The sequence below is a fragment of the Schistocerca gregaria genome, chromosome 7, assembly GCF_023897955.1.
Source record: "Schistocerca gregaria isolate iqSchGreg1 chromosome 7, iqSchGreg1.2, whole genome shotgun sequence".
NCBI lineage: Eukaryota > Metazoa > Arthropoda > Insecta > Orthoptera > Acrididae > Schistocerca > Schistocerca gregaria.
Window position 1 is genome coordinate 13,444,557 of NC_064926.1, and position 72,089 is coordinate 13,516,645.

A 72,089-nucleotide genomic window follows, 5' to 3' on the forward strand; every position below is an offset into this window, starting at 1 on the left:
TGTATCACAAACAGTCTACGCTTTGATCGTTTCCTGGAAGACCAGTAGTAGTTTCCGATGCACATCTGGAGGCATTCTGTAATCTGTGGACCTTCAAAGAGTTTATGAGACACAGAAATTGCATCGAGATTGAGTACAACAGTCACCATGCGCACTCTCCTCCATGGGAGTAGTATCTCAAAAAGACTACGCTTTGATCGTTTCCATGAAGACCAGTAGTAGTTTCCGATGAACATCTGGGTTCATTCTGTAATGTGTGGACTATCAGAGTGTTGTTGAAACACAGAAATTGCATCGGGATTAAATACAACAGTCACCATGCGCAATTTTCCTAAAAGGGAGTAATGTCTCAAACAGTCTACGCTTTGATCGTTCCCTGGAAGACCAGTAGTAGTTTCCGATGCACATCTGGAGGCATTCTGTAATCTGTGGACTATCAGAGTGTTGTTGAAACACAGAAAATGTATCGGGATTGAATACAACAGTCACCATGCGCACTTTCCTCCATGGGAGTAATGTCTCAAACAGTCTACGTTTGATCGATCCCTGCAAGACCAGTAGTAGTTTCCGATGTACATCTGGGGGCATTCTGCAATGTGTGGACTATCAGAGTGTTGATGAAACACAGAAATTTCATCGGGATTGAATACAACAGTCACCATGCGCACTTTCCTCCATGGATGTAATGTCTCAAACAGTTTACGATTTGATCGTTCCCTGCAAGACCAGTGTAGTTTACGATGCACATCTGGAGGCATTCTGTAATCTGTGGACCTTGAAAGTGTTGATGAAACACAGAAATTGCCTCGGGATTGAATGCAACAGTCACCTTGCGCACTTTCCTCCATGGGAGTAATGTCTCAAACAGTTTACGCTTTTTATCGTTCCCTGGAAGACCAGTAGTGGTTTCCGATGCACATCTGGTGTCATTCTGTAATCTGTGGACTATCAGAGTGTTGATGAAACACAGAAATTGAATCAGGATTGAATACAAAAGTCACCATGCGCACTTTCCTCCATGGGAGTTACGTCTCAAACAGTCTACGCTTTGATCGTTCCCTGCAAGGCCAGTAGTAGTTTCCGATGCACATCTATAGGCATTCTGTAATCTATGGACCTTCTAAGTTTTGATGAAACACAGAAATTGCCCCGGGATTGAATACAAGAGTAATCATGCGCATTTTCCTCCATGGGAGTAATGTCTCAAACAGTCTACGCTTTGATCGATCCCTGGAAGACCAGCAGTAGTTTCCGAAGCACATCTGGAGGCATTCTGTAATCTGTAAACCATCAGAGTGTTGTTCAAACACAGAAATTGCATCGGGATTCAATACAACAGTCACCATGCGCACTTTCCTCCATGGGAGTAATGTCTCAAACAGTTTACGCTTTGATCTATCCCTGGAAGACCAGTGGTTGTTTCCGATGCACATCTTAGGGCATTCTGTAATGTGTGGACTATCAGAGTGTTGATGAAACACTGAAATTGCATCGGGATTGAATACAACAGTCACCATGCGCACTATCCTCCATTGGAGTGATGTCTCAAACAGTTTACGCTTTGATCATTCCCTGCAAGACCAGTAATAGTTTCCGATGCACATCTGGGGGAATTCTGCAATGTGTGGACTATCAGAGTGTTGATGAAACACAGAAATTGCATCGGGATTGAATACAACAGTCACCATGCGCACTTTCCTCCATGGGAGTAATGTCTCAAACAGTCTACTCTTTGATCGTTCCCTGTAAGACCAGTAGTAGTTTCCGATGCACATCTGGAGGTACTCTGTAATCTGTGGACCTTTAAAGTGTTGATGAAAGACAGAAATAGCATCGGGATTGAATACAACAGTCTCCATGCGCACTTTCCTCCATGGGAGTAGTGTCTATAAACAGTCTACGCTTTGATCGATCCCTGGAAGACCAGTAGTAGTTTCCGATGCACATCTGGAGGCATTCTGTAATCTGTAAACTATCAGAGTGTTGTTCAAACACAGAAATTGCATCGGGATTTATTACAACAGTCACCATGCGCACTTTCCTCCATGGGAGTAATGTCTCAAACAGTCTACGCTTTGATCGCTCCCTGCAAGACCAGTAGTAGTTTACGATGCACATCTTTAGGCATTCTGTAATCTGTGGACCTTAAAGTGATGATGAAACACAGAATTTGCCTCGGGATTGAATGCAACAGTCACCATGCGCACTTTCCTCCATGGGAGTAATGTCTCAAACAGTTTACGCTTTGATCGTTCGTTGGAAGACCAGTAGTAGATTCCGATGCACATCTGGAGGCATTCTGTACTCTGTAAACTATCAGAGTGTTGTTCAAACACAGAAATTGCATCGGGATTCAATACAACAATCACCATGCGCACTTTCCTCCATGGGAGTAATGTCTCAAACAGTTTACGCTTTGATCGTTCCCTGGAAGACCAGTGGTAGTTTCCGATGCACATCTGGGGGCATTCTGCAATGTGTGGACTATCATAGTGTTGATGAAACACAGAAATTTCATCGGGATTGGATACAACAGTCACCATGCGCACTTTCCTCCATGGGAGTAATGTCTCAAAAAGTCTACGGTTAGATCGTTCCCTGTAAGACTAGTATTGGTTTCCGATGCACATCTGGAGGCACTCTGTAATCTGTGGACCTTTAAAGTGTCGGTGAAACACAGAAATTGCATCGGGATTGAGTACAACAGTCACCATGCGCACTTTCCTCCATTTGAGTTGTATCACAAACAGTCTACGCTTTGATCGTTTCCTGGAAGACCAGTAGTAGTTTCCGATGCACATCTGGAGGCATTCTGTAATCTGTGGACCTTCAAAGAGTTTATGAGACACAGAAATTGCATCGAGATTGAGTACAACAGTCGCCATGCGCACCCTCCTCCATGGGAGTAGTATCTCAAAAAGACTACGCTTTGATCGTTTCCATGAAGACCAGTAGTAGTTTCCGATGAACATCTGGGTTCATTCTGTAATGTGTGGACTATCAGAGTGTTGTTGAAACACAGAAATTGCATCGGGATTAAATACAACAGTCACCATGCGCAGTTTTCCTAAAAGGGAGTAATGTCTCAAACAGTCTACGCTTTGATCGTTCCCTGGAAGACCAGTAGTAGTTTCCGATGCTCATCTGGAGGCATTCTGTAATCTGTGGACTATCAGAGTGTTGTTGAAACACAGAAAATGTATCGGGATTGAATACAACAGTCACCATGCGCACTTTCCTCCATGGGAGTAATGTCTCAAACAGTCTACGTTTGATCGATCCCTGCAGGACCAGTAGTAGTTTCCGATGCACATCTGGGGGCATTCTGCAATGTGTGGACTATCAGAGTGTTGATGAAACACAGAAATTTCATCGGGATTGAATACAACAGTCACCATGCGCACTTTCCTCCATGGATGTAATGTCTCAAACAGTTTACGATTTGATCGTTCCCTGCAAGACCAGTGTAGTTTACGATGCACATCTGGAGGCATTCTGTAATCTGTGGACCTTGAAAGTGTTGATGAAACACAGAAATTGCCTCGGCATTGAATGCAACAGTCACCTTGCGCACTTTCCTCCATGGGAGTAATGTCTCAAACAGTTTACGCTTTTTATCGTTCCTTGGAAGACCAGTAGTAGATTCCGATGCACATCTGGTGTCATTCTGTAATCTGTGGACTATCAGAGTGTTGATGAAACACAGAAATTGAATCGGGATTGAATAGAAAAGTCACCATGCGCACTTTCCTCCATGGGAGTTACGTCTCAAACAGTCTACGCTTTGATCGTTCCCTGCAAGGCCAGTAGTAGTTTCCGATGCACATCTCTAGGCATTCTGTAATCTATGGACCTTCTAAGTTTTGATGAAACACAGAAATTGCCCCGGGATTGAATACAAGAGTAATCATGCGCATTTTCCTCCATGGGAGTAATGTCTCAAACAGTCTACGCTTTGATCGATCCCTGGAAGACCAGTAGTAGTTTCCGATGCACATCTGGAGGCATTCTGTAATCTGTAAACTATCAGAGTGTTGTTCAAACACAGAAATTGCATCGGGATTCAATACAACAGTCACCATGCGCACTTTTCTCCATGGGAGTAATGTCTCAAACAGTTTACGCTTTGATCTATCCCTGGAAGACCAGTGGTTGTTTCCGATGCACATCTGGGGGCATTCTGTAATGTGTGGACTATCAGAGTGCTGATGAAACACTGAAATTGCATCGGGATTGAATACAACAGTCACCATGCGCACTATCCTCCATTGGAGTGATGTCTCAAACAGTTTACGCTTTGATCATTCCCTGCAAGACCAGTAATAGTTTCCGATGCACATCTGGGGGAATTCTGCAATGTGTGGACTATCAGAGTGTTGATGAAACACAGAAATTGCATCGGGATTGAATACAACAGTCACCTTGCGCACTTTCCTCCATGGGAGTAATGTCTCCAACAGTCTACTCTTTGATCGTTCCCTGTAAGACCAGTAGTAGTTTCCGATGCACATCTGGAGGTACTCTGTAATCTGTGGACCTTTAAAGTGTTGATGAAAGACAGAAATAGCATCGGGATTGAATACAACAGTCACCATGCGCACTTTCCTCCATGGGAGTAGTGTCTATAAACAGTCTACGCTTTGATCGATCCCTGGAAGACCAGTATTAGTTTCCGATGCACATCTGGAGGCATTCTGTAATCTGTAAACTATCAGAGTGTTGTTCAAACACAGAAATTGCATCGGGATTTATTACAACAGTCACCATGCGCACTTTCCTCCATGGGAGTAATGTCTCAAACAGTCTACGCTTTGATCGTTCCCTGCAAGACCAGTAGTAGTTTACGATGCACATCTGGAGGCATTCTGTAATCTGTGGACCTTAAAGTGTTGATGAAACACAGAAATTGCCTCGGGATTGAATGCAACAGTCACCATGCGCACTTTCCTCCATGGGAGTAATGTCTCAAACAGTTTACGCTTTGATCGTTCGTTGGAAGACCAGTAGTAGATTCCGATGCACATCTGGAGGCATTCTGTACTCTGTAAACTATCAGAGTGTTGTTCAAACACAGAAATTGCATCGGGATTCAATACAACAATCACCATGCGCACTTTCCTCCATGGGAGTAATGTCTCAAACAGTTTACGCTTTGATCGTTCCCTGGAAGACCAGTGGTAGTTTCCGATGCACATCTGGGGTCATTCTGCAATGTGTGGACTATCATAGTGTTGATGAAACACAGAAATTTCATCGGGATTGAATACAACAGTCACCATGCGCACTTTCCTCCATGGGAGTAATGTCTCAAACAGTCTACGGTTTGATCGTTCCCTGTAAGACTAGTAGTGATTTCCGATGCACATCTGGAGGCACTCTGTAATCTGTGGACCTTTAAAGTGTCGGTGAAACACAGAAATTGCATCGGGATTGAGTACAACAGTCACCATGCGCACTTTCCTCCATTTGAGTTGTATCACAAACAGTCTACGCTTTGATCGTTTCCTGGAAGACCAGTAGTAGTTTCCGATGCACATCTGGAGGCATTCTGTAATCTGTGGACCTTCAAAGAGTTTATGAGACACAGAAATTGCATCGAGATTGAGTACAACAGTCACCATGCGCACTCTCCTCCATGGGAGTAGTATCTCAAAAAGACTACGCTTTGATCATTTCCATGAAGACCAGTAGTAGTTTCCGATGAACATCTGGGTTCATTCTGTAATGTGTGGACTATCAGAGTGTTGTTGAAACACAGAAATTGCATCGGGATTAAATACAACAGTCACCATGCGCAATTTTCCTAAAAGGGAGTAATGTCTCAAACAGTCTACGCTTTGATCGTTCCCTGTAAGACCAGTAGTAGTTTCCGATGCACATCTGGAGGCATTCTGTAATGTGTGGACTATCAGAGTGTTGTTGAAACACAGAAAATGTATCGGGATTGAATACAACAGTCACCATGCGCACTTTCCTCCATGGGAGTAATGTCTTAAACAGTCTACGTTTGATCGATCCCTGCAAGACCAGTAGTAGTTTCCGATGCACATCTGGGGGTATTCTGCAATGTGTGGACTATCAGAGTGTCGATGAAACACAGAAATTTCATCGGGATTGAATACAACAGTCACCATGCGCACTTTCCTCCATGGATGTAATGTCTCAAACAGTTTACGCTTTGATCGTTCCCTGCAAGACCAGTGTAGTTTACGATGCACATCTGGAGGCATTCTGTAATCTGTGGACCTTGAAAGTGTTGATGAAACACAGAAATTGCCTCGGGATTGAATGCAACAGTCACCTTGCGCACTTTCCTCCATGGGAGTAATGTCTCAAACAATTTACGCTTTTTATCGTTCCCTGGAAGACCAGTAGTAGTTTCCGATGCACATCTGGTGTCATTCTGTAATCTGTGGACTATCAGAGTGTTGATGAAACACAGAAATTGAATCGGGATTGAATACAAAAGTCACCATGCGCACTTTCCTCCATTGGAGTTACGTCTCAAACAGTCTACGCTTTGATCGTTCAGTGCAAGGCCAGTAGTAGTTTCCGATGCTCATCTCTAGGCATTCTGTAATCTATGGACCTTCTAAGTTTTGATGAAACACAGAAATTGCCCCGGGATTGAATACAAGAGTAATCATGCGCATTTTCCTCCATGGGAATAATGTCTCAAACAGTTTACGCTTTGATCTATCCCTGGAAGACCAGTGGTTGTTTCCGATGCACATCTGGGGGCATTCTGTAATGTGTGGACTATCAGAGTGCTGATGAAACACTGAAATTGCATCGGGATTGAATACAACAGTCACCATGCGCACTATCCTCCATTGGAGTGATGTCTCAAACAGTTTACGCTTTGATCATTCCCTGCAAGACCAGTAATAGTTTCCGATGCACAACTGGGGGAATTCTGCAATGTGTGGACTATCAGAGTGTTGATGAAACACAGAAATTGCATCGGGATTGAATACAACAGTCACCATGAGCACTTTCCTCCATGGGAGTAATGTCTCAAACAGTCTACTCTTTGATCGTTCCCTGTAAGACCAGTAGTAGTTTCCGATGCACATCTGGAGGTACTCTGTAATCCGTGGACCCTTAAAGTGTTGATGAAAGACAGAAATATCATCGGGATTGAATACAACAGTCACCATGCGCACTTTCCTCCATGGGAGTAATGTCTCAAACAGTCTACGTTTGATCGATCCCTGCAAGACCAGTAGTAGTTTCCGATGCACATCTGGGGGCATTCTGCAATGTGTGGACTATCAGAGTGTTGATGAAACACAGAAATTTCATCGGGATTGAATACAACAGTCACCATGCGCACTTTCCTCCATGGATGTAATGTCTCAAACAGTTTACGCTTTGATCGTTCCCTGCAAGACCAGTGTAGTTTACGATGCACATCTGGAGGCATTCTGTAATCTGTGGACCTTGAAAGTGTTGATGAAACACAGAAATTGCCTCGGGATTGAATGCAACAGTCACCTTGCGCACTTTCCTCCATGGGAGTAATGTCTCAAACAGTTTACGCATTTTATCGTTCCCTGGAAGACCAGTAGTAGTTTCCGATGCACATCTGGTGTCATTCTGTAATCTGTGGACTATCAGAGTGTTGATGAAACACAGAAATTGAATCGGGATTGAATACAAAAGTCACCATGCGCACTTTCCTCCATGGGAGTTACGTCTCAAACAGTCTACGCTTTGATCGTTCCCTGCAAGGCCAGTAGTAGTTTCCGATGCACATCTCTAGGCATTCTGTAATCTATGGACCTTCTCAGTTTTGATGAAACACAGAAATTGCCCCAGGATTGAATACAAGAGTAATCATGCGCATTTTCCTCCATGGGAGTAATGTCTCAAACAGTCTACGCTTTGATCGATCCCTGGAAGACCAGTAGTAGTTTCCGATGCACATCTGAAGGCATTCTGTAATCTGTAAACTATCAGAGTGTTGTTCAAACACAGAAATTGCATCGGGATTCAATACAACACTCACCATGCGCACTTTCCTCCATGGGAGTAATGTCTCAAACAGTTTACGCTTTGATCTATCCCTGGAAGACCAGTGGTTGTTTCCGATGCACATCTGGGGGCATTCTGTAATGTGTGGACTATCAGAGTGCTGATGAAACACTGAAATTGCATCGGGATTGAATACAACAGTCACCATGCGCACTATCCGCCATTTGAGTGATGTCTCAAACAGTTTACGCTTTGATCATTCCCTGCAAGACCAGTAATAGTTTCCGATGCACATCTGGGGGAATTCTGCAATGTGTGGACTATCAGAGTGTTGATGAAACACAGAAATTGGATCGGGATTGAATACAACAGTCACCATGCGCACTTTCCTCCATGGGAGTAATGTCTCAAACAGTCTACCCTTTGATCGTTCCCTGTAAGACCAGTACTAGTTTCCGATGCACATCTGGAGGTACTCTGTAATCTGTGGACCTTTAAAGTGTTGATGAAAGACAGAAATATAATCGGGATTGAATACAACAGTCACCATGCGCACTTTCCTCCATGGGAGTAGTGTCTATAAACAGTCTACGCTTTGATCGATCCCTGGAAGACCAGTAGTAGTTTCCGATGCACATCTGGAGGCATTCTGTAATCTGTAAACTATCAGAGTGTTGTTCAAACACAGAAATTGCATCGGGATTTATTACAACAGTCACCATGCGCACATTCCTCCATGGGAGTAATGTCTCAAACAGTCTACGCTTTGATCGTTCCCTGCAAGACCAGTAGTAGTTTACGATGCACATCTGGAGGCATTCTGTAATCTGTGGACCTTAAAGTGTTGATGAAACACAGAAATTGCCTCGGGATTGAATACAACAGTCACCATGCGCACTTTCCTCCATGGTAGTAATGTCTCAAACAGTTTACGCTTTGATCGTTCGTTGGAAGACCAGTAGTAGTTTCCGATGCACATCTGGAGGCATTCTGTACTCTGTAAACTATCAGAGTGTTGTTCAAACACAGAAATTGCATCGGGATTCAATAAAACAGTCACCATGCGCACTTTCCTCCATGGGAGTAATGTCTCAAACAGTTTACGCTTTGATCGTTCCCTGGAAGACCAGTGGTAGTTCCCGATGCACATCAGGGGGCATTCTGTAATGTGTGGACTATCAGAGTGCTGATGAAACACTGAAATTGCATCGGGATTGAATACAACAGTCACCATGCGCACTTTCCTCCATTGCAGTAATGTATCAAACAGTTTACGCTTTGATCGTTCCCTGCAAGACCAGTAGTAGTTTCCGATGCACATCTGGGGGCATTCTGCAGTGTGTGGACTATCATAGTGTTGATGAAACACAGAAATTTCATCGGGATTGGATACAGCAGTCGCCATGCGCACTTTCCTCCATGGGAGTAATGTCTCAAACAGTCTACGGTTTGATCGTTCCCTGTAAGACTAGTAGTGGTTTCCGATGCACATCTGGAGGCATTCTGTAATCTGTGGATCTTAAAGTGTTGATGAAACACAGAAATTGCCTCGGGATTGAATGCAACAGTCACCATGCGCACTTTCCTCCATGGGAGTAATGTCTCAAACAGTTTACGCTTTGATCGTTCGTTGGAAGACCAGTAGTAGATTCCGATGCACATCTGGAGGCATTCTGTACTCTGTAAACTATCAGAGTGTTGTTCAAACACAGAAATTGCATCGGGATTCAATACAACAATCACCATGCGCACTTTCCTCCATGGGAGTAATGTCTCAAACAGTTTACGCTTTGATCGTTCCCTGGAAGACCGGTGGTAGTTTCCGATGCACATCTGGGGTCATTCTGCAATGTGTGGACTATCATAGTGTTGACGAAACACAGAAATTTCATCGGGATTGAATACAACAGTCACCATGCGCACTTTCCTCCATGGGAGTAATGTCTCAAACAGTCTACGGTTTGATCGTTCCCTGTAAGACTAGTAGTGATTTTCGATGCACATCTGGAGGCACTCTGTAATCTGTGGACCTTTAAAGTGTCGGTGAAACACAGAAATTGCATCGGGATTGAGTACAACAGTCACCATGCGCACTTTCCTCCATTTGAGTTGTATCACAAACAGTCTACGCTTTGATCGTTTCCTGGAAGACCAGTAGTAGTTTCCGATGCACATCTGGAGGCATTCTGTAATCTGTGGACCTTCAAAGAGTTTATGAGACACAGAAATTGCATCGAGATTGAGTACAACAGTCACCATGCGCACTCTCCTCCATGGGAGTAGTATCTCAAAAAGACTACGCTTTGATCGTTTCCATGAAGACCAGTAGTAGTTTCCGATGAACATCTGGGTTCATTCTGTAATGTGTGGACTATCAGAGTGTTGTAGAAACACAGAAATTGCATCGGGATTAAATACAACAGTCACCATGCGCAATTTTCCTAAAAGGGAGTAATGTCTCAAACAGTCTACGCTTTGATCGTTCCCTGTAAGACCAGTAGTAGTTTCCGATGCACATCTGGAGGCATTCTGTAATGTGTGGACTATCAGAGTGTTGTTGAAACACAGAAAATGTATCGGGATTGAATACAACAGTCACCATGCGCACTTTCCTCCATGGGAGTAATGTCTCAAACAGTCTACGTTTGATCGATCCCTGCAAGACCAGTAGTAGTTTCCGATGCACATCTGGTGTCATTCTGTAATCTGTGGACTATCAGAGTGTTGATGAAACACAGAAATTGAATCGGGATTGAATACAAAAGTCACCATGCGCACTTTCCTCCATTGGAGTTACGTCTCAAACAGTCTACGCTTTGATCGTTCCCTGCAAGGCCAGTAGTAGTTTCCGATGCACATCTCTAGGCATTCTGTTATCTATGGACCTTCTAAGTTTTGATGAAACACAGAAATTGCCCCGGGATTGAATACAAGAGTAATCATGCGCATTTTCCTCCATGGGAGTAATGTCTCAAACAGTCTACGCTTTGATCGATCCCTGGAAGACCAGTAGTAGTTTCCGATGCACATCTAGAGGCATTCTGTAATCTGTAAACTATCAGAGTGTTGTTGAAACACAGAAATTGCATCGGGATTCAATACAACAGTCACCATGCGCAATTTCCTCCATGGGAGTAATGTCTCAAACAGTTTACGCTTTGATCTATCCCTGGAAGACCAGTGGTTTTTCCGATGCACATCTGGGGGCATTCTGTAATGTGTGGACTATCAGAGTGCTGTTGAAACACTGAAATTGCATCGGGATTGAATACAACAGTCACCATGCGCACTATCCGCCATTTGAGTGATGTCTCAAACAGTTTACGCTTTGATCATTCCCTGCAAGACCAGTAATAGTTTCCGATGCACATCTGGGGGAATTCTGCAATGTGTGGACTATCAGAGTGTTGATGAAACACAGAAATTGCATCGGGATTGAATACAACAGTCACCATGCGCACTTTCCTCCATGGGAGTAATGTCTCAAACAGTCTACCCTTTGATCGTTCCCTGTAAGACCAGTACTAGTTTCCGATGCACATCTGGAGGTACTCTGTAATCTGTGGACCTTTAAAGTGTTGATGAAAGACAGAAATATAATCGGGATTGAATACAACAGTCACCATGCGCACTTTCCTCCATGGGAGTAGTGTCTATAAACAGTCTACGCTTTGATCGATCCCTGGAAGACCAGTAGTAGTTTCCGATGAACATCTGGAGGCATTCTGTAATCTGTAAACTATCAGAGTGTTGTTCAAACACAGAAATTGCATCGGGATTTATTACAACAGTCACCATGCGCACTTTCCTCCATGGGAGTAATGTCTCAAACAGTCTACGCTTTGATCGTTCCCTGCAAGACCAGTAGTAGTTTACGATGCACATCTGAAGGCATTCTGTAATCTGTGGACCTTAAAGTGTTGATGAAACACATAAATTGCCTCGGGATTGAATGCAACAGTCACCATGCGCACTTTCCTCCATGGTAGTAATGTCTCAAACAGTTTACGCTTTGATCGTTCGTTGGAAGACCAGTAGTAGTTTCCGATGCACATCTGGAGGCATTCTGTACTCTGTAAACTATCAGAGTGTTGTTCAAACACAGAAATTGCATCGGGATTCAATAAAACAGTCACCATGCGCACTTTCCTCCATGGGAGTAATGTCTCAAACAGTTTACGCTTTGATCGTTCCCTGGAAGACCAGTGGTAGTTTCCGATGCACATCTGGGGGCATTCTGTAATGTGTGGACTATCAGAGTGCTGATGAAACACTGAAATTGCATCGGGATTGAATACAACAGTCACCATGCGCACTTTCCTCCATTGCAGTAATGTATCAAACAGTTTACGCTTTGATCGTTCCCTGCAAGACCAGTAGTAGTTTCCGATGCACATCTGGGGGCATTCTGCAGTGTGTGGACTATCATAGTGTTGATGAAACAAAGAAATTTCATCGGGATTGGATACAGCAGTCGCCATGCGCACTTTCCTCCATGGGAGTAATGTCTCAAACAGTCTACGGTTTGATCGTTCCCTGTAAGACTAGTAGTGGTTTCCGATGCACATGTGGAGGCACTCTGTAATCTGTGGACCTTTAAAGTGTCGGTGAAACACAGAAATTGCATCGGGATTGAGTACAACAGTCACCATGCGCACTTTCCTCCATTTGAGTTGTATCACAAACAGTCTACGCTTTGATCGTTTCCTGGAAGACCAGTAGTAGTTTCCGATGCACATCTGGAGGCATTCTGTAATCTGTGGACCTTCAAAGAGTTTATGAGACACAGAAATTGCATCGAGATTGAGTACAACAGTCACCATGCGCACTCTCCTCCATGGGAGTAGTATCTCAAAAAGACTACGCTTTGATCGTTTCCATGAAGACCAGTAGTAGTTTCCGATGAACATCTGGGATCATTCTGTAATGTGTGGACTATCAGAGTGTTGTTGAAACACAGAAATTGCATCGGGATTAAATACAACAGTCACCATGCGCAATTTTCCTAAAAGGGAGTAATGTCTCAAACAGTCTACGCTTTGATCGTTCCCTGGAAGACCAGTAGTAGTTTCCGATGCACATCTGGAGGCATTCTGTGATCTGTGGACTATCAGAGTGTTGTTGAAACACAGAAAATGTATCGGGATTGAATACAACAGTCACCATGCGCACTTTCCTCCATGGGAGTAATGTCTCAAACATTCTACGTTTGATCGATCCCTGCAAGACCAGTAGTAGTTTCCGATGCACATCTGGGGGCATTCTGCAATGTGTGGACTATCAGAGTGTTGATGAAACACAGAAATTTCATCGGGATTGAATACAACAGTCACCATGCGCACTTTCCTCAATGGATGTTATGTCTCAAACAGTTTACGCTTTGATCGTTCCCTGCAAGACCAGTGTAGTTTACGATGCACATCTGGAGGCATTCTGTAATCTGTGGACCTTGAAAGTGTTGATGAAACACAGAAATTGCCTCGGGATTGAATGCAACAGTCACCTTGCGCACTTTCCTCCATGGGAGTAACGTCTCAAACAGTTTACGCTTTTTATCGTTCCCTGGAAGACCAGTAGTAGTTTCCGATGCACATCTGGTGTCATTCTGTAATCTGTGGACTATCAGAGTGTTGATGAAACACAGAAATTGAATCGGGATTGAATACAAAAGTCACCATGCGCACTTTCCTCCATGGGAGTAATGTCTCAAACAGTCTACCCTTTGATCGTTCCCTGTAAGACCAGTAGTAGTTTCCGATGCACATCTGGAAGCACTCTGTAATCTGTGGACCTTTAAAGTGTTGATGAAACACAGAAATTTCATCGAGATTGAGTGCAACAGTCACCATGCGCACTCTCCTCCATGGGAGTAGTATCTCAAACAGTCTACGCTTTGATCGTTTCCTGGAAGACCAGTAGTAGTTTCCGATGCACATCTGGAGGCATTCTGTAATCTGTGGACCTTGAAAGAGTTGATGAAACACAGAAATTTCATCGGGAGTGAATACAACTGTAACCATGCGCACTTTCCTCCATGGGAGTAATGTCTCAAACAGTCTACGCTTTGATCATTCCCTAGAAGACCAGTAGTAGTTTCCGATGCACATCTGGGGGCATTCTGTAATGTGTGGACTATCAGAGTGATGATGAAACACAGAAATTTCATCTGGATTGAATACAACAGTCACCATGCCCACTTTATTCCATGGGAGTAATGTCACAAACAGTTTACGCTTTGATCGTTCCCTGGAAGACCAGTAATAGTTTCCGATAAACATCTGGGTTCATTCTGTAATGTGTGGACTATCAGAGTGTTGATGAAACACAGAAATTGCTTCGGGATTGAATACAACAGTCACCATGTGCACTTTCCTCCATGGGAGTAGTGCCTCAGTCAGTTTACGCTTTCATGGTTCCCTGGAAGACCAGTAGTTGTTTCGAATGAACATCTGGGGGCATTCTGTAATGTGTGGTCTATCAGAGTGTTGATGAAACACAGAAAGTGCATCGGGATTGAATACAACAGTCACAATGCGCACTATCCTCCATGGGAGTAATGTCTCAAACAGTTTACGCTTTGATCGTTCCCTGGAAACCAGTAGTAGTTTCCGATGCATATCTGGGTGCATTGTGCAATGTGTGGACTATCAGAGTGTTGATGAAACACAGAAATTGAATCGGCATTGAATACAACAGTCACCATGCGCACTTTCCTCCATAGGAGTAATGTCTCAAACAGTCAACGCTTTGATCGTTCCCTGGAAGACCAGTAGTAGTTTCCAATGCACATCTGGAGGCACTCTGTAATCTGTGGACTTTTGAAGTGTTGATGAAACACAGAAATTGCCTCTTGATTGAATACAAGAGTCCTCATGCGCATTTTCCTCCATGGGAGTAATGTCTCAAACAGTCTACGCTTTGATCGATCCCTGGAAGACCAGTAGTAGTTTCCGATGCACATCTGGAGGCATTCTGTACTCTGTAAGGTATCAGAGTGTTGTTCAAACACAGAAATTTCATCGGGATTCAATACAACAGTCACCATGCGCACTTTCCTCCATGGGAGTAATGTCTCAAACAGTTTACGCTTTGATCGTTCCCTGGAAGACCAGTGGTAGTTTCCGATGCACATCTGGGGGCATTCTGTAATGTGTGGACTATCAGAGTGCTGATGAAACACTGAAATTGCATCGGGATTGAATACAACAGTCACCATGCGCATTTGACTCCATGGGAGTAATGTCTCAAACAGTCTACGCTTTGATCGTTCACTGTAAGACCAGTAGTAGTTTCCGATGCACATCTGGAGGCACTCTGTAATACGTGGACCTTTAAAGTGTTGATGAAACACAGAAATTGCATCGGGATTGTGTACAACAGTCACCATGCGCACTTTCCTCCATGGGAGTAGTATCTCAAACAGTCTACGTTTTGATCGTTTCCTGGAAGACCAGTAGTAGTTTCCGATGCACATCTGGAGGTATTCTGTAATCTGTGGACCTTCAAAGAGTTGATGAAACACAGAAGTTTCATCGGGAGTGAATACAACAGTAAGCATGCGCACTTTCCTCCATGGGAGTAATGTCTCAAACAGTCTACGCTTTGATTGTGCCCTAGAAGACCAGTAGTAGTTTCCGATGCACATCTGGGGGCATTCTGTAATCTGTGGACTATCAGAGTGTTGATGAAACACAGAAATTGAATCGGGATTGAATACAACAGTCATCATGCGCATTTTCCTCCATGGGAGTAATGTCTCAAACAGTCTACGCTTTGATCGATCCCTGGAAGACCAGTAGTAGTTTCCGATGCACATCTGGATTCATTCTGTACACTGTAAAGTATCAGAGTGTTGTTCAAACACAGAAATTGCATCGGGATTCAATACAACAGTCACCATGCGCACTTTCTTCCATGGGAGTAATGTCTCAAAGAGTTTACGCTTTGAACGTTCCCTGGAAGACCAGTGGTAGTTTCCGATGCACACCTGGGGCATTCTGTAATGTGTAGACTATCAGAGTGCTGATGAAACACTGATATTGCATCGGGACTGAATACAACAGTCACCATGCGCACTTTCCTCCATGGGAGTAGTATCTCAAACGGTCTACGCTTTGATCGTTTCCTGGAAGACCAGTAGTAGTTTCCGATGCACATCTGGAGGCATTCAGTAATCTGTGGACCTTCAAAGAGTTGATGAAACACAGATATTTCATCGGGAGTGAATACAACAGTTACCATGCGCACTTTCCTCCATGGGAGTAATGTCTCAAACAGTCTACGCTTTGATCGTTCCCTAGAAGACCAGTAGTAGTTTCCGATGCACATCTGGGAGCTTTCTAAAATGTGTGGACTATCAGAGTGTTGATGAAACACAGAAATTGCATCGGGATTAAATACAACAGTCACCATGCGCAATTTTCCTAAATCGGAGTATTGCCTCCTACTGTCTATGCTTTGATCGTTCCCTGGAAGACCAGTAGTAGCTTCCGATGCACATCTGGAGGCATTCTGTAATCTGTGGACTATTAGAGTGTTGTTGAAACACAGAAAATGTATCGGGATTGAATACAACAATCACCATGCGCACTTTCCTCCATGGGACTAATGTCTCAAACTGTCTACGCTTAGATAGATCCCTACAAGACCAGTAGTAGTTTCCGATGCACATCTGGGGGCATTCTGCAATGTGTGGACTATCAGAGTGTTGATGAAACACAGAAACTTCATCGGGATTGAATACATCAGTCACCATGCGCAATTTCCCTAAATGGGAGTATTGTCTCCTACAGTCTATGCTTTGATCGTTCCCTGGAAGACCAGTAGTAGTTTCCGATGCACATCTGGTGTCATTCTGTAATCTGTGGACTATCAGAGTGTTGATGAAACACAGAAATTGCTTCGGGATTGAATACAACAGTCACCATGTGTACTTTCCTCCATGGGAGTAGTGCCTCACTCAGTTTACGCTTTCATGGTTCCCTGGAAGACCAGTAGTTGTTTCCGATGAACATCTGGGGGCATTCTGTAATGTGTGGACTATCAGAGTGTTGATGAAACACAGAAAATGAATCGGGATTGAATACAACAGTCACCATGCGCACTTTCCTCCATGGGAGTATGTCTCAAACAGCCTACGCTTTGATCGTTCCCTGTAAGACCAGTAGTAGTTTCCGATGCACATCTGGAGGCATTCTGTAATCTGTGGACCTTCAAAGAGTTGATGAAACACAGAAATTTCATTGGGAGTGAATACAACAGTCACCATGCGCACTTTCCTCCATGGGAGTAATGTCGCAAACAGTCTACGATTTGATCGTTCCCTGCAAGGCCAGTAGTAGTTTCCGATGCACATCTGGAGGCATTCTGTAATCTGTGGACCTTCAAAGTCTTGATGAAACACAGAAATTGCCTCGGGATTGAATACAGCAGTCATCATGCGCATTTTCCTCCATGGGAGTTATGACTCAAACAGTCTACGCTTTGATCGATCCCTGGAAGACCAGTAGTAGTTTCCGATGCACATATGGAAGCATTCTGTAATCTGTAAACTATCAGTGTGTTGTTCAAACACAGAAATTGCATCGGCACTGAATACAACAGTCACCATGCGCACATTCTTTCATGGGAATAATGTCTCAAACAGTTTACACTTTGATCGATCCCTGAAAGACCAGTGGTAGTTTCCGATGCACATCTGGGGGCATTCTGTAATGTGTGGACTATCCGAGTGTTGATGAAACACAGAAATTGCATCGGGATTGAATACAACAGTCACCATGCGCACTTTCCTCCATGTCAGTAATGTCTCGTACAGTTTACGCTTTGATCGTTCCCTGGAAACCAGTAGTAGTTTCCTATGCATATCTGGGTGCATTCTGCAATGTGTGGACTATCAGAGTGTTGATGAAACACAGAAATTGAATCGGCATTGAATACAACAGTCACCATGCGCACTTTCCCCCATAGGAGTAATGTCTCAAACAGTCAACGCTTTGATCGTTCCCTGGAAGACCAGTAGTAGTTTCCAATGCACATCTGGAGGCACTCTGTAATCTGTGGACTTTTGAAGTGTTGATGAAACACAGAAATTGCCTCTTTATTGAATACAAGTGTCCTCATGCGCATTTTCCTCCATGGGAGTAATGTCTCAAACAGTCTACGCTTTGATCGATCCCTGGAAGACCAGTAGTAGTTTCCGATGCACATCTGGAGGCATTCTGTACTCTGTAAGGTATCAGAGTGTTGTTCAAACACAGAAATTTCATCGGGATTCAATACAACAGTCACCATGCGCACTTTCCTCCATGGGAGTAATGTCTCAAACAGTTTACGCTTTGATCGTTCCCTGGAAGACCAGTGGTAGTTTCCGATGCACATCTGGGGGCATTCTGTAATGTGTGGACTATCAGAGTGCTGATGAAACACTGAAATTGCATCGGGATTGAATACAACAGTCACCATGCGCACTTGACTCCATGGGAGTAATGTCTCAAACAGTCTACGCTTTGATCGTTCACTGTAAGACCAGTAGTAGTTTCCGATGCACATCTGGAGGCACTCTGTAATACGTGGACCTTTAAAGTGTTGATGAAACACAGAAATTGCATCGGGAGTGAATACAACAGTAACCATGCGCACTTTCCTCCATGGGAGTAATGTCTCAAACAGTCTACGCTTTGATCGTTCCCTAGAAGACCAGTAGTAGTTTCCGATGCACATCTGGGAGCTTTCTAAAATGTGTGGACTATCAGAGTGTTGATGAAACACAGAAATTGCATCGGGATTAAATACAACAGTCACCATGCGCAATTTTCCTAAATGGGAGTATTGCCTCCTACAGTCTATGCTTTGATCGTTCCCTGGAAGACCAGTAGTAGCTTCCGATGCACATCTGGAGGCATTCTGTAATCTGTGGACTATCAGAGTGTTGTTGATACACAGAAAATGTATCGGGATTGAATACAACAGTCACCATGCGCACTTTCCTCCATGGGACTAATGTCTCAAACAGTCTACGCTTAGATCGATCCCTACAAGACCAGTAGTAGTTTCCGATGCACATCTGGGGGCATTCTGCAATGTGTGGACTATCAGAGTGTTGATGAAACACAGAAACTTCATCGGGATTGAATACAACAGTCACCATGCGCAATTTCCCTAAATGGGAGTATTGTCTCCTACAGTCTATGCTTTGATCGTTCCCTGGAAGACCAGTAGTAGTTTCCGATGCACATCTGGAGGCATTCTGTACTCTGTAAGGTATCAGAGTGTTGTTCAAACACAGAAATTTCATCGGGATTCAATACAACAGTCACCATGCGCACTTTCCTCCATGGGAGTAATGTCTCAAACAGTTTACGCTTTGATCGTTCCCTGGAAGACCAGTGGTAGTTTCCGATGCACATCTGGTGTCATTCTGTAATGTGTGGACTATCAGAGTGTTGATGAAACACAGAAATTGCTTCGGGATTGAATACAACAGTCACCATGTGTACTTTCCTCCATGGGAGTAGTGCCTCAATCAGTTTACGCTTTCATGGTTCCCTGGAAGACCAGTAGTTGTTTCCGATGAACATCTGGGGGCATTCTGTAATGTGTGGACTATCAGAGTGTTGATGAAACACAGAAAATGAATCGGGATTGAATACAACAGTCACCATGCGCACTTTCCTCCATGGGAGTATGTCTCAAACAGCCTACGCTTTGATCGTTCCCTGTAAGACCAGTAGTAGTTTCCGATGCACATCTGGAGGCATTCTGTAATCTGTGGACCTTCAAAGAGTTGATGAAACACAGAAATTTCATTGGGAGTGAATACAACAGTCACCATGCGCACTTTCCTCCATGGGAGTAATGTCGCAAACAGTCTACGATTTGATCGTTCCCTGCAAGGCCAGTAGTAGTTTCCGATGCACATCTGGAGGCATTCTGTAATCTGTGGACCTTCAAAGTCTTGATGAAACACAGAAATTGCCTCGGGATTGAATACAGCAGTCATCATGCGCATTTTCCTCCATGGGAGTTATGACTCAAACAGTCTACGCTTTGATCGATCCCTGGAAGACCAGTAGTAGTTTCCGATGCACATATGGAAGCATTCTGTAATCTGTAAACTATCAGTGTGTTGTTCAAACACAGAAATTGCATCGGCACTGAATACAACAGTCACCATGCGCACATTCTTTCATGGGAATAATGTCTCAAACAGTTTACACTTTGATCGATCCCTGAAAGACCAGTGGTAGTTTCCGATGCACATCTGGGGGCATTCTGTAATGTGTGGACTATCCGAGTGTTGATGAAACACAGAAATTGCATCGGGATTGAATACAACAGTCACCATGCGCACTTTCCTCCATGTCAGTAATGTCTCGTACAGTTTACGCTTTGATCGTTCCCTGGAAACCAGTAGTAGTTTCCTATGCATATCTGGGTGCATTCTGCAATGTGTGGACTATCAGAGTGTTGATGAAACACAGAAATTGAATCGGCATTGAATACAACAGTCACCATGCGCACTTTCCCCCATAGGAGTAATGTCTCAAACAGTCAACGCTTTGATCGTTCCCTGGAAGACCAGTAGTAGTTTCCAATGCACATCTGGAGGCACTCTGTAATCTGTGGACTTTTGAAGTGTTGATGAAACACAGAAATTGCCTCTTTATTGAATACAAGTGTCCTCATGCGCATTTTCCTCCATGGGAGTAATGTCTCAAACAGTCTACGCTTTGATCGATCCCTGGAAGACCAGTAGTAGTTTCCGATGCACATCTGGAGGCATTCTGTACTCTGTAAGGTATCAGAGTGTTGTTCAAACACAGAAATTTCATCGGGATTCAATACAACAGTCACCATGCGCACTTTCCTCCATGGGAGTAATGTCTCAAACAGTTTACGCTTTGATCGTTCCCTGGAAGACCAGTGGTAGTTTCCGATGCACATCTGGGGGCATTCTGTAATGTGTGGACCATCAGAGTGCTGATGAAACACTGAAATTGCATCGGGATTGAATACAACAGTCACCATGCGCACTTGACTCCATGGGAGTAATGTCTCAAACAGTCTACGCTTTGATCGTTCACTGTAAGACCAGTAGTAGTTTCCGATGCACATCTGGAGGCACTCTGTAATACGTGGACCTTTAAAGTGTTGATGAAACACAGAAATTGCATCGGGATTGTGTACAACAGTCACCATGCGCACTTTCCTCCATGGGAGTAGTATCTCAAACAGTCTACGTTTTGATCGTTTCCTGGAAGACCAGTAGTAGTTTCCGATGCACATCTGGAGGTATTCTGTAATCTGTGGACCTTCAAAGAGTTGATGAAACACAGAAATTTCATCAGGAGTGAATACAACAGTAAGCATGCGCACTTTCCTCCATGGGAGTAGTGTCTCAAACAGTCTACGCTTTGATTGTGCCCTAGAAGACCAGTAGTAGTTTCCGATGCACATCTGGGGGCATTCTGTAATCTGTGGACTATCAGAGTGTTAATGAAACACAGAAATTGAATCGGGATTGAATACAACAGTCATCATGCGCATTTTCCTCCATGGGAGTAATGTCTCAAACAGTCTACGCTTTGATCGATCCATGGAAGACCAGTAGTAGTTTCCGATGCACATCTGGATTCATTCTGTACTCTGTAAAGTATCAGAGTGTTGTTCAAACACAGAAATTGCATCGGGATTCAATACAACAGTCACCATGCGCACTTTCATCCATGGGAGTAATGTCTCAAAGAGTTTACGCTTTGAACGTTCCCTGGAAGACCAGTGGTAGTTTCCGATGCACACCTGGGCATTCTGTAATGTGTAGACTATCAGAGTGCTGATGAAACACTGATATTGCATCGGGACTGAATACAACAGTCACCATGCGCACTTTCCTCCATGGGAGTAGTATCTCAAACGGTCTACGCTTGGATCGTTTCCTGGAAGACCTGTAGTAGTTTCCGATGCACATCTGGAGGCATTCAGTAATCTGTGGACCTTCAAAGAGTTGATGAAACACAGAAATTTCATCGGGAGTGAATACAACAGTAACCATGCGCACTTTCCTCCATGGGAGTAATGTCTCAAACAGTCTACGCGTTGATCGTTCCCTAGAAGACCAGTAGTAGTTTCCGATGCACATCTGGGAGCTTTCTAAAATGTGTGGACTATCAGAGTGTTGATGAAACACAGAAATTGCATCGGGATTAAATACAACAGTCACCATGCGCAATTTTCCTAAATGGGATTATTGCCTCCTACAGTCTATGCTTTGATCGTTCCCTGGAAGACCAGTAGTAGCTTCCGATGCACATCTGGAGGCATTCTGTAATCTGTGGACTATCAGAGTGTTGTTGATACACAGAAAATGTATCGGGATTGAATACAACAGTCACCATGCGCACTTTCCTCCATGGGACTAATGTCTCAAACAGTCTACGCTTAGATCGATCCCTACAAGACCAGTAGTAGTTTCCGATGCACATCTGGGGGCATTCTGCAATGTGTGGACTATCAGAGTGTTGATGAAACACAGAAACTTCATCGGGATTGAATACAACAGTCACCATGCGCAATTTCCCTAAATGGGAGTATTGTCTCCTACAGTCTATGCTTTGATCGTTCCCTGGAAGACCAGTAGTAGTTTCCGATGCACATCTGGAGGCATTCTGTACTCTGTAAGGTATCAGAGTGTTGTTCAAACACAGAAATTTCATCGGGATTCAATACAACAGTCACCATGCGCACTTTCCTCCATGGGAGTAATGTCTCAAACAGTTTACGCTTTGATCGTTCCCTGGAAGACCAGTGGTAGTTTCCGATGCACATCTGGTGTCATTCTGTAATGTGTGGACTATCAGAGTGTTGATGAAACACAGAAATTGCTTCGGGATTGAATACAACAGTCACCATGTGTACTTTCCTCCATGGGAGTAGTGCCTCAATCAGTTTACGCTTTCATGGTTCCCTGGAAGACCAGTAGTTGTTTCCGATGAACATCTGGGGGCATTCTGTAATGTGTGGACTATCAGAGTGTTGATGAAACACAGATAATGAATCGGGATTGAATACAACAGTCACCATGCGCACTTTCCTCCATGGGAGTATGTCTCAAACAGCCTACGCTTTGATCGTTCCCTGTAAGACCAGTAGTAGTTTCCGATGCACATCTGGAGGCATTCTGTAATCTGTGGACCTTCAAAGAGTTGATGAAACACAGAAATTTCATCGGGAGTGAATACAACAGTCACCATGCGCACTTTCCTCCATGGGGGTAATGTCTAAAACTGTCTACGCTTTGATCGTTCCCTAGAAGATCAGTAGTAGTTTCCGATGCACATCTGGGGGCATTCTGCAATGTGTGGACTATCAGAGTTATGATGAAACACAGAAATTTCATCGGGATTGAATACAACAGTCACCATGCGCCCTTTCCCCCATAGGAGTAATGTCTCAAACAGTCTACGCTTTGATCGTTCCCTGGAAGACCAGTAGTAGTCTCCGATGCACATCTGGAGGCATTCTGTAATCTGTGGACCTTCAAAGAGTTGATGAAACACAGAAATTTCATCGGGAGTGAATACAACAGTAACCATGCGCACTTTCCTCCATTGGAGTAATGTCTCAAACAGTCTACGCTTTGATCGTGCCCTAGAAGACCAGTAGTAGTTTCCGATGCACATCTGGGGGCATTCTGTAATCTGTGGACTATCAGAGTGTTGATGAAACACAGAAATTGAATCGGGATTGAATACAACAGTCACCAGGCGCACTTTCCTCCATGGGAGTCATGTCTCAAACAGTCTACGCTTTGATCGTTCCCTGGAAGACCAGTAGTAGTTTCCGATGCACATCTGGTGTCATTCTGTTATCTGTGGACTATCAGTGTGTTGATGAAACACAGAAATTGCTTTGGGATTGAATACAACAGTCACCATGTGCACTTTCCTCCATGGGAGTAGTGCCTCAATCAGTTTACGCTTTGATGGTTCCCTGGAAGACCAGTAGTTGTTTCCGCTGAATATCTGGGGGCATTCTGTAATGTGTTGTCTATCACAGTGTTGATGAAACACAGAAATTGCATCGGGATTGAATACAACAGTCACCATGCGCACTTTCCTCCATGGGAGTAATGTCTCAAACAGTCTACGCTTTGATCGATCCCTGGAAGACCAGTAGTAGTTTCCGATGCACATCTGGAGGCATTCTGTACTCTGTAAAGTATCAGAGTGTTGTTCAAACACAGAAATTGCATCGGGATTCAATACAACAGTCACCATGCGCACTTTCCTCCATTGGAGTAATGTCTCAAACAGTTTACGCTTTGATCGTTTCCTGCAAGACCAGTAGTAGTTTCCGATGCACATCTGGGGGCATTCTGCAATGTGTGGACTATCAGAGTGTTGATGAAACACAGAAATTTCATCGGGATTGAATACAACAGTCACCATGCGCACTTTCCCCCATGGGAGTAATGTCTCAAACAGTCTACGCTTTGATCGTTCCCTGTAAGACCAGTAGTAGTTTCCGATGCACATCTGGAGGCATTCTGTAATCTGTGGACCTTCAAAGAGTTGATGAAACACAGAAATTTCATCGGGAGTGAATTCAACAGTAACCATGCGCACTTTCCTCCATTGGAGTAATGTCTCAAACAGTTTACGCTTTGATCGTTCCCTAGAAGATCAGTAGTAGTTTCCGATGCACATCTGGGGGCATTCTGCAATGTGTGGACTATCAGAGTTATGATGAAACACAGAAATTTCATCGGGATTGAATACAACAGTCACCATGCGCACTTTCCCCCATGGGAGTAATGTCTCAAACAGTTTACGCTTTCATCGTTCCCTGGAAGACCAGTGATAGTTTCCGATGCACATCTGGGGGCATTCTGTAATGTGTGGACTATCTGAGTGCTGATGAAACACTGAAATTGCATTGTGATTGAATACAACAGTCACCATGCGCTCTTTCCTCCATTGGAGTAATGTCTCAAACAGTTTACGCTTTGATCGTTTCCAGCAAGACCAGTAGTAGTTTCCGATGCACATCTAGGGGCATTCTGCAATGTGTGGACTATCAGAGTGTTGATGAAACACAGAAATTTCATCGGGATTGAATGCAACAGTCACCATGCGCACTTTCCTCCATGGTAGTAATGTCTCAAACAGTTTACGCTTTGATCGTTCGTTGGAAGACCAGTAGTAGTTTCCGATGCACATCTGGAGGCATTCTGTACTCTGTAAACTATCAGAGTGTTGTTAAAACACAGAAATTGCATCGGGATTCAATAAAACAGTCACCATGCGCACTTTCCTCCATGGGAGTAATGTCTCAAACAGTTTACGCTTTGATCGTTCCCTGGAAGACCAGTGGTAGTTTCCGATGCACATCTGGGGGCATTCTGTAATGTGTGGACTATCAGAGTGCTGATGAAACACTGAAATTGCATCGGGATTGAATACAACAGTCACCATGCGCACTTTCCTCCATTGCAGTAATGTATCAAACAGTTTACGCTTTGATCGTTCCCTGCAAGACCAGTAGTAGTTTCCGATGCACATCTGGGGGCATTCTGCAGTGTGTGGACTATCATAGTGTTGATGAAACACAGAAATTTCATCGGGATTGGATACAGCAGTCGCCATGCGCACTTTCCTCCATGGGAGTAATGTCTCAAACAGTCTACGGTTTGATCGTTCCCTGTAAGACTAGTAGTGGTTTCCGATGCACATGTGGAGGCACTCTGTAATCTGTGGACCTTTAAAGTGTCGGTGAAACACAGAAATTGCATCGGGATTGAGTACAACAGTCACCATGCGCACTTTCCTCCATTTGAGTTGTATCACAAACAGTCTACGCTTTGATCGTTTCCTGGAAGACCAGTAGTAGTTTCCGATGCACATCTGGAGGCATTCTGTAATCTGTGGACCTTCAAAGAGTTTATGAGACACAGAAATTGCATCGAGATTGAGTACAACAGTCACCATGCGCACTCTCCTCCATGGGAGTAGTATCTCAAAAAGACTACGCTTTGATCGTTTCCATGAAGACCAGTAGTAGTTTCCGATGAACATCTGGGATCATTCTGTAATGTGTGGACTATCAGAGTGTTGTTGAAACACAGAAATTGCATCGGGATTAAATACAACAGTCACCATGCGCAATTTTCCTAAAAGGGAGTAATGTCTCAAACAGTCTACGCTTTGATCGTTCCCTGGAAGACCAGTAGTAGTTTCCGATGCACATCTGGAGGCATTCTGTAATCTGTGGACTATCAGAGTGTTGTTGAAACACAGAAAATGTATCGGGATTGAATACAACAGTCACCATGCGCACTTTCCTCCATGGGAGTAATGTCTCAAACATTCTACGTTTGATCGATCCCTGCAAGACCAGTAGTAGTTTCCGATGCACATCTGGGGGCATTCTGCAATGTGTGGACTATCAGAGTGTTGATGAAACACAGAAATTTCATCGGGATTGAATACAACAGTCACCATGCGCACTTTCCTCAATGGATGTTATGTCTCAAACAGTTTACGCTTTGATCGTTCCCTGCAAGACCAGTGTAGTTTACGATGCACATCTGGAGGCATTCTGTAATCTGTGGACCTTGAAAGTGTTGATGAAACACAGAAATTGCCTCGGGATTGAATGCAACAGTCACCTTGCGCACTTTCCTCCGTGGGAGTAATGTCTCAAACAGTTTACGCTTTTTATCGTTCCCTGGAAGACCAGTAGTAGTTTCCGATGCACATCTGGTGTCATTCTGTAATCTGTGGACTATCAGAGTGTTGATGAAACACAGAAATTGAATCGGGATTGAATACAAAAGTCACCATGCGCACTTTCCTCCATGGGAGTAATGTCTCAAACAGTCTACCCTTTGATCGTTCCCTGTAAGACCAGTAGTAGTTTCCGATGCACATCTGGAAGCACTCTGTAATCTGTGGACCTTTAAAGTGTTGATGAAACACAGAAATTTCATCGAGATTGAGTGCAACAGTCACCATGCGCACTCTCCTCCATGGGAGTAGTATCTCAAACAGTCTACGCTTTGATCGTTTCCTGGAAGACCAGTAGTAGGTTCCGATGCACATCTGGAGGCATTCTGTAATCTGTGGACCTTGAAAGAGTTGATGAAACACAGAAATTTCATCGGGAGTGAATACAACTGTAACCATGCGCACTTTCCTCCATGGGAGTAATGTCTCAAACAGTCTACGCTTTGATCGTTCCCTAGAAGACCAGTAGTAGTTTCCGATGCACATCTGGGGGCATTCTGTAATGTGTGGACTATCAGAGTGATGATGAAACACAGAAATTTCATCTGGATTGAATACAACAGTCACCATGCCCACTTTATTCCATGGGAGTAATGTCACAAACAGTTTACGCTTTGATCGTTCCCTGGAAGACCAGTAATAGTTTCCGATAAACATCTGGGTTCATTCTGTAATGTGTGGACTATCAGAGTGTTGTTGAAACACAGAAATTGCATCGGGATTAAATACAACAGTCACCATGCGCACTTTCCTCCATGGGAGTAATGTCTCAAACAGACTATGCTTTGATCGTTCCCTGGAAGACCAGTAGTAGTTTCCGATGCACATCTGGTGTCATTCTGTAATCTGTGGACTATCAGAGTGTTGATGAAACACAGAAATTGCTTCGGGATTGAATACAACAGTCACCATGTGCACTTTCCTCCATGGGAGTAGTGCCTCAGTCAGTTTACGCTTTCATGGTTCCCTGGAAGACCAGTAGTTGTTTCGAATGAACATCTGGGGTCATTCTGAAATGTGTGGTCTATCAGAGTGTTGATGAAACACAGAAAGTGCATCGGGATTGAATACAACAGTCACAATGCGCACTATCCTCCATGGGAGTAATGTCTCAAACAGTTTACGCTTTGATCGTTCCGTGGAAGACCAGTAGTAGTTTCCGATGCACATCTGGTGTCATTCTGTAATCTGTGGACTATCAGAGTGTTGATGAACCACACAAAATGAATCGGGATTGAATAAAACAGTCACCATGCGCACTTTCCTCCATGGGGGTAATGTCGCAAACAGTCTACGATTTGATCGTTCCCTGCAAGGCCAGTAGTAGTTTCCGATGCACATCTGGAGGCATTCTGTAATCTGTGGACCTTCAAAGTCTTGATGAAACACAGAAATTGCCTCGGGATTGAATACAGCAGTCATCATGCGCATTTTCCTCCATGGGAGTTATGACTCAAACAGTCTACGCTTTGATCGATCCATGGAAGACCAGTAGTAGTTTCCGATGCACATATGGAAGCATTCTGTAATCTGTAAACTATCAGTGTGTTGTTCAAACACAGAAATTGCATCGGCATTGAATACAACAGTCACCATGCGCACTTTCCTCCATGGGAATAATGTCTCAAACAGTTTACACTTTGATCGATCCCTGAAAGACCAGTGGTAGTTTCCGATGCACATCTGGGGGCATTCTGTAATGTGTGGACTATCCGAGTGTTGATGAAACACAGAAATTGCATCGGGAGTGAATACAACAGTCACCATGCGCACTTTCCTCCATGTCAGTAATGTCTCGTACAGTTTACGCTTTGATCGTTCCCTGGAAACCAGTAGTAGTTTCCGATGCATATCTGGGTGCATTCTGCAATGTGTGGACTATCAGAGTGTTGATGAAACACAGAAATTGAATCGGCATTGAATACAACAGTCACCATGCGCACTTTCCTCCATAGGAGTAATGTCTCAAACAGTCAACGCTTTGATCGTTCCCTGGAAGACCAGTAGTAGTTTCCAATGCACATCTGGAGGCACTCTGTAATCTGTGGACTTTTGAAGTGTTGATGAAACACAGAAATTGCCTCTTGATTGAATACAAGAGTCCTCATGCGCATTTTCCTCCATGGGAGTAATGTCTCAAACAGTCTACGCTTTGATCGATCCCTGGAAGACCAGTAGTAGTTTCCGATGCACATCTGGAGGCATTCTGTACTCTGTAAGGTATCAGAGTGTTGTTCAAACACAGAAATTTCATCGGGATTCAATACAACAGTCACCATGCGCACTTTCCTCCATGGGAGTAATGTCTCAAACAGTTTACGCTTTGATCGTTCCCTGGAAGACCAGTGGTAGTTTCCGATGCACATCTGGGGGCATTCTGTAATGTGTGGACTATCAGAGTGCTGATGAAACACTGAAATTGCATCGGGATTGAATACAACAGTCACCATGCGCACTTGGCTCCATGGGAGTAATGTCACAAACAGTCTACGCTTTGATCGTTCACTGTAAGACCAGTAGTAGTTTCCGATGCACATCTGGAGGCACTCTGTAATACGTGGACCTTTAAAGTGTTGATGAAACACAGAAATTGCATCGGGATTGTGTACAACAGTCACCATGCGCACTTTCCTCCATGGGAGTAGTATCTCAAACAGTCTACGTTTTGATCGTTTCCTGGAAGACGAGTAGTAGTTTCCGATGCACATCTGGAGGTATTCTGTAATCTGTGGACCTTCAAAGAGTTGATGAAACACAGAAATTTCATCGGGAGTGAATACAACAGTAAGCATGCGCACTTTCCTCCATGGGAGTAATGTCTCAGACAGTCTACGCTTTGATTGTGCCCTAGAAGACCAGTAGTAGTTTCCGATGCACATCTGGGGGCATTCTGTAATCTGTGGACTATCAGAGTGTTGATGAAACACAGAAATTGAATCGGGATTGAATACAACAGTCATCATGCGCATTTTCCTCCATGGGAGTAATGTCTCAAACAGTCTACGCTTTGATCGATCCATGGAAGACCAGTAGTAGTTTCCGATGCACATCTGGATTCATTCTGTACTCTGTAAAGTATCAGAGTGTTGTTCAAACACAGAAATTGCATCGGGATTCAATACAACAGTCACCATGCGCACTTTCTTCCATGGGAGTAATGTCTCAAAGAGTTTACGCTTTGAACGTTCCCTGGAAGACCAGTGGTAGTTTCCGATGCACACCTGGGGCATTCTGTAATGTGTAGACTATCAGAGTGCTGATGAAACACTGATATTGCATCGGGACTGAATACAACAGTCACCATGCGCACTTTCCTCCATGGGAGTAGTATCTCAAACGGTCTACGCTTTGATCGTTTCCTGGAAGACCAGTAGTAGTTTCCGATGCACATCTGGAGGCATTCAGTAATCTGTGGACCTTCAAAGAGTTGATGAAACACAGATATTTCATCGGGAGTGAATACAACAGTAACCATGCGCACTTTCCTCCATGGGAGTAATGTCTCAAACAGTCTACGCTTTGATCGTTCCCTAGAAGACCAGTTGTAGTTTCCGATGCACATCTGGGAGCTTTCTAAAATGTGTGGACTATCAGAGTGTTGATGAAACACAGAAATTGCATCGGGATTAAATACAACAGTCACCATGCGCAATTTTCCTAAATCGGAGTATTGCCTCCTACAGTCTATGCTTTGATCGTTCCCTGGAAGACCAGTAGTAGCTTCCGATGCACATCTGGAGGCATTCTGTAATCTGTGGACTATTAGAGTGTTGTTGAAACACAGAAAATGTATCGGGATTGAATACAACAGTCACCATGCGCACTTTCCTCCATGGGACTAATGTCTCAAACAGTCTACGCTTAGATAGATCCCTACAAGACCAGTAGTAGTTTCCGATGCACATCTGGGGGCATTCTGCAATGTGTGGACTATCAGAGTGTTGATGAAACACAGAAACTTCATCGGGATTGAATACATCAGTCACCATGCGCAATTTCCCTAAATGGGAGTATTGTCTCCTACAGTCTATGCTTTGATCGTTCCCTGGAAGACCAGTAGTAGTTTCCGATGCACATCTGGTGTCATTCTGTAATCTGTGGACTATCAGAGTGTTGATGAAACACAGAAATTGCTTCGGGATTGAATACAACAGTCACCATGTGTACTTTCCTCCATGGGAGTAGTGCCTCACTCAGTTTACGCTTTCATGGTTCCCTGGAAGACCAGTAGTTGTTTCCGATGAACATCTGGGGGCATTCTGTAATGTGTGGACTATCAGAGTGTTGATGAAACACAGAAAATGAATCGGGATTGAATACAACAGTCACCATGCGCACTTTCCTCCATGGGAGTATGTCTCAAACAGCCTACGCTTTGATCGTTCCCTGTAAGACCAGTAGTAGTTTCCGATGCACATCTGGAGGCATTCTGTAATCTGTGGACCTTCAAAGAGTTGATGAAACACAGAAATTTCATTGGGAGTGAATACAACAGTCACCATGCGCACTTTCCTCCATGGGAGTAATGTCGCAAACAGTCTACGATTTGATCGTTCCCTGCAAGGCCAGTAGTAGTTTCCGATGCACATCTGGAGGCATTCTGTAATCTGTGGACCTTCAAAGTCTTGATGAAACACAGAAATTGCCTCGGGATTGAATACAGCAGTCATCATGCGCATTTTCCTCCATGGGAGTTATGACTCAAACAGTCTACGCTTTGATCGATCCCTGGAAGACCAGTAGTAGTTTCCGATGCACATATGGAAGCATTCTGTAATCTGTAAACTATCAGTGTGTTGTTCAAACACAGAAATTGCATCGGCACTGAATACAACAGTCACCATGCGCACATTCGTTCATGGGAATAATGTCTCAAACAGTTTACACTTTGATCGATCCCTGAAAGACCAGTGGTAGTTTCCGATGCACATCTGGGGGCATTCTGTAATGTGTGGACTATCCGAGTGTTGATGAAACACAGAAATTGCATCGGGATTGAATACAACAGTCACCATGCGCACTTTCCTCCATGTCAGTAATGTCTCGTACAGTTTACGCTTTGATCGTTCCCTGGAAACCAGTAGTAGTTTCCTATGCATATCTGGGTGCATTCTGCAATGTGTGGACTATCAGAGTGTTGATGAAACACAGAAATTGAATCGGCATTGAATACAACAGTCACCATGCGCACTTTCCCCCATAGGAGTAATGTCTCAAACAGTCAACGCTTTGATCGTTCCCTGGAAGACCAGTAGTAGTTTCCAATGCACATCAGGAGGCACTCTGTAATCTGTGGACTTTTGAAGTGTTGATGAAACACAGAAATTGCCTCTTGATTGAATACAAGTGTCCTCATGCGCATTTTCCTCCATGGGAGTAATGTCTCAAACAGTCTACGCTTTGATCGATCCCTGGAAGACCAGTAGTAGTTTCCGATGCACATCTGGAGGCATTCTGTACTCTGTAAGGTATCAGAGTGTTGTTCAAACACAGAAATTTCATCGGGATTCAATACAACAGTCACCATGCGCACTTTCCTCCATGGGAGTAATGTCTCAAACAGTTTACGCTTTGATCGTTCCCTGGAAGACCAGTGGTAGTTTCCGATGCACATCTGGGGGCATTCTGTAATGTGTGGACTATCAGAGTGCTGATGAAACACTGAAATTGCATCGGGATTGAATACAACAGTCACCATGCGCACTTGACTCCATGGGAGTAATGTCTCAAACAGTCTACGCTTTGATCGTTCACTGTAAGACCAGTAGTAGTTTCCGATGCACATCTGGAGGCACTCTGTAATACGTGGACCTTTAAAGTGTTGATGAAACACAGAAATTGCATCGGGATTGTGTACAACAGTCACCATGCGCACTTTCCACCATGGGAGTAGTATCTCAAACAGTCTACGTTTTGATCGTTTCCTGGAAGACCAGTAGTAGTTTCCGATGCACATCTGGAGGTATTCTGTAATCTGTGGACCTTCAAAGAGTTGATGAAACACAGAAATTTCATCAGGAGTGAATACAACAGTAAGCATGCGCACTTTCCTCCATGGGAGTAATGTCTCAAACAGTCTACGCTTTGATTGTGCCCTAGAAGACCAGTAGTAGTTTCCGATGCACATCTGGGGGCATTCTGTAATCTGTGGACTATCAGAGTGTTGATGAAACACAGAAATTGAATCGGGATTGAATACAACAGTCATCATGCGCATTTTCCTCCATGGGAGTAATGTCTCAAACAGTCTACGCTTTGATCGATCCCTGGAAGACCAGTAGTAGTTTCCGATGCACATCTGGATTCATTCTGTACTCTGTAAAGTATCAGAGTGTTGTTCAAACACAGAAATTGCATCGGGATTCAATACAACAGTCACCATGCGCACTTTCATCCATGGGAGTAATGTCTCAAAGAGTTTACGCTTTGAACGTTCCCTGGAAGACCAGTGGTAGTTTCCGATGCACACCTGGGCATTCTGTAATGTGTAGACTATCAGAGTGCTGATGAAACACTGATATTGCATCGGGACTGAATACAACAGTCACCATGCGCACTTTCCTCCATGGGAGTAGTATCTCAAACGGTCTACGCTTAGATCGTTTCCTGGAAGACCAGTAGTAGTTTCCGATGCACATCTGGAGGCATTCAGTAATCTGTGGACCTTCAAAGAGTTGATGAAACACAGAAATTTCATCGGGAGTGAATACAACAGTAACCATGCGCACTTTCCTCCATGGGAGTAATGTCTCAAACAGTCTACGCTTTGATCGTTCCCTAGAAGACCAGTAGTAGTTTCCGATGCACATCTGGGAGCTTTCTAAAATGTGTGGACTATCAGAGTGTTGATGAAACACAGAAATTGCATCGGGATTAAATACAACAGTCACCATGCGCAATTTTCCTAAATGGGAGTATTGCCTCCTACAGTCTATGCTTTGATCGTTCCCTGGAAGACCAGTAGTAGCTTCCGATGCACATCTGGAGGCATTCTGTAATCTGTGGACTATCAGAGTGTTGTTGATACACAGAAAATGTATCGGGATTGAATACAACAGTCACCATGCGCACTTTCCTCCATGGGACTAATGTCTCAAACAGTCTACGCTTAGATCGATCCCTACAAGACCAGTAGTAGTTTCCGATGCACATCTGGGGGCATTCTGCAATGTGTGGACTATCAGAGTGTTGATGAAACACAGAAACTTCATCGGGATTGAATACATCAGTCACCATGCGCAATTTCCCTAAATGGGAGTATTGTCTCCTACAGTCTATGCTTTGATCGTTCCCTGGAAGACCAGTAGTAGTTTCCGATGCACATCTGGTGTCATTCTGTAATCTGTGGACTATCAGAGTGTTGATGAAACACAGAAATTGCTTCGGGATTGAATACAACAGTCACCATGTGTACTTTCCTCCATGGGAGTAGTGCCTCACTCAGTTTACGCTTTCATGGTTCCCTGGAAGACCAGTAGTTGTTTCCGATGAACATCTGGGGGCATTCTGTAATGTGTGGACTATCAGAGTGTTGATGAAACACAGAAAATGAATCGGGATTGAATACAACAGTCACCATGCGCACTTTCCTCCATGGGAGTATGTCTCAAACAGCCTACGCTTTGATCGTTCCCTGTAAGACCAGTAGTAGTTTCCGATGCACATCTGGAGGCATTCTGTAATCTGTGGACCTTCAAAGAGTTGATGAAACACAGAAATTTCATTGGGAGTGAATACAACAGTCACCATGCGCACTTTCCTCCATGGGAGTAATGTCGCAAACAGTCTACGATTTGATCGTTCCCTGCAAGGCCAGTAGTAGTTTCCGATGCACATCTGGAGGCATTCTGTAATCTGTGGACCTTCAAAGTCTTGATGAAACACAGAAATTGCCTCGGGATTGAATACAGCAGTCATCATGCGCATTTTCCTCCATGGGAGTTATGACTCAAACAGTCTACGCTTTGATCGATCCCTGGAAGACCAGTAGTAGTTTCCGATGCACATATGGAAGCATTCTGTAATCTGTAAACTATCAGTGTGTTGTTCAAACACAGAAATTGCATCGGCACTGAATACAACAGTCACCATGCGCACATTCGTTCATGGGAATAATGTCTCAAACAGTTTACACTTTGATCGATCCCTGAAAGACCAGTGGTAGTTTCCGATGCACATCTGGGGGCATTCTGTAATGTGTGGACTATCCGAGTGTTGATGAAACACAGAAATTGCATCGGGATTGAATACAACAGTCACCATGCGCACTTTCCTCCATGTCAGTAATGTCTCGTACAGTTTACGCTTTGATCGTTCCCTGGAAACCAGTAGTAGTTTCCTATGCATATCTGGGTGCATTCTGCAATGTGTGGACTATCAGAGTGTTGATGAAACACAGAAATTGAATCGGCATTGAATACAACAGTCACCATGCGCACTTTCCCCCATAGGAGTAATGTCTCAAACAGTCAACGCTTTGATCGTTCCCTGGAAGACCAGTAGTAGTTTCCAATGCACATCAGGAGGCACTCTGTAATCTGTGGACTTTTGAAGTGTTGATGAAACACAGAAATTGCCTCTTGATTGAATACAAGTGTCCTCATGCGCATTTTCCTCCATGGGAGTAATGTCTCAAACAGTCTACGCTTTGATCGATCCCTGGAAGACCAGTAGTAGTTTCCGATGCACATCTGGAGGCATTCTGTACTCTGTAAGGTATCAGAGTGTTGTTCAAACACAGAAATTTCATCGGGATTCAATACAACAGTCACCATGCGCACTTTCCTCCATGGGAGTAATGTCTCAAACAGTTTACGCTTTGATCGTTCCCTGGAAGACCAGTGGTAGTTTCCGATGCACATCTGGGGGCATTCTGTAATGTGTGGACTATCAGAGTGCTGATGAAACACTGAAATTGCATCGGGATTGAATACAACAGTCACCATGCGCACTTGACTCCATGGGAGTAATGTCTCAAACAGTCTACGCTTTGATCGTTCACTGTAAGACCAGTAGTAGTTTCCGATGCACATCTGGAGGCACTCTGTAATACGTGGACCTTTAAAGTGTTGATGAAACACAGAAATTGCATCGGGATTGTGTACAACAGTCACCATGCGCACTTTCCACCATGGGAGTAGTATCTCAAACAGTCTACGTTTTGATCGTTTCCTGGAAGACCAGTAGTAGTTTCCGATGCACATCTGGAGGTATTCTGTAATCTGTGGACCTTCAAAGAGTTGATGAAACACAGAAATTTCATCAGGAGTGAATACAACAGTAAGCATGCGCACTTTCCTCCATGGGAGTAATGTCTCAAACAGTCTACGCTTTGATTGTGCCCTAGAAGACCAGTAGTAGTTTCCGATGCACATCTGGGGGCATTCTGTAATCTGTGGACTATCAGAGTGTTGATGAAACACAGAAATTGAATCGGGATTGAATACAACAGTCATCATGCGCATTTTCCTCCATGGGAGTAATGTCTCAAACAGTCTACGCTTTGATCGATCCCTGGAAGACCAGTAGTAGTTTCCGATGCACATCTGGATTCATTCTGTACTCTGTAAAGTATCAGAGTGTTGTTCAAACACAGAAATTGCATCGGGATTCAATACAACAGTCACCATGCGCACTTTCATCCATGGGAGTAATGTCTCAAAGAGTTTACGCTTTGAACGTTCCCTGGAAGACCAGTGGTAGTTTCCGATGCACACCTGGGCATTCTGTAATGTGTAGACTATCAGAGTGCTGATGAAACACTGATATTGCATCGGGACTGAATACAACAGTCACCATGCGCACTTTCCTCCATGGGAGTAGTATCTCAAACGGTCTACGCTTAGATCGTTTCCTGGAAGACCAGTAGTAGTTTCCGATGCACATCTGGAGGCATTCAGTAATCTGTGGACCTTCAAAGAGTTGATGAAACACAGAAATTTCATCGGGAGTGAATACAACAGTAACCATGCGCACTTTCCTCCATGGGAGTAATGTCTCAAACAGTCTACGCTTTGATCGTTCCCTAGAAGACCAGTAGTAGTTTCCGATGCACATCTGGGAGCTTTCTAAAATGTGTGGACTATCAGAGTGTTGATGAAACACAGAAATTGCATCGGGATTAAATACAACAGTCACCATGCGCAATTTTCCTAAATGGGAGTATTGCCTCCTACAGTCTATGCTTTGATCGTTCCCTGGAAGACCAGTAGTAGCTTCCGATGCACATCTGGAGGCATTCTGTAATCTGTGGACTATCAGAGTGTTGTTGATACACAGAAAATGTATCGGGATTGAATACAACAGTCACCATGCGCACTTTCCTCCATGGGACTAATGTCTCAAACAGTCTACGCTTAGATCGATCCCTACAAGACCAGTAGTAGTTTCCGATGCACATCTGGGGGCATTCTGCAATGTGTGGACTATCAGAGTGTTGATGAAACACAGAAACTTCATCGGGATTGAATACAACAGTCACCATGCGCAATTTCCCTAAATGGGAGTATTGTCTCCTACAGTCTATGCTTTGATCGTTCCCTGGAAGACCAGTAGTAGTTTCCGATGCACATCTGGAGGCATTCTGTACTCTGTAAGGTATCAGAGTGTTGTTCAAACACAGAAATTTCATCGGGATTCAATACAACAGTAACCATGCGCACTTTCCTCCATGGGAGAAATGTCTCAAACAGTTTACGCTTTGATCGTTCCCTGGAAGACCAGTGGTAGTTTCCGATGCACATCTGGTGTCATTCTGTAATGTGTGGACTATCAGAGTGTTGGTGAAACACAGAAATTGCTTCGGGATTGAATACAACAGTCACCATGTGTACTTTCCTCCATGGGAGTAGTGCCTCAATCAGTTTACGCTTTCATGGTTCCCTGGAAGACCAGTAGTTGTTTCCGATGAACATCTGGGGGCATTCTGTAATGTGTGGACTATCAGAGTTATGATGAAACACAGAAATTTCATCGGGATTGAATACAACAGTCACCATGCGCCCTTTCCCCCATAGGAGTAATGTCTCAAACAGTCTACGCTTTGATCGTTCCCTGGAAGACCAGTAGTAGTCTCCGATGCACATCTGGAGGCATTCTGTAATCTGTGGACCTTCAAAGAGTTGATGAAACACAGAAATTTCATCGGGAGTGAATACAACAGTAACCATGCGCACTTTCCTCCATTGGAGTAATGTCTCAAACAGTCTACGCTTTGATCGTGCCCTAGAAGACCAGTAGTAGTTTCCGATGCACATCTGGGGGCATTCTGTAATCTGTGGACTATCAGAGTGTTGATGAAACACAGAAATTGAATCGGGATTGAATACAACAGTCACCAGGCGCACTTTCCTCCATGGGAGTCATGTCTCAAACAGTCTACGCTTTGATCGTTCCCTGGAAGACCAGTAGTAGTTTCCGATGCACATCTGGTGTCATTCTGTAATCTGTGGACTATCAGTGTGTTAATGAAACACAGAAATTGCTTTGGGATTGAATACAACAGTCACCATGTGCACTTTCCTCCATGGGAGTAGTGCCTCAATCAGTTTACGCTTTGATGGTTCCCTGGAAGACCAGTAGTTGTTTCCGCTGAATATCTGGGGGCATTCTGTAATGTGTTGTCTATCACAGTGTTGATGAAACACAGAAATTGCATCGGGATTGAATACAACAGTCACCATGCGCACTTTCCTCCATGGGAGTAATGTCTCAAACAGTCTACGCTTTGATCGATCCCTGGAAGACCAGTAGTAGTTTCCGATGCACATCTGGAGGCATTCTGTACTCTGTAAAGTATCAGAGTGTTGTTCAAACACAGAAATTGCATCGGGATTCAATACAACAGTCACCATGCGCACTTTCCTCCATTGGAGTAATGTCTCAAACAGTTTACGCTTTGATCGTTTCCTGCAAGACCAGTAGTAGTTTCCGATGCACATCTGGGGACATTCTGCAATGTGTGGACTATCAGAGTGTTGATGAAACACAGAAATTTCATCGGGATTGAATACAACAGTCACCATGCGCACTTTCCCCCATGGGAGTAATGTCTCAAACAGTCTACGCTTTGATCGTTCCCTGTAAGACCAGTAGTAGTTTCCGATGCACATCTGGAGGCATTCTGTACTCTGTAAAGTATCAGTGTGTTGTTCAAACACAGAAATTGCATCGGGATTCAATACAACAGTCACCATGCGCACTTTCCTCCATTGGAGTAATGTCTCAAACAGTTTACGCTTTGATCGTTTCCTGCAAGACCAGTAGTAGTTTCCGATGCACATCTGGAGGCATTCTGTAATCTGTGGACCTTCAAAGAGTTGATGAAACACAGAAATTTCATCGGGAGTGAATTCAACAGTAACCATGCGCACTTTCCTCCATTGGAGTAATGTCTCAAACAGTTTACGCTTTGATCGTTCCCTAGAAGATCAGTAGTAGTTTCCGATGCACATCTGGGGGCATTCTGCAATGTGTGGACTATCAGAGTTATGATGAAACACAGAAATTTCATCGGGATTGAATACAACAGTCACCATGCGCACTTTCCCCCATGGGAGTAATGTCTCAAACAGTTTACGCTTTCATCGTTCCCTGGAAGACCAGTGATAGTTTCCGATGAACATCTGGGGGCATTCTGTAATGTGTGGACTATCTGAGTGCTGATGGAACACTGAAATTGCATCGTGATTGAATACAACAGTCACCATGCGCTCTTTCCTCCATTGGAGTAATGTCTCAAACAGTTTACGCTTTGATCGTTTCCAGCAAGACCAGTAGTAGTTTCCGATGCACATCTAGGGGCATTCTGCAATGTGTGGACTATCAGAGTGTTGATGAAACACAGAAATTTCATCGGGATTGAATACAACAGTCACCATGCCCAATTTCCTCCATGGGAGTAGTGCCTCAAACAGTCTACGATTTGATCGTTCCCTGTAAGACCAGTAGTAGTTTCCGATGCACATCTGGAGGCACTCTGTAATCTGTGGACCTTTAAAGTGTTGATGAAACACAGAAATTGCATCGGGATTGAGTACAACAGTCACCATGCGCACTTTCCTCCATGGGAGTAGTATCTCAAACAGTCTACGCTTTGATCGTTTCCTGGAAGACCAGTAGTAGTTTCCGATGCACATCTGGAGGCATTCTGTAATCTGTGGAGCATCAAAGAGTTTATGAAACACAGAAATTTCATCGGGAGTGAATACAACAGTAACCATGCGCACTTTCCTCCATGGGAGTAATGTCTCAAACAGTCTACGATTTGATCGTTCCCTAGAAGACCAGTAGTAGTTTCCTATGCACGTCTGGGGGCATTCTAAAATGTGTGGACTATCAGAGTGTTGATGAAACACAGAAATTGCATCGGGATTGAATGCAACAGTCACCATGCGCACTTTATTCCATGGGAGTAATGTCTCAAACAGTTTACGCTTTGATCGTTCCCTGGAAGACCAGTAGTAGTTTCCGATGAACATCTGGGTTCATTCTGTAATGTGTGGACAATCAGTGTGTTGTTGAAACACAGACATTGCACCGGGATTAAATACAACAGTCACCATGCGCTATTTTCCTAAATTTGAGTAATGTCTCAAACAGTCTACGCTTTGATCGATCCCTGGAAGACCAGTAGTAGTTTGCGATGCACATCTGGAAGCATTCTGCAATATGTGGACTATCAGAGTGTTGATGAAACACAGACACTTCATCGGGATTGAATACAACAGTCACCATGCGCACTTTCCTCCATGGGAGTAATGACTCAAACAGCGTACGCTTTGATCGTTCCCTGTAAGACCAGTGGTAGTTTCCGATGCACATCTGGAGGCATTCTGTAATCTGTGGACCTTCAAAGAGTTGATGAAACACAGAATTTTCATCGGGTGTGAATACAACAGTAACCATGCGCACCTTCCCCCATGGGAGTAATGTCTCAAACAGTCTACGCTTTGATCGTTCCCTGGAAGACCAGTAGTAGTTTCCGATGCACATCTGGAGGCATATTGTAATCTGTGGACGATCAGAGTGTATATGAAACACAGAAAATGTATCGGGATTGAATACAACAGTCACCATGCGCACTTTCCTCCATGGGACTAACGTCTCAAACAGTCTACGCTTTGATCGATCCCTGCAAGACCAGTAGTAGTTTCCGATGCACATCTGGGGGCATTCTGCAATGTGTGGACTATCAGAGTGTTGATGAAACACAGAAATATCATTGGGATGGAATACAACAGTCACCATGCGCACTTTCCTCCATGGGAGTAATGTCTCAAACAGTCTACGCTTTGATCGTTCCCGGTAAGACCAGTAGTAGTTTCCGATGCACATCTGGAGGCATTCTGTAATCTGTGGACCTTCAAAGAGTTGATGAAACACAGAAATTTCATCGGGAGTGAATACAACAGTAACCATGCGCACTTTCCTCCATTGTAGTAATTTCTCAAACAATCTACGCTTTGATCGTGCCCTAGAAGACCAGTAGTAGTTTCCGATGCACATCTGGGGGCATTCTGTAATATGTTGACTATCAAAGTTTTGATGAAACACAGAAATTGAATCGGGATTGAATACAACAGTCACCAGGCGCACTTTCCTCCATGGGAGTAATGTCTCAAATAGTCTACGCTTTGATCGTTCCCTGGAAGACCAGTAGTAGTTTCCGGTGAACATCTGGTGTCATTCTGTAATCTGTGGACTATCGGTGTGTTGATGAAACACAGAAATTGCTTTGGGATTGATTACAACACTCACCATGCGCACTTTCCTCCATGGGAGTAATGTCTCAAACAGTCTACGCTTTGATCGTTCTCTGTAAGACCTGTAGTAGTTTCCGATGCACATCTGGAGGCACTCTGTAATCTGTGGACCTTTAAAGTGTTGATGAAATACAGAAATTGCCTTGGGATTGAATACAAGACTCATCATGCGCATTTTCCTCCATGGGAGTAATGTCTCAAACAGTCTACGCTTTGATCGATCCCTGGAAGACCAGTAGTAGTTTGCGATGCACATCTGGAGGCATTCTGTACTCTGTAAAGTATCAGAGTGTTGTTCAAACACAGAAATTGCATCGGGATTCAATACAACAGTCACCATGCGCACTTTCCTCCATGGGAGTAATGTCTCAAAGAGTTTACGCTTTGAACGTTCCCTGGACGACCATTGGTAGTTTCTGATGCACATCTGGGGCCATTCTGTAATGTGTAGACTATCAGAGTGCTGATGAAAAACTGAAATTGCATCGGGATTGAATACAACAGTCACCATGCGCACTTTCCTCCATTGGGGTAATGTCTCAAACAGTTTACGCTTTGATCGTTCCATGCAAGACCAGAAGTAGTTTCCGATGCACATCTGGGGGCATTCTGCAATGTGTGGACTATCAGAGTGTTGATGAAACACAGAAATTTCATCGGGATTGAATACAACAGTCACCATGCGTACTTTCCTCCATGGGAGTAATGTCTCAAACAGTCTACGCTTTGATCGTTCCCTGGATGACCAGTAGTAGCTTCCGATGCACATCTGGAGGCATTCTGTAATCTGTGGACTATCAGAGTGTTGTTGAAACACAGAAAATGTATCGGGATTGAATACAACAGTCACCATGCGCACTTTCCTCCATGGGACTAATGTCTCAAACAGTCTACGCTTAGATCGATCCCTGCAAGACCAATAGTAGTTTCCGATGCACATCTGGGGGCATTCAGCAATGTGTGGACTATCAGAGTGTTGATGAAACACAGAAACTTCATCGGGATTGAATACAACAGTCACCATGCGCACTTTCCTCCATGGGAGTAATGTCTCAAACAGTCTTGCTTTGATCCTTCCCTGTAAGACCAGTAGTAGTTTCCGATGCACATCTGGAGGCATTCTGTAATCTGTGGACCTTCAAAGAGTTGATGAAACACAGAGATTTCATCGGGAGAGAATACAACAGTAACCATGCTAACTTTAATCCATGGGAGTAATGTCTCAAACAGTCTACGCTTTGATCGTTCCCTAGAAGACCAGTAGTAGTTTCCGATGCACATCTGGGGGCATTCTGTAATCTGTGGACTATCAGTGTGTTGATGAAACACAGAAATTGCTTTGGGATTGAATACAACAGTCACCATGTGCACTTTCCTCCATGGGAGAAGTGCCTCAATCAGTTTACGCTTTGATTGTTCCCTGGAAGACCAGTAGTTGTTTCCGCTGAATATCTGGGGGCATTCTGTAATGTGTTGTCTATCACAGTGTTGATGAAGCACAGAAATTGCATCGGGATTGAATACAACAGTCACCATGCGCAGTTTCCTCCATTGGAGTAATGTCTCAAACAGTCAACGCTTTGATCGTTCCCTGTAAGACCTGTAGTAGTTTCCGATGCACATCTGGGGGCATTCTGCAATGTTTTGACTATCAGAGTGTTGATGAAACACAGAAATTTCAATGGGATTGAATACAACAGTCACCATGCGCAATTTCCTCAATGGGAGAAATGCCACAAACAGTCTACGCTTTGATCGTTCCCTGTAAGACCAGTAGTAGTTTCCGATGCACATCTGGATTCACTCTGTAATCTGTGGACCTTGAAAGTGTTGATGAAACACAGAAATTGCATCGGGATTGAGTACAACAGTCACCATGCGCACTTTCCTCCATGGGAGTAGTATCTCAAACAGTCTACGCTTTGATCGTTTCCTGGAAGACCAGTAGTAGTTTCCGATGCACATCTGGAGGCATTCTGTAATCTGTGGACCTTCAAAGAGTTGATGAAACACAGAAATTTCATCGGGAGTGAATACAACAGTAACTATGCGCACTTTCCTCCATGGGAGTAATGTCTCAAACAGTCTACGCTTTGATCGTTCCCTTGAAGACCAGTAGTAGCATCCGATGCACATCTGGGGGCATTCTAAAATGTGTGGACTATCAGAGTGTTGATGAAACACAGAAATTGCATCGGGATTGAATACAACAGTCACCATGAGCACTTTATTCCAAGGGAGTAATGTCTCAAACAGTTTACGCTTTGATCGTTCTCTGTAAGACCTGTAGTAGTTTCCGATGCACATCTGGAGGCACTCTGTAATCTGTGGACCTTTAAAGTGTTGATGAAATACAGAAATTGCTTTGGGATTGAATACAAGACTCATCATGCGCATTTTCCTCCATGGGAGTAATGTCTCAAACAGTCTACGCTTTGATCGATCCCTGGAAGACCAGTAGTAGTTTGCGATGCACATCTGGAGGCATTCTGTACTCTGTAAAGTATCAGAGTGTTGTTCAAACACAGAAATTGCATCGGGATTCAATACAACAGTCACCATGCGCACTTTCCTCCATGGGAGTAATGTCTCAAAGAGTTTACGCTTTGAACGTTCCCTGGACGACCATTGGTAGTTTCTGATGCACATCTGGGGCCATTCTGTAATGTGTAGACTATCAGAGTGCTGATGAAAAACTGAAATTGCATCGGGATTGAGTACAACAGTCACCATGCGCACTTTCCTCCATGGGAGTAGTATCTCAAACAGTCTACGCTTTGATCGTTACCTGGAAGACCAGTAGTAGTTTCCGATGCACATCTGGAGGCATTGTGTAATCTGTGGACCTTCAAAGGGTTGATGAAACACAGAAATTTCATCGGGAGTGAATACAACAGTAACCATGCGCACTTTCCTCCATGAGAGTAATGTCTCAAAGAGTTCACGCTTTGAACGTTCCCTGGACGACCATTGGTAGTTTCTGATGCACATCTGGGGCCATTCTGTAATGTGTAGACTATCAGAGTGCTGATGAAAAACTGAAATTGCATCGGGATTGAATACAACAGTCACCATGCGCACTTTCCTCCATTGGGGTAATGTCTCAAACAGTTTACGCTTTGATCGTTCCCTGCAAGACCAGAAGTAGTTTCCGATGCACATCTGGGGGCATTCTGCAATGTGTGGACTATCAGAGTGTTGATGAAACACAGAAATTTCATCGGGATTGAATACAACAGTCACCATGCGTACTTTCCTCCATGGGAGTAATGTCTCAAACAGTCTACGCCTTGATCGTTCCCTGTAAGACCAGTAGTAGTTTCCGATGCACATCTGGAGGCATTCAGTAATCTGTGGACCTTCAAAGAGTTGATGAAACACAGAAATTTCATCGGGAGTGAATACAACAGTAACCATGCGCACTTTCCTCCATGGGAGTAATGTCTCAAAGAGTTTACGCTTTGAACGTTCCCTGGACGACCATTGGTAGTTTCTGATGCACATCTGGGGCCATTCTGTAATGTATAGACTATCAGAGTGCTGATGAAAAACTGAAATTGCATCGGGATTGAATACAACAGTCACCATGCGCACTTTCCTCCATTGGTGTAATGTCTCAAACAGTTTACGCTTTGATCGTTCCCTGCAAGACCAGAAGTAGTTTCCGATGCACATCTGGGGGCATTCTGCAATGTGTGGACTATCAGAGTGTTGATGAAACACAGAAATTTCATCGGGATTGAATACAACAGTCACCATGCGTACTTTCCTCCATGGGAGTAATGTCTCAAACAGTCTACGCTTTGATCGTTCCCTGTAAGACCAGTAGTAGTTTCCGATGCACATCTGGAGGCATTCGGTAATCTGTGGACCTTCAAAGAGTTGATGAAACACAGAAATTTCATCGGGAGTGAATACAACAGTAACCATGCGCACTTTCCTCCATGGGAGTAATGTCTCAAACAGTTTACGTTTTGATCGTTCCCTGCAAGACCAGTAGTAGTTTCCGATGCACATCTGGGGGCATTCTAAAATGTGTGGACTATCAGAGTGTTGATGAATCACAGAAATTGCATCGGGATTAAATCCAACAGCCACCATGCGCAATTTTCCTAAATGGGAGTATTGTCTCAAACAGTCTATGCTTTGATCGTTCCCTGGATGACCAGTAGTAGCTTCCGATGCACATCTGGAGGCATTCTGTAATCTGTGGACTATCAGAGTGTTGTTGAAACACAGAAAATGTATCGGGATTGAATACAACAGTCACCATGCGCACTTTCCTCCATGGGACTAATGTCTCAAACAGTCTACGCTTAGATCGATCCCTGCAAGACCAATAGTAGTTTCCGATGCACATCTGGGGGCATTCTGCAATGTGTGGACTATCAGAGTGTTGATGAAACACAGAAACTTCATCGGGATTGAATACAACAGTCACCATGCGCACTTTCCTCCATGGGAGTAATGTCTCAAACAGTCTTCGCTTTGATCCTTCCCTGTAAGACCAGTAGTAGTTTCCGATGCACATCTGGAAGCATTCTGTAATCTGTGGACCTTCAAAGAGTTGATGAAACACAGAGATTTCATCGGGAGAGAATACAACAGTAACCATGCTAACTTTCCTCCATGGGAGTAATGTCTCAAACAGTCTACGCTTTGATCGTTCCCTAGAAGACCAGTAGTAGTTTCCGATGCACATCTGGGGGCATTCTGTAATCTGTGGACTATCAGAGTGTTGCTGAAACACAGAAATTGAATCGGGATTGAATACAACAGTCACCATGTGCACTTTCCTCCATGGGAGTAGTGCCTCGATCAGTTTACGCTTTCATGGTTCCCTGGAAGACCAGTAGTTGTTTCCGATGAACATCTGGGGGCATTCTGTAATGTGTGGACTATCAGAGTGTTGATGAAACACAGAAAATGAATCCGGATTGAATACAACAGTCACCATGCGCAGTTTCCTCCATGGGAGTAATGTCGCAAACCGTCTACGATTTGATCGTTCCCTGCAAGGCCAGTAGTAGCTTCCGATGCACATCTGGAGGCATTCTGTAATCTGTGGACCTTCAAAGTCTTGATGAAACACAGGAATTGATTCGGGATTGAATACAACAGTCATCATGCGCATTTTACTCTATGGGAGTAATGACTCAAACAGTCTACGCTTTGATCGATCCCTGGAAGACCAGTAGTAGTTTCCGATGCACATATGGAAGCATTCTGTAATCTGTAAACTATCAGAGTGTTGTTCAAACACAGAAACTTCATCGGGATTGAATACAACAGTCACCATGCGCACTTTCCTCCATGGGAGTAATGTCTCAAACAGCCTACGCTTTGATCGTTAACTGTAAGACCAGTAGTAGTTTCCGATGCACATCTGGAGGCATTCTGTGATCTGTGGACCTTCAAAGAGTTGATGAAACACAGAAATTTCATTCTGAGTGAATACAACAATAACCATGCGCATTTTCCCCCATGGGACTAATGTCTCAAACAGTCTACGCTTTGATCGATCGCTGCAAGACCAGTAGTAGTTTCCGATGCACATCTGGGGGCATTCTGCAATGTGTGGACTATCAGAGTGTTGATGAAACACAGAAATATCATTGGGATGGAATATAACAGTCACCATGCGCACTTTCCTCCATGGGAGTAATGTCTCAAACAGTCAACGCTTTGATCGTTCCCTGTAAGACTAGTAGTAGTTTCCGATGCACATCTGGAGGCATTCTGTAATCTGTGGACCTTCAAAGAGTTGATGAAACACAGAAATTTTATCGGGAGTGAATACAACAGGAACCATGCGCACTTTCCTCCATTGGAGTAATGTCTCAAACAGTCTACGCTTTGATCGTGCCCTAGGAGACCAATAGTAGTTTCCGATGCACATCTGGGGGCACTCTGTAATCTGTGGACTATCAGAGTGTTGATGAAACACAGAAATTGAATCGGTATTGAATACAACAGTCACCAGGCGCACTTTCCTCCATGAGAGTAATGTCTCAAACAGTCTATGCTTTGATCGTTCCCTGGAAGACCAGTAGTAGTTTCCGATGCACAACTGGTGTCATTCTGTAATCTGTGGACTATCAGTGTGTTGATGACACACAGAAATTGCTTTGGGATTGAATACAACAGTCACCATGTGCACTTTCCTCCATGGGAGAAGTGCCTCAATCAGTTTACGCTTTGATTGTTCCCTGGAAGACCAGTAGTTGTTTCCGCTGAATATCTGGGGGCATTCTGTAATGTGTTGTCTATCACAGTGTTGATGAAACACAGAAATTGCATCGGGATTGAATACAACAGTCACCATGCGCAGTTTCCTCCATTGGAGTCATGTCTCAAACAGTCAACGCTTTGATCGTTCCCTGTAAGACCTGTAGTAGTTTCCGATGCACATCTGGAGGCACTCTGTAATCTGTGGACATTTAAAGTGTTTATGAAACACAGAAATTGCCTCGGGATTGAATACAAGAGTCATCATGCGCATTTTCCTCCATGGGAGTAATGTCTCAAACAGTCTACGCTTTGATCGATCCCTGGAAGACCAGTAGTAGTTTGCGATGCACATCTGGAGGCATTCTGTAATCTGTGGACCTTCAAAGAGTTTATGAAACACAGAAATTTCATCGGGAGTGAATACAACAGTAACCATGCGCACTTTCCTCCATGGGAGTAATGTCTCAAAGAGTTTACGCTTTGAACGTTCCCTGGACGACCATTGGTAGTTTCTGATGCACATCTGGGGCCATTCTGTAATGTGTAGACTATCAGAGTGCTGATGAAAAACTGAAATTGCATCGGGATTGAATACAACAGTCACCATGCGCACTTTCCTCCATTGGGGTAATGTCTCAAACAGTTTACGCTTTGATCGTTCCCTGCAAGACCAGAAGTAGTTTCCGATGAACATCTGGGGGCATTCTGCAATGTGTGGACTATCAGAGTGTTGATGAAACACAGAAATTTCATCGGGATTGAATACAACAGTCACCATGCGTACTTTCCTCCATGGGAGTAATGTCTCAAACAGTCTACGCTTTGATCGTTCCCTGTAAGACCAGTAGTAGTTTCCGATGCACATCTGGAGGCATTCAGTAATCTGTGGACCTTCAAAGAGTTGATGAAACACAGAAATTTCATCGGGAGTGAATACAACAGTAACCATGCGCACTTTCCTCCATGGGAGTAATGTCTCAAACAGTCTACGCTTTGATCGTTCCCTAGAAGACCAGTAGTTGTTTCCGATGCACATCTGGTGTCATTCTGTAAACTGTGGACTATCAGAGTGTTGATGAAACACAGAAATTGCTTCGGGATTGAATACAACAGTCACCATGTGCACTTTCCTCCATGGGAGTAGCGCCTCGATCAGTTTACGCTTTCATGGTTCCCTGGAAGACCAGTAGTTGTTTCCGATGAACATCTGGGGGCATTCTGTAATGTGTGGACTATCAGAGTGTTGATGAAACACAGAAAATGAATCGGGATTGAATACAACAGTCACCATGCGCAGTTTCCTCCATGGGAGTAATGTCGCAAACCGTCTACGATTTGATCGTTCCCTGCAAGGCCAGTAGTAGCTTCCGATGCACATCTGGAGGCATTCTGTAATCTGTGGACCTTCAAAGTCTTGATGAAACACAGGAATTGATTCGGGATTGAATACAACAGTCATCATGCGCATTTTACTCCATGGGAGTAATGACTCAAACAGTCTACGCTTTGATCGATCCCTGGAAGACCAGTAGTAGTTTCCGATGCACATATGGAAGCATTCTGTAATCTGTAAACTATCAGAGTGTTGTTCAAACACAGAAACTTCATCGGGATTGAATACAACAGTCACCATGCGCACTTTCCTCCATGGGAGTAATGTCTCAAACAGCCTACGCTTTGATCGTTAACTGTAAGACCAGTAGTAGTTTCCGATGCACATCTGGAGGCATTCTGTGATCTGTGGACCTTCAAAGAGTTGATGAAACACAGAAATTTCATTCTGAGTGAATACAACAATAACCATGCGCATTTTCCCCCATGGGACTAATGTGTCAAACAGTCTACGCTTTGATCGATCGCTGCAAGACCAGTAGTAGTTTCCGATGCACATCTGGGGGCACTCTGTAATCTGTGGACTATCAGAGTGTTGATGAAACACAGAAATTGAATCGGGATTGAATACAACAGTCACCAGGCGCACTTTCCTCCATGAGAGTAATGTCTCAAACAGTCTATGCTTTGATCGTTCCCTGGAAGACCAGTAGTAGTTTCCGATGCACAACTGGTGTCATTCTGTAATCTGTGGACTATCAGTGTGTTGATGAAACACAGAAATTGCTTTGGGATTGAATACAACAGTCACCATGTGCACTTTCCTCCATGGGAGAAGTGCCTCAATCAGTTTACGCTTTGATTGTTCCCTGGAAGACCAGTAGTTGTTTCCGCTGAATATCTGGGGGCATTCTGTAATGTGTTGTCTATCACAGTGTTGATGAAACACAGAAATTGCATCGGGATTGAATACAACAGTCACCATGCGCAGTTTCCTCCATTGGAGTAATGTCTCAAACAGTCAACGCTTTGATCGTTCCCTGTAAGACCTGTAGTAGTTTCCGATGCACATCTGGAGGCACTCTGTAATCTGTGGACATTTAAAGTGTTTATGAAACACAGAAATTGCCTCGGGATTGAATACAAGAGTCATCATGCGCATTTTCCTCCATGGGAGTAATGTCTCAAACAGTCTACGCTTTGATCGATCCCTGGAAGACCAGTAGTAGTTTCCGATGCACTACTGGAGGCATTCTGTACTCTGTAAAGTATCAGAGTGTTGTTCAAACACAGAAATTGCATCGGGATTCAATACAACAGTCACCATGCGCTCTTTTTCTTCCATTGGAGTAATGTCTCAAACAGCGTACGCTTTGATCGTTCCCTGTAAGACCAGTAGTAGTTTCCGATGCACATCTGGAGGCATTCTGTAATCTGTGGACCTTCAAAGAGTTGATGAAACACAGAAATTTCATCGGGAGTGAATACAACAGTAACCATGCGCACTTTCCTCCATTGTAGTAATTTCTCAAACAATCTACGCTTTGATCGTGCCCTATAAGACCAGTAGTAGTTTCCGATGCACATCTGGGGGCATTCTGTAATATGTTGTCTATCAGAGTGTTGATGAAACACAGAAATTGAATCGGGATTGAATACAACAGTCACCAGGCGCACTTTCCTCCATGGGAGTAATGTCTCAAACAGTCTACGCTTTGATCGTTCCCTGGAAGACCAGTAGTAGTTTCCGATGAACATCTGGTGTCATTCTGTAATCTGTGGACTATCAGTGTGTTGATGAAACACAGAAATTGCTTTGGGATTGATTACAACACTCACCATGCGCACTTTCCTCCATGGGAGTAATGTCTCAAACAGTCTACGCTTTGATCGTTCTCTGTAAGACCTGTAGTAGTTTCCGATGCACATCTGGAAGCACTCTGTAATCTGTGGACCTTTAAAGTGTTGATGAAATACAGAAATTGCCTTGGGATTGAATACGAGACTCATCATGCGCATTTTCCTCCATGGGAGTAATGTCTCAAACAGTCTACGCTTTGATCGATCCCTGGAAGACCAGTAGTAGTTTGCGATGCACATCTGGAGGCATTCTGTACTCTGTAAAGTATCAGAGTGTTGTTCAAACACAGAAATTGCATCGGGATTCAATACAACAGTCACCATGCGCACTTTCCTCCATGGGAGTAATGTCTCAAACAGTCTACGCTTTGATCGTTCCCTGGGAGACCAGTAGTCATTTCCGATGAACATCTGGTGTCATTCTGTAATCTGTGGACTATCAGTGTGTTGATGAAACACAGAAATTGCTTTGGGATTGATTACAACACTCACCATGCGCACTTTCCTCCATGGGAGTAATGTCTCAAACAGTCTACGCTTTGATCGTTCTCTGTAAGATCTGTAGTAGTTTCCGATGCACATCTGGAGGCACTCTGTAATCTGTGGACCTTTAAAGTGTTGATGAAATACAGAAATTGCCTTGGGATTGAATACAAGACTCATCATGCGCATTTTCCCCCATGGGAGTAATGTCTCAAACAGTCTACGCTTTGATCGATCCCTGGAAGACCAGTAGTAGTTTGCGATGCACATCTGGAGGCATTCTGTACTCTGTAAAGTATCAGAGTGTTGTTCAAACACAGAAATTGCATCGGGATTCAATACAACAGTCACCATGCGCACTTTCCTCCATGGGAGTAATGTCTCAAAGAGTTTACGCTTTGAACGTTCCCTGGACGACCATTGGTAGTTTCTGATGCACATCTGGGGCCATTCTGTAATGTGTAGACTATCAGAGTGCTGATGAAAAACTGAAATTGCATCGGGACTGAGTACAACAGTCACCATGCGCACTTTCCTCCATGGGAGTAGTATCTCAAACAGTCTACGCTTTGATCGTTACCTGGAAGACCAGTAGTAGTTTCCGATGCACATCTGGAGGTATTCTGTAATCTGTGGACCTTCAAAGAGTTGATGAAACACAGAAATTTCATCGGGAGTGAATACAACGGTAACCATGCGCACTTTCCTCCTTGGGAGTAATGTCTCAAACAGTTTAGGCTTTGATCGTTCCCTGGAAGACCAGTAGTAGTTTCCGATGAACATCTGGGTTCATTCTGTAATGTGTGGACTATCAGAGTGTTGATGAAACACAGAAACTTAATCGGGATTGAATACAACAGTCACCATGCGCACTTTCCTCCATGGGAGTAATGTCTCAATCAGTCTACGCTTTGATCGTTCAATGTAAGACCAGTTGTAGTTTCCGATGCACATCTGGAGGCATTCTGTAATCTGTGGACCTTTAATGAGTTGATGAAACACAGAAATTTCATCGGGAGTGAATACAACAGTAACCAAGCGCACTTTCCTCCATGGGAGTAATTTCTCAAACAGTCTACGCTTTGATCGTTCCCTAGAAGATCAGTAGTAGTTTCCGATGCACATCTGGGGGCATTCTGCAATGTGTGGACTATCAGAGCTATGATGAAACACAGAAATTTCATCGGGATTAAATACAACAATCACCATGCGCACTTTCCTCCATGGGAGTAGTATCTCAAACAGTCTACGCTTTGATCGTTTCCTGGAAGACCAGTAGTAGTTTCCGATGCACATCTGGCGGCATTCTGTAATCTGTGGACCTTCAAAGAGTTAATGAAACACAGAAATTTCATCGGGAGTTAATACAACAGTAACCATGCGCACTTTCCTCCATGGGAGTAATGTCTCAAACAGTCTACGCTTTGATCGTTCCCTGGAAGACCAGTAGTAGTTTCCGATGCACATCTGGAGGCATACTGTAATCTGTGGACTATCAGAGTGTATTTGAAACACAGAAAATGTATCGGGATTGAATACAACAGTCACCATGCGCACTTTCCTCCATGGGTCTAATGTCTCAAGCAGTCTACGTTTTGATCGTTCCCTGTAAGACCAGTAGTAGTTTCCGATGCACATCTGGAGGCATTCTGTAATCTGTGGACCTTCAAAGAGTTGATGAAACACAGAAATTTCATCGGGAGTGAATACAACAGTAACCATGCGCACTTTTCTCCTTGGGAATAATGTCTCAAACAGTTTAGGATTTTATCGTTCCCTGGAAGACCAGTAGTAGTTTCCGATGAACATCTGGGTTCATTCTGTAATGTGTGGACTATCAGAGTGTTGATGAAACACAGAAACTTAATCGGGATTGAATACAACAGTCACCATGCGCACTTTCCTCCATGGGAGTAATGTCTCAAACTGTCTACGCTTTGATCGTTCAATGTAAGACCAGTTGTAGTTTCCGATGCACATCTGGAGGCATTCTGTAATCTGTGGACCTTCAATGAGTTGATGAAACACAGAAATTTCATCGGGAGTGAATACAACAGTAACCAAGCGCACTTTCCTCCATGGGAGTAATTTCTCAAACAGTCTACGCTTTGATCGTTCCCTAGAAGATCAGTAGTAGTTTCCGATGCACATCTGGGGGCATTCTGCAATGTGTGGACTATCAGAGCTATGATGAAACACAGAAATTTCATCGGGATTGAATACAACAATCACCATGCGCACTTTCCTCCATGGGAGTAGTATCTCAAACAGTCTACGCTTTGATCGTTTCCTGGAAGACCAGTAGTAGTTTCCGATGCACATCTGGAGGCATTCTGTAATCTGTGGACCTTCAAAGAGTTAATGAAACACAGAAATTTCATCGGGAGTTAATACAACAGTAACCATGCGCACTTTCCTCTATGGGAGTAATGTCTCAAACAGTCTACGCTTTGATCGTTCCCTGGAAGACCAGTAGTAGTTTCCGATGCACATCTGGAGGCATACTGTAATCTGTGGACTATCAGAGTGTATTTGAAACACAGAAAATGTATCGGGATTGAATACAACAGTCACCATGCGCACCTTCCTCCATGGGTCTAATGTCTCAAGCAGTCTACGTTTTGATCGTTCCCTGTAAGACCAGTAGTAGTTTCCGATGCACATCTGGAGGCATTCTGTAATCTGTGCACCTTCAAAGAGTTGATGAAACACAGAAATTGCTTTGGGATTGAATACAACAGTCACCATGTGCACTTTCCTCCATAGGAGTAGTGCCTCAATCAGTTTACGCTTTGATGGTTCCCTGGAAGACCAGTAGTTGTTTCCGATGAACATCTGGGTGCATTCTGTAATGTGTGGTCTATCACAGTGTTGATGAAACACAGAAATTGCATCGGGATTGAATACAACAGTCACCATGCGCACTTTCCTCCATGGGAGAAATGTCTCAAGCAGTTTACGCTTTGATCGTTCCCTGGAAGACCAGTAGTAGTTTCCGAAGCACATCTGGGTGCATTCTGCAATGTGTGGACTATCAGAGTATTGATGAAACACAGAAATTACATCGGCATTGAATACAACGGTCACAAAGCGCACTTTCCTCCATGGGAGTAATGTCTCAAACAGTCAACGCTTTGATCGTTCCCTGTAAGACCAGAAGTAGTTTCCGATGCACATCTGGAGGCATTCTGTAATCTGTGGACCTTCAAAGAGTTGATGAAACACAGAAATTTCATCGGGAGTAAATACAACAGTACCCATGCGCACTTTCCTCCATGGGAGTAATGTCTCAAACAGTCTACGCTTTGATCGTTCCCTAGAAGATCAATAGTAGTTTCCGATGCACATCTTGGGTCATTCTGCAATGTGTGGACTATCAGAGTTATGATGAAACACAGAGATTTCATCGGGATTGAATACAACAGTCACCATGCGCACTTTCCTCCATGGGAGTAGTAACTCAATCAGTCTACGTTTTGATCGTTTCCTGGAAGACCAGTAGTAGTTTCCGATGCACATCTGGAGGCATTCTGTAATCTGTGGACCTTCAAAGAGTTGATGAAACACAGAAATTTCTTCGGGATTGAATACAACAGTCACCATGCGCACTTTCCTCCATGGGACTAATGTCTCAAACAGTCTACGCTTCGATCGATCCCTGCAAGACCAGTGGTAGTTTCCGATGCACATCTGGGGGCATTTTGCAATGTGCGGACTATCAGAGTGTTGATGAAACACAGAAATTGCATCGGCATTGAATACAACAGTCACCATGTGCACTTTCCTCCATGGGAGTAGTGCCTCATTCAGTTTACGCTTTGATCGTTCCCTGCAAGACCAGTAGTAGTTTCCGATGCACATCTTGGGGCATTCCGCAATGTGTGGACTATCAGAGTGTTGATGAAACACAAAAATTTCATTGGGATTGAATACAACAGTCACCATGCGCACTTTCCTCCATGGGAGTAATGTCTCAAACAGTCTACGCTTTGATCGTTCCCTGTAAGACCAGTAGTAGTTTCCGATGCACATCTGGAGGCATTCTGTAATCTGTGGACCTTCAAAGAGTTGATGAAACACTGAAATTTCATCGGGAGTGAATACAACAGTAACCATGCGCACTTTCCTCCATGGGAGTAATGTCTCAAACAGTCTACGCATTGATCGATCCCTGGAAGACCAGTAGTAGTTTCCGATGCACATATGGAAGCATTCTGTAATCTGTAAACTATCAGAGTGTTGTTCAAACACAGAAATTGCATCGGCATTGAATACAACAGTCACCATGCGCACTATCCTCCATGGGAGTTATGTCTCAAACAGTTTACGCTTTGATCGTTCCCTGAAAGACCAGTGGTAGTTTCCGATGCACATCTGGTGTCATTCTGTAATCTGTGGACTATCAGAGTGTTGATGAAACACAGAAAATGAATCGGGATTGAATACAACAGTCATCATGCGCACTTTCCTCCATGGGAGTAATGTCTCAAACTGTCTACGCTTTGATCGTTCAATGTAAGACCAGTTGTAGTTTCCGATGCACATCTGGAGGCATTCTGTAATCTGTGGACCTTCATGAGTTGATGAAACACAGAAATTTCATCGGGAGTGAATACAACAGTAACCAAGCGCACTTTCCTCCATGGGAGTAATTTCTCAAACAGTCTACGCTTTGATCGTTCCCTAGAAGATCAGTAGTAGTTTCCGATGCACATCTGGGGGCATTCTGCAATGTGTGGACTATCAGAGCTATGATGAAACACAGAAATTTCATCGGGATTGAATACAACAATCACCATGCGCACTTTCCTCCATGGGAGTAGTATCTCAAACAGTCTACACTTTGATCGTTTCCTGGAAGACCAGTAGTAGTTTCCGATGCACATCTGGAGGCATTCTGTAATCTGTGGACCTTCAAAGAGTTAATGAAACACAGAAATTTCATCGGGAGTTAATACAACAGTATCCATGCGCACTTTCCTCCATGGGAGTAATGTCTCAAACAGTCTACGCTTTGATCGTTCCCTGGAAGACCAGTAGTAGTTTCCGATGCACATCTGGAGGCATACTGTAATCTGTGGACTATCAGAGTGTATTTGAAACACAGAAAATGTATCGGGATTGAATACAACAGTCACCATGCGCACTTTCCTCCATGGGTCTAATGTCTCAAACAGTCTACGCTTTGATCGATCCCCGCAAGACCAGTAGTAGTTTCCGATGCACATCTTGGGGCATTCTGCAATGTGTGGACTATCAGAGTGTTGATGAAACACAGAAATTTCATTGGGATTGAATACAACAGTCACCATACGCACTTTCCTCCATGGGAGTAATGTCTCAAGCAGTCTACGTTTTGATCGTTCCCTGTAAGACCAGTAGTAGTTTCCGATGCACATCTGGAGGCATTCTGTAATCTGTGCACCTTCAAAGAGTTGATGAAACACAGAAATTGCTTTGTGATTGAATACAACAGTCACCATGTGCACTTTCCTCCAAGGGAGTAGTGCCTCAATCAGTTTACGCTTTGATGGTTCCCTGGAAGACCAGTAGTTGTTTCCGATGAACATCTGGGGGCATTCTGTAATGTGTGGTCTATCACAGTGTTGATGAAACACAGAAATTGCATCGGGATTGAATACAACAGTCACCATGCGCACTTTCCTCCATGGGAGAAATGTCTCAAGCAGTTTACGCTTTGATCGTTCCCTGGAAGACCAGTAGTAGTTTCCGAAGCACATCTGGGTGCATTCTGCAATGTGTGGACTATCAGAGTATTGATGAAACACAGAAATTACATCGGCATTGAATACAACGGTCACAATGCGCACTTTCCTCTATGGGAGTAATGTCTCAAACAGTCAACGCTTTGATCGTTCCCTGTAAGACCAGTAGTAGTTTCCGATGCACATCTGGAGGCATTCTGTAATCTGTGGACCTTCAAAGAGTTGATGAAACACAGAAATTTCATCGGGAGTAAATACAACAGTACCCATGCGCACTTTCCTCCATGGGAGTAATGTCTCAAACAGTCTACGCTTTGATCGTTCCCTAGAAGATCAATAGTAGTTTCCGATGCACATCTTGGGTCATTCTGCAATGTGTGGACTATCAGAGTTATGATGAAACACAGAGATTTCATCGGGATTGAATACAACAGTCACCATGCGCACTTTCCTCCATAGGAGTAGTAACTCAATCAGTCTACGTTTTGATCGTTTCCTGGAAGACCAGTAGTAGTTTCCGATGCACATCTGGAGGCATTCTGTAATCTGTGGACCTTCAAAGAGTTGATGAAACACAGAAATTTCATCGGGATTGAATACAACAGTCACCATGCGCACTTTCCTCCATGGGACTAATGTCTCAAACAGTCTACGCTTCGATCGATCCCTGCAAGACCAGTGGTAGTTTCCGATGCACATCTGGGGGCATTCTGCAATGTGCGGACTATCAGAGTGTTGATGAAACACAGAAATTGCATCGGGATTGAATACAACAGTCACCATGTGCACTTTCCTCCATGGGAGTAGTGCCTCATTCAGTTTACGCTTTGATCGTTCCCTGCAAGACCAGTAGTAGTTTCCGATGCACATCTTGGGGCATTCCGCAATGTGTGGACTATCAGAGTGTTGATGAAACACAAAAATTTCATTGGGATTGAATACAACAGTCACCATGCGCACTTTCCTCCATGGGAGTAATGTCTCAAACAGTCTACGCTTTGATCGTTCCCTGTAAGACCAGTAGTAGTTTCCGATGCACATCTGGAGGTATTCTGTAATCTGTGGACCTTCAAAGAGTTGATGAAACACTGAAATTTCATCGGGAGTGAATACAACAGTAACCATGCGCACTTTCCTCCATGGGAGTAATGTCTCAAACAGTCTACGCATTGATCGATCCCTGGAAGACCAGTAGTAGTTTCCGATGCACATATGGAAGCATTCTGTAATCTGTAAACTATCAGAGTGTTGTTCAAACACAGAAATTGCATCGGCATTGAATACAACAGTCACCATGCGCACTATCCTCCATGGGAGTTATGTCTCAAACAGTTTACGCTTTGATCGTTCCCTGAAAGACCAGTGGTAGTTTCCGATGCACATCTGGTGTCATTCTGTAATCTGTGGACTATCAGAGTGTTGATGAAACACAGAAAATGAATCGGGATTGAATACAACAGTCATCATGCGCACTTTCCTGCATGGGAGTAATGACTCAAACAGTCAACGCATTGATCGATCCCTGGAAGACTAGTAGTTTCCGATGCACATATGGAAGCATTCTATAATCTGTAAACAATCAGAGTGTTGTTCAAACACAGAAATTGCATCGGCATTGAATTCAACAGTAACCATGCGCACTTTCCTCCATGGGAGTAATGTCCCAAACAGTCTACGCTTTGATCGATCCCTGGAAGACCAGTAGTAGTTTCCGATGCACATCTGGGGGCATTCTGTACTCTGTAAAGTATCAGAGTGTTGTTCAAACACAGAAATTGCATCGGGATTCAATACAACAGTCACCATGCGCACTTTCCTCTATGGGAGTAGTATCTCAAATGGTCTACGCTTTGATCGTTTCCTGGAAGACCAGTAGTAGTTTCCGATGCACCTCTGGATGCATTCTGTAATCTGTGGACCTTCAAAGTGTTGATGAAACACAGAAATTGCATCGTGATTGAATACAACAGTCACCATGCGCTCTTATTCTTCCATTGGAGTAATGTCTCAAACAGTTTTCGTTTTGATCGTTCCCTGCAAGACCAGTAGTAGTTTCCGATGCACATCTGGGGGCATTCTGCAATGTGTGGACTATCAGAGTGTTGATGAAACACAGAAATTTCATCGGGATTGAATACAACAGTCACCATGCGCAATTTCCTCCATGGGAGTAATGCCTCAAACAGTCTACGCTTTGATCGTTCCCTGTAAGACCAGTAGTAGTTTCCGTTGCACATCTGTAGGCACTCTGTAATCTGTGGACCTTTAAAGTGTTGATGAAACACAGAAATTCCATCGGGATTGAGTACAACAGTCACCATGCGCACTTTCCTCCATGGGAGTAGTATCTCAAACAGTCTACGCTTTGATCGTTTCCTGGAAGACCAGTAGTTGTTTCCGATGAACATCTGGTTTCATTCTGTAATCTGTGGACCTTCAAAGAGTTAAAGAAACACAGAAATTTCATCGGGAGTTAATACAACAGTAACCATGCGCACTTTCCTCCATGGGAGTAATGTCTCAAGCAGTCTACGCTTTGATCGTTCCCTGGAAGACCAGTAGTAGTTTCCGATGCACATCTGGAGGCATTCTGTAATCTGTGGACTATCAGAGTGTATTTGAAACACTGAAAATGTATCGGGATTGAATACAACAGTCACCATGCGCACTTTCCTCCATGGGAGTAATGTCTCAAACAGTCTACGCTTTGATCGTTCCCTAGAAGACCAGTAGTAGTTTCCGATGCACATCTGGAGGCATTCTGTAATCTGTGGACTATCAGAGTGTATTTGAAACACAGAAAATGTATCGGGATTGAATACAACAGTCACCATGCGCACTTTCCTCCATGGGAGTAATGTCTCAAACAGTCAACGCTTTGATCGTTCCCTGTAAGACCAGTAGTAGTTTCCGATGCACATCTGGAGGCACTCTGTAATCTGTGGACCTTTAAAGTGTTGATGAAACACAGAAATTGCCTCGGGATTGAATACAAGAGTCATCATGCGCATTTTCCTCCATGGGAGTAATGTCTCAAACAGTCTACGCTTTGATTGTTCCCTGTAAGACCAGTGGTAGTTTCCGATGCATATCTGGAGGCACCCTGTAATCTGTGGACCTTTAAAGTGTTGATGAAACACAGAAATTGCATCGGGATTGAGTACAACGGTCACCATGCGCACTTTCCTCCATGGGAGTAGTATCTCAAACAGTCTACGCTTTGATCGTTACCTGGAAGATCAGTAGTAGTTTCCGATGCACATCTGGAGGCATTCTGTAATCTGTGGACCTTCAAAGAGTTGATGAAACACAGAAATTTCATCGGGAGTGAATACAACAGTAACCATGCGCACTTTCCTCCATGGGAGTAATGTCTCAAACAGTTTAGGCTTTGATCGTTCCCTGGAAGACCAGTAGTAGTTTCCGATGAACATCTGGGTTCATTCTGTAATGTGTGGACTATCAGAGTGTTGATGAAACACAGAAACTTAATCGGGATTGAATACAACAGTCACCATGCGCACTTTCCTCCATGGGAGTAATGTCTCAAACAGTCTACGCTTTGATCGTTCAATGTAAGACCAGTTGTAGTTTCCGATGCACATCTGGAGGCATTCTGTAATCTGTGGACCTTCAATGAGTTGATGAAACACAGAAATTTCATCGGGAGTGAATACAACAGTAACCATGCGCATTTTCCTTAATGGGAGTAATTTCTCAAACAGTCTACGCTTTGATCGTTCCCTAGAAGATCAGTAGTAGTTTCCGATGCACATCTGGGGGCATTCTGCAATGTGTGGACTATCAGAGCTATGATGAAACACAGAAATTTCTTCGGGATTGAATACAACAGTCACCATGCGCACTTTCCTCCATGGGAGTAGTATCTCAAACAGTCTACGCTGTGATCGTTTCCTGGATGACCAGTAGTAGTTTCCGATGCACATCTGGAAGCATTCTGTAATCTGTGGACCTTCAAAGAGTTAATGAAACACAGAAATTTCATCGGGAGTTAATACAACAGTAACCATGCGCACTTTCCTCCATGGGAGTAATGTCTCAAACAGTCTACGCTTTGATCGTTCCCTGGAAGACCAGTAGTAGTTTCCGATGCACATCTGGAGGCATTCTGTAATCTGTGGACCTTAAAAGAGTTGATGAAATACAGAAATTTCATCGGGAGTGAATACAACAGTAACCATGCGCACTTTCCTCCATGGGAGTAATGACTCAAACAGTCTACGCTTTCATCGTTCCCTAGAAGACCACTAGTAGTTTCCGATGCACTTCTGGGGGCATTCTGTACTCTGTGGACTATCAGAGTGTTGATGAAACACAGAAATTTCATCGGCATTGAATACAACAGTCACCATGCGCACTTTCCTCCATGGGAGTAATGTGTCAAACAGTCAACGCTTTGATCGTTCCCTGTAAGACCAGTAGTAGTTTCCGATGCACATCTGGAGGCACTCTGTAATCTGTGTACCTTTAAAGTGTTGATGAAACACAGAAATTGCCTCGGGATTGAATACAAGAGTCATCATGCGCACTTTCCTCCATGGGAGTAGTATCTCAAACAGTCTACCCTTTGATTGTTACCTGGAAGACCAGTAGTAGTTTCCGATGCACATCTGGAGGCATTCTGTAATCTGTGGACCTTCAAAGAGTTGATGAAACACAGAAATTTCATCGGGAGTGAATACAACAGTAACCATGCGCAATTTCCACCATGGGAGTAATGTCTCAAACAGTCTACGCTTTGATCGTTCCCTAGAAGATCAGTAGTAGTTTCCGATGCACATCTGGGGGCACTCTGCAATGTGTGGACTATCAGAGTTATGATGAAACACAGAAATTTCATCGGGATTTAATACAACAGTCACCATGCGCACTTTCCTCATTTGAGTAGTATCTCAAACAGTCTACGTTTTGATCGTTTCCTGGAAGACCAGTAGTAGTTTCCGATGCACATCTGGAGGCATTCTGTAATCTGTGGACCTTCAAAGAGTTGAAGAAACACAGAAACTTCATCGGGAGTGAATACAACAGTAACCATGCGCACTCCCATCCATGGGAGTAATGTCTCAAACAGTCTACGCTTTGATCGTTCCCTGGAAGACCAGTAGTAGTTTCCGATGCACATCTGGAGGCATTCTGTAATCTGTGGACCTTCAAAGAGTTGATGAAACACAGAAATTTCATCGGGAGTGAATACAACAGTAACCATGCTCACTTTCCTCCATTGGGGTAATGTCTCAAACAGTCTACGCTTTGATCGTGCCCTAGAAGACCAGTAGTAGTTTCAGATGCACATCTGGGGGCATTCTGTAATCTGTGGACTATCAGTGTGTTGATGAAACACAGAAATTGCTTTGGGATTGAATACAACAGTCACCATGTGCACTTTCCTCCATAGGAGTAGTGCCTCAATCAGTTTACGCTTTGATGGTTCCCTGGAAGACCAGTAGTTGTTTCCGATGAACATCTGGGGGCATTCTGTAATGTGTGGTCTATCACAGTGTTGATGAAACACAGAAATTGCATCGGGATTGAATACAACAGTCACCATGCGCACTTTCCTCCATGGGAGAAATGTCTCAAGCAGTTTACGCTTTGATCGTTCCCTGGAAGACCAGTAGTACTTTCCGAAGCACATCTGGGTGCATTCTGCAATGTGTGGACTATCAGAGTATTGATGAAACACAGAAATTACATCGGCATTGAATACAACGGTCACAATGCGCACTTTCCTCCATGGGAGTAATGTCTCAAACAGTCAACGCTTTGATCGTTCCCTGTAACACCTGTAGTAGTTTCCGATGCACATCTGGAGGCACTCTGTAATCTGTGGACCTTTAAAGTGCCGATGAACCACAGAAATTGCCTCGGCATTGAATACAAGAGTCATCATGCGCAATTTCCTCCGTGGGAGTAATGTCTCAAACAGTCTACGCTTAGATCGATCCCTGCAAGACCAGTAGTAGTTTCCGATGCACATCTGGGGGCATTCTGCAATGTGTGGACTATCAGAGTGCTGATGAAACACTGAAATTGCATCGTGATTGAATACAACAGTCACCATGCGCTCTTTCCTCCATTGGAGTAATGTCTCAAACTGTTTACGCTTTGATTGTTCCCTGCAAGACCAGTAGTAGTTTCCGATGCACATCTGGTGGCATTCTGCAATGTGTGGACTATCAGAGTGTTGATGAAACACAGAAACATCGTCGGGATTGAATACAACAGTCACGATGCGCAATTTCCTCCATGGGAGTAATGTCTCAAACAGTGTACGCTTTGATCGTTCCCTGTAAGACCAGTAGTAGTTTCCGATGCACATCTGGAGGCATTCTGTAATCTGTGGACCTTCATAGAGTTGATGAAACACAGAAATTACATCGGGAGTGAATACAACAGTAACCATGCGCACTCTCCTCCATGGGAGTAATGTCTCAAACAGTCTACGCTTTGATCGTTCCCTAGAAGATCAGTAGTAGTTTCCGATGCACATCTTGGGTCATTCTGCAATTTGTGGACTATCAGAGTTATGATGAAACACAGAGATTCCATCGGGATTGAATACAACAGTCATCATGCGCACTTTCCTCCATGGGAGTAGTATCTCAAACAGTCTACTTTTTGATCGTTTCCTGGAGGACCAGTAGTAGTTTCCGATGCACATCTGGAGGCATTCTGTAATCTGTGGACCTTCAAAGAGTTGATGAAACACAGAAATTTCATCGGGAGTGAATACAACAGTAACCATGCTCAATTTCCTCCATTGGGGTAATGTCTCAAACAGTCTATGCTTTGATCGTGCCCTAGAAGACCAGTAGTAGTTTCAGATGCACATCTGGGGGCATTCTGTAATCTGTGGACTATCAGTGTGTTGATGAAACACAGAAATTGCTTTGGGATTGAATACAACAGTCACCATGTGCACTTTCCTCCATAGGAGTAGTGCCTCAATCAGTTTACGCTTTGATGGTTCCCTGGAAGACCAGTAGTTGTTTCCGATGAACATCTGGGGGCATTCTGTAATGTGTGGTCTATCACAGTGTTGATGAAACACAGAAATTGCATCGGGATTGAATACAACAGTCACCATGCGCACTTTCCTCCATGGGAGAAATGTCTCAAGCAGTTTACGCTTTGATCGTTCCCTGGAAGACCAGTAGTACTTTCCGAAGCACATCTGGGTGCATTCTGCAATGTGTGGACTATCAGAGTATTGATGAAACACAGAAATTACATCGGCATTGAATACAACGGTCACAATGCGCACTTTCCTCCATGGGAGTAATGTCTCAAACAGTCAACGCTTTGATCGTTCCCTGTAACACCTGTAGTAGTTTCCGATGCACATCTGGAGGCACTCTGTAATCTGTGGACCTTTAAAGTGCCGATGAACCACAGAAATTGCCTCGGCATTGAATACAAGAGTCATCATGCGCAATTTCCTCCGTGGGAGTAATGTCTCAAACAGTCTACGCTTAGATCGATCCCTGCAAGACCAGTAGTAGTTTCCGATGCACATCTGGGGGCATTCTGCAATGTGTGGACTATCAGAGTGCTGATGAAACACTGAAATTGCATCGTGATTGAATACAACAGTCACCATGCGCTCTTTCCTCCATTGGAGTAATGTCTCAAACTGTTTACGCTTTGATTGTTCCCTGCAAGACCAGTAGTAGTTTCCGATGCACATCTGGTGGCATTCTGCAATGTGTGGACTATCAGAGTGTTGATGAAACACAGAAACATCGTCGGGATTGAATACAACAGTCACGATGCGCAATTTCCTCCATGGGAGTAATGTCTCAAACAGTGTACGCTTTGATCGTTCCCTGTAAGACCAGTAGTAGTTTCCGATGCACATCTGGAGGCATTCTGTAATCTGTGGACCTTCATAGAGTTGATGAAACACAGAAATTACATCGGGAGTGAATACAACAGTAACCATGCGCACTCTCCTCCATGGGAGTAATGTCTCAAACAGTCTACGCTTTGATCGTTCCCTAGAAGATCAGTAGTAGTTTCCGATGCACATCTTGGGTCATTCTGCAATTTGTGGACTATCAGAGTTATGATGAAACACAGAGATTCCATCGGGATTGAATACAACAGTCATCATGCGCACTTTCCTCCATGGGAGTAGTATCTCAAACAGTCTACGTTTTGATCGTTTCCTGGAGGACCAGTAGTAGTTTCCGATGCACATCTGGAGGCATTCTGTAATCTGTGGACCTTCAAAGAGTTAATGAAACACAGAAATTTCATCGGGAGTGAATACAACAGTAACCATGCGCACTTTCCTCCATGGGAGTAATGTCTCAAACAGTCTACGCTTTGATCGTTCCCTGGAAGACCAGTAGTAGTTTTCGATGCACATCTGTAGGCATTCTGTAATCTGTGGACTATCAGAGTGTATTTGAAACACAGAAAATGTATCGGGATTGAATACAACAGTCACCATGCGCACTTTCCTCCATGGGACTAATGTCTCAAACAGTCTACGCTTCGATCGATCCCTGCACGACCAGTGGTAGTTTCCGATGCACATCTGGGGGCATTCTGCAATGTGCGGACTATCAGAGTGTTGATGAAACACAGAAATTGCATCGGGATTGAATACAACAGTCACCATGTGCACTTTCCTCCATGGGAGTAGTGCCTCAATCAGTTTACGCTTTCATGGTTCCCTGGAAGACGAGTAGTTGTTTCCGATGAACATCTGGGGGCATTCTGTATTGTTTGGTCTATCAGAGTGTTGATGAAACACAGAAATTGCATCGGGATTGAATACAACAGTCACAATGCGCACTTTCCTCCATGGGAGTAATGTCTCAAAGAGTTTATGCTTTGATCGTTCCCTGCAAGACCAATAGTAGTTTCCGATGCACATCTTGGGGCATTCCGCAATGTTTGTACTATCAGAGTGTTGATGAAACACAAAAATTTCATTGGGATTGAATACAACAGTCACCATGCGCACTTTCCTCCATGGGAGTAATGTCTCAAACAGTCTACGCTTTGATCGTTCCCTGTAAGACCAGTAGTAGTTTCCGATGCACATCTGGAGACATTCTGTAATCTGTGGACCTTCAAAGAGTTGATGAAACACTGAAATTTCATCGGGAGTGAATACAACAGTAACCATGCGCACTTTCCTCCATGGGAGTAATGTCTCAAACAGTCTACGCATTGATCGATCCCTGGAAGACCAGTAGTAGTTTCCGATGCACATATGGAAGCATTCTGTAATCTGTAAACTATCAGAGTGTTGTTCAAACACAGAAATTGCATCGGCATTGAATACAACAGTCACCATGCGCACTATCCTCCATGGGAGTTATGTCTCAAACAGTTTACGCTTTGATCGTTCCCTGAAAGACCAGTGGTAGTTTCCGATGCACATCTGGTGTCATTCTGTAATCTGTGGACTATCAGAGTGTTGATGAAACACAGAAAATGAATCGGGATTGAATACAACAGTCATCATGCGCACTTTCCTCCATGGTAGTAATGACTCAAACAGTCTACGCATTGATCGATCCCTGGAAGACCAGTAGTAGTTTCCGATGCACATCTGGGGGCATTCTGCACTCTGTAAAGTATCAGAGTGTTGTTCAAACACAGAAATTGCATCGGGATTCAATACAACAGTCACCATGCGCACTTTCCTCTATGGGAGTAGTATCTCAAACAGTCTACGCTTTGATCGTTTCCTGGAAGACCAGTAGTAGTTTCCGATGCACCTCTGGAGGCATTCTGTAATCTGTGGACCTTCAAAGTGTTGATGAAACACAGAAATTGCATCGGGAGTGAATACAACAGTAACCATGCGCACTTTCCTCCATGGGAGTAATGTCTCAAACAGTCTACGCTTTGATCGTTCCCTAGAAGACCAGTAGTAGTTTCCGATGCACATCAGGGGGCATTCTAAAATGTGTGGACCATCAGAGTGTTGATGAAACACAGAAATTGCATCGGGATTTAATACACCAGTCACCATGCGCACTTTATTCCATGGGAGTAATGTCTCAAACAGTTTACGCTTTGATCGTTCCCTGGAAGACCAGTAGTGGTTTCCGATAAACATCTATGTTCATTCTGTAATGTGTGGACTATCAAAGTGTTGTTGAAACACAGAAATTGCATCTGGATTAAATACAACAGTCACCATGCGCAATTTTCCTAAATGGGAGTAATGTCTCAAACAGTCTACGCTTTGATCGTTCCCTGGAAGAACAGTAGTGGTTTCCGATGCACATCTGGAGGCATTCTGTAATCTGTGGACTATCAGAGTGTTGTGGAAACACAGAAAATGTATCGGAATTGAATACAACAGTCACCATGCGCACTTTCCTCCATGGGACTAATGTCTCAAACAGTCTACGCTTAGATCGATCCCTGCAAGACCAGTAGTAGTTTCCGATGCACATCTGGGGCATTCTGCAATGTGTGGACTATCAGAGTTTTGATGAAACACAGAAACTTCATCGGGATTGAATACAACAGTCACCATGCGCACTTTCCTCCATGGGAGTAGTGCCTCAATCAGTTTACGCTTTCATGGTTCCCTGGAAGACGAGTAGTTGTTTCCGATGAACATCTGGGGGCATTCTGTATTGTTTGGTCTATCAGAGTGTTGATGAAACACAGAAATTGCATCGGGATTGAATACAACAGTCACAATGCGCACTTTCCTCCATGGGAGTAATGTCTCAAAGAGTTTATGCTTTGATCGTTCCCTGCAAGACCAATAGTAGTTTCCGATGCACATCTTGGAGCATTCCGCAATGTTTGTACTATCAGAGTGTTGATGAAACACAAAAATTTCATTGGGATTGAATACAACAGTCACCATGCGCACTTTCCTCCATGGGAGTAATGTCTCAAACAGTCTACGCTTTGATCGTTCCCTGTAAGACCAGTAGTAGTTTCCGATGCACATCTGGAGACATTCTGTAATCTGTGGACCTTCAAAGAGTTGATGAAACACTGAAATTTCATCGGGAGTGAATACAACAGTAACCATGCGCACTTTCCTCCATGGGAGTAATGTCTCAAACAGTCTACGCATTGATCGATCCCTGGAAGACCAGTAGTAGTTTCCGATGCACATATGGAAGCATTCTGTAATCTGTAAACTATCAGAGTGTTGTTCAAACACAGAAATTGCATCGGCATTGAATACAACAGTCACCATGCGCACTATCCTCCATGGGAGTTATGTCTCAAACAGTTTACGCTTTGATCGTTCCCTGAAAGACCAGTGGTAGTTTCCGATGCACATCTGGTGTCATTCTGTAATCTGTGGACTATCAGAGTGTTGATGAAACACAGAAAATGAATCGGGATTGAATACAACAGTCATCATGCGCACTTTCCTCCATGGTAGTAATGACTCAAACAGTCTACGCATTGATCGATCCCTGGAAGACCAGTAGTAGTTTCCGATGCACATCTGGGGGCATTCTGCACTCTGTAAAGTATCAGAGTGTTGTTCAAACACAGAAATTGCATCGGGATTCAATACAACAGTCACCATGCGCACTTTCCTCTATGGGAGTAGTATCTCAAACAGTCTACGCTTTGATCGTTTCCTGGAAGACCAGTAGTAGTTTCCGATGCACCTCTGGAGGCATTCTGTAATCTGTGGACCTTCAAAGTGTTGATGAAACACAGAAATTGGATCGGGAGTGAATACAACAGTAACCATGCGCACTTTCCTCCATGGGAGTAATGTCTCAAACAGTCTACGCTTTGATCGTTCCCTAGAAGACCAGTAGTAGTTTCCGATGCACATCAGGGGGCATTCTAAAATGTGTGGACCATCAGAGTGTTGATGAAACACAGAAATTGCATCGGGATTTAATACACCAGTCACCATGCGCACTTTATTCCATGGGAGTAATGTCTCAAACAGTTTACGCTTTGATCGTTCCCTGGAAGACCAGTAGTGGTTTCCGATAAACATCTATGTTCATTCTGTAATGTGTGGACTATCAAAGTGTTGTTGAAACACAGAAATTGCATCTGGATTAAATACAACAGTCACCATGCGCAATTTTCCTAAATGGGAGTAATGTCTCAAACAGTCTACGCTTTGATCGTTCCCTGGAAGAACAGTAGTAGTTTCCGATGCACATCTGGAGGCATTCTGTAATCTGTGGACTATCAGTGTGTTGTGGAAACACAGAAAATGTATCGGAATTGAATACAACAGTCACCATGCGCACTTTCCTCCATGGGACTAATGTCTCAAACAGTCTACGCTTAGATCGATCCCTGCAAGACCAGTAGTAGTTTCCGATGCACATCTGGGGCATTCTGCAATGTGTGGACTATCAGAGTTTTGATGAAACACAGAAACTTCATCGGGATTGAATACAACAGTCACCATGCGCACTTTCCTCCATGGGAGTAATGTCTCAAACAGTCTACGCTTTGATCGTTCCCTGGGAGACCAGTAGTAGTTTCCGATGCACACCTGGAGGCATTCTGTAATCTGTGGACCTTCAAAGAGTTGATGAAACACAGAAATTTCATCGGGAGTGAATACAACAGTAACCATGCGCACTTTCCTCCATGGGAGAAATGTCTCAAACAGTCTACGCTTTGATCGATCCCTAGAAGATCAGTAGTAGTTTCCGATGCACATCTGGGGGCATTCTGCAATGTGTGGACTATCGGAGTTATGATGAAACACAGAAATTTCATCGGGATTGAATACAACAGTCACCATGCGCACTTTCCTCCATGGGAGTAGTATCTCAAACAGTCTACGCTGTGATCGTTTCCTGGAAGACCACTACTAGTATCAGATGCACATCTGGAGGCATTCTGTAATCTGTGGACCTTCAAAGAGTTGATGAAACACAGAAATTTCATCGGGAGTGAATACAACAGTAACCATGCGCACTTTCCTCCATGGGAGTAATGTCTCAAACAGTCTACGCTTTGATCGTTCCCTGGAAGACCAGCAGTAGTTTCCGATGCACATCTGGAGGCATTCTGTAATCTGTATACTATCAGAGTGTATTTGAAACACAGAAAATGTATCGGGATTGAATACAACGGTCACCATGCGCACTTTCCTCCATGGGACTAATGTCTCAAACAGTCTACGCTTTAATCGATCCCTGCAAGACCAGTAGTAGTTTCCGATGCACATCTGGGGGCATTCTGTAATCGGTGGACTATCAGAGTGTTGATGATACACAGAAATTTCATTGGGATTGAATACAACAGTCATCATGCGCACTTTCCTCCATGGGAGAAATGTCTCAAACAGTCTACCCTTTGATCGTTCCCTGTATGACCAGTAGTAGTTTCCGATGCACATCTGGAGGCATTCTGTAATCTGTGGACCTTCAAAGAGTTGATGAAACACAGAAATTTCATCGGGAGTGAATACAACAGTAACCATGCGCACTTTCCTCCATGCGAGTAATGTCTCAAGCAGTCTACGCTTTGATCGTGCCCTAGAACACCAGTAGTAGTTTCCGATGCACATCTGGGGGCATTCTGTAATCTGTGGACTATCAGAGTGTTGTTGAAACACAGAAATTGAATCGGGATTGAATACAACAGTCACCATGCAAACTTTCCTCCATGGGAGTAATGTCTCAAACAGTCTACGCTTTGATCGTTCCCTGAAAGACCAGTAGTAGTTTCCGATGCACATCTGGAGGCATTCTGTAATCTGTTGACCTTCAAAGAGTTGATGAAACACAGAAATTTCATCGGGAGTGAATACAACAGTAACCATGCGCACTTTCCTCCATGGGAGTAATGTCTCAAACAGTCTACGGTTTGATCGTTCCCTAGAAGACCAGTAGGTGTTTCCGATGCACATCTGGTGTCATTCTGTAATCTGAGGACTATCAGAGTGTTGATGACACACAGAAAATGAATCGGGATTGAATACAACAGTCAACATGCGCACTTTCCTCCATGGGAGTAATGACTCAAACAGTCTACGCTTTGATCGTTCCCTGGAAGACCAGTAGTAGTTTCCGATGCACATATGGAAGCATTCTGTAATCTGTAAACTATCAGAGTGTTGTTCAAACACAGAAATTTCATCGGGATTGAATACAACAGTCACCATGCGCACTTTCCTCCATGGGAGTAGTATCTCAAACAGTCTACGCTTTGATCGTTCCCTGGAATACCAGTAGTAGTTTCCGATGCACATCTGGGGGCATTCTGTAATCTGTGGACTATCAGAGTATTGATGAAACACAGAAATTGAATCGGGATTGAATACAACAGTCACCATGCGCCCTTTCCTCCATGGGAGTAATGTCTCAAACAGTCTACGCTTTGATCGTTCCCTGTAAGACCAGTAGTAGTTTCCGATGCACATCTGGTGTCATTCTGTAATCTGTGGACTATCAGAGTGTTGATGAAACACAGAAATTGCTTTGGGATTGAATACAACAGTCACCATGTGCACTTTCCTCCATGGGAGTAGTGCCTCAATCAGTTTACGCTTTGATGGTTCCCTGGAAGACCTGTAGTTGTTTCCAATGAACATCTGGGGGCATTCTGTAATGTGTGGTCTATCACAGTGTTGATGAAACACAGAAATTGCATCGGGATTGAATACAACAGTCACCATGCGCACTTTCCTCCATGGGAGTAATGTCTCAAACAGTCTACGTTTTGATCGTTCCCTGTAAGACCAGTAGTAGTTTCCGATGCTCATCTGGAGGCACTCTGTAATCTGTGGACTTTTAAAGTGTTGATGAAACACAGATATTTCATCGGGATTGAATACAACAGTCACCATGCGCACTTTCCTCCATGGGAGTAATGTCTCAAACAGTCTACGCTTTGATCGTTCCCTGTAAGACCAGTAGTAGTTTCCGATGCACATCTGGAGGCACTCTATAATCTGTGGACCTTTAAAGAGTTGATGA